The 66914-nt window shown below is 61.1% G+C and overlaps 5 protein-coding genes across 6 annotated transcripts; 1 reads left to right on the forward strand and 4 right to left on the reverse strand.

The window, feature by feature from the left end:
* The first annotated feature begins 3960 nt into the window (after window positions 1-3960).
* Window positions 3961-7822, forward strand: RNF26 (ring finger protein 26). The gene has a single exon (XM_054223172.1). The coding sequence runs from the start codon at window positions 4066-4068 to the stop codon at window positions 5491-5493; it is 1428 nt and encodes a 475-aa protein (XP_054079147.1). The 5' UTR covers window positions 3961-4065; the 3' UTR covers window positions 5494-7822.
* Window positions 7823-13253: 5431 nt separating this feature from the next.
* On the reverse strand, window positions 13254-17810 carry C1QTNF5 (C1q and TNF related 5). Its single transcript, XM_054223042.1, has 4 exons — window positions 17680-17810; window positions 15975-16155; window positions 14874-15106; window positions 13254-14303 (listed from the first exon to the last, which is right to left on the reverse strand). The coding sequence occupies exons 3-4, from the start codon at window positions 15085-15087 to the stop codon at window positions 13786-13788; spliced, it is 732 nt and encodes a 243-aa protein (XP_054079017.1). The 5' UTR covers window positions 15088-15106; window positions 15975-16155; window positions 17680-17810; the 3' UTR covers window positions 13254-13785.
* A 14-nt stretch (window positions 17811-17824) lies between these two features.
* Window positions 17825-21942, reverse strand: MFRP (membrane frizzled-related protein). Its single transcript, XM_054223041.1, has 11 exons — window positions 21845-21942; window positions 21250-21741; window positions 20705-20875; window positions 20381-20624; window positions 20158-20288; window positions 19876-20001; window positions 19653-19729; window positions 19365-19513; window positions 19041-19171; window positions 18411-18545; window positions 17825-18256 (listed from the first exon to the last, which is right to left on the reverse strand). Exons 2-11 carry the CDS (start codon window positions 21302-21304, stop codon window positions 17838-17840), a joined length of 1638 nt encoding a protein of 545 aa, XP_054079016.1. The 5' UTR covers window positions 21305-21741; window positions 21845-21942; the 3' UTR covers window positions 17825-17837.
* Window positions 21943-22826: 884 nt separating this feature from the next.
* On the reverse strand, window positions 22827-39749 carry USP2 (ubiquitin specific peptidase 2). Of its 2 annotated transcripts, XM_054223221.1 has the most exons (13): window positions 39468-39749; window positions 34450-35222; window positions 26816-26866; window positions 26399-26522; window positions 25962-26073; window positions 25771-25881; window positions 25541-25605; window positions 25344-25447; window positions 25190-25270; window positions 24957-25035; window positions 24737-24844; window positions 24385-24505; window positions 22827-24267 (listed from the first exon to the last, which is right to left on the reverse strand). In XM_054223221.1, exons 2-13 carry the CDS (start codon window positions 35179-35181, stop codon window positions 24180-24182), a joined length of 1776 nt encoding a protein of 591 aa, XP_054079196.1. In that variant the 5' UTR covers window positions 35182-35222; window positions 39468-39749; the 3' UTR covers window positions 22827-24179. The 2 variants fall into 2 exon arrangements, with proteins under 2 accessions (XP_054079196.1, XP_054079197.1); XM_054223222.1 differs by lacking the exons at window positions 34450-35222; window positions 39468-39749 and adding an exon at window positions 29527-34432.
* A 3043-nt stretch (window positions 39750-42792) lies between these two features.
* Window positions 42793-46895, reverse strand: THY1 (Thy-1 cell surface antigen). Its single transcript, XM_054223220.1, has 4 exons — window positions 46788-46895; window positions 44414-44496; window positions 43942-44277; window positions 42793-43271 (listed from the first exon to the last, which is right to left on the reverse strand). Exons 2-4 carry the CDS (start codon window positions 44448-44450, stop codon window positions 43159-43161), a joined length of 486 nt encoding a protein of 161 aa, XP_054079195.1. The 5' UTR covers window positions 44451-44496; window positions 46788-46895; the 3' UTR covers window positions 42793-43158.
* Between the last annotated feature and the right edge of the window lie 20019 nt (window positions 46896-66914).

Here is a 66914-nt window from a genome sequence, read left to right on the forward strand (position 1 = left end):
GGGGTCCCGGCCACGCTCATTCGTCACCCCTGCTAACCCCACAGCCCTCGCACCACGACTCCCCAGAGGAATGGAGAGGAGGAACACCCCTGCCCTGCGCTGCATGTCACCCAGCTTTTCTGGCTCACTGCAGTGTCACTGAGCGATGTGCTCCCCGCTGCCGAGGGAGGGAAGAGAAGCCAGTTTTGGGGCCCGGCATCACCCCCTCTGCTTGCCTGTGGCCCCAGGCAGTGAAGTCTTTGTCCTGCCTTTGTCTGCAGGGCTTGGGGCTCCCCCAGGACAGCTCATTAGGACTGACTGCAAGAAAGCATAACGAGAGATTAGCCCCAGGCAGGTGGCAAGGCCAGCCCCAGCTTTACGGGAATCGTCTCGTACCCATGGGCTGTGGAGGATCCCTTTGGAAGGCTTTGGGGAAAGCTCCCCACTGCTGCGAGGGCACATGGAGTAGAGGTGAGGGCAGATGAGGGCTGCCTGGGAGAAGGCAGTCCCCAGGCCACCTCCCCGCGCCACTAGCTCTGCACCCTGCTCAGCCCCACAGCATCAGGGACATGCCGGAACACAGGGGCCCAGGGGAACTGTGGGGCTGGCTGCACCGAGCAGGGATTTCTCCTTGCAGGACTTTCCCATGGAAGAGGACTTGCCTTTCCCAGGGCTGTCTGGCTGGGGTCCAGGAAGAGAGAGATATCCCAGCTCCCTTCGTGGGGAGCCACAGAGCCCTCCAGAAACACAGCGGGCAGCCCTCATGCTCCCACTCTTCCACCAGTCTGCAGAGGGAACAAAGGCAGGGAAGGTACCTGCTGCCAGGGGCACTGGGGGACACCGGCACCCTCCAGCTCCCAAGCCTTCCCGCAGGCTCGCCCCAGCAGCCCTGGCCATACAACACGCAGGGGCGGATGCCGGCTGTTGTTCCCTGCCAGCGGGGATGCGTGTGGTGGGAGATACCATCACCTGCACCTCCAAGGCTAGGCGAAGGCCAGAGGAAGAGTGAGCCACGCCATCCTGGAGCTGAGCCCAAGTGGGGATGGAGGACTTTCCTGGAGCGGATGCACGGGAATGAGCTATTGTTCCAGCCTGGCCTGCAAGCACCGGGCTGCAGGCGCCCACCACCTTGCTGAGGCATCTGCCCAGCCCTCGGCAAGGGCATCTTGAGGGGACCTGAGGTAAGGCTGCTGGCAGCTCCCAGGAGCACCATGCTGGCTGGCTTCTCCCAGGCGCTGGGGCTGCCGCATGGATGGGGGCCTGCAGGTAAGGGCACCCTGGGGATGGTCCCAGCTGCCCGTCCAGCTGCGAGTGTGCTGGGAGCGCTGGTGTGATGCCAGTGGGACTCACACCCCAGAAATACCCTTCCTGCCTCAGGCCAGTGCAGGGCAGGATGTACCAGCAAGGGCCTGGGGAAGCAGGGGAAGATGCTGGGGCTGGGGAAGCTGCATTTCCCCTGCGGAGGTAGGCCTGGAGGGAGCTGTGGTGGTCCCCAGGACCACGTCCCCACTCCACAGCTGCAGGCTGTGCTGCCAGCCCTTTGCCTCTTTTTTCCTATTCCTCTGCCACCCACAGCCTGTTCCCAGCCAGTTTGCTGGGACCTGCTCAGGGTGCAATGCCCCAGTGCTGCTAGCCTGGCCCCAGGCTCCACACAGCCTGGACCCCAGAGCACAGGCTCCTGACCCCTGCCCAAGCATGTTGGGCTCCAGAGAGCTCCTCAAGCACCGCAAAACCTGGCCCCGGAGTTGCTCCCTCCCTCTCTCTGCTTCCAGCTAAAAGCTGCAAGGACGCAGTGGCTCCAAGGGCCAAGGCAGCCCTATAGCTACCTTCCTCTGGCTGCTCTGTTTCCCTGAAATGTAGGGCGGCTGCCTGGCTACGGTGAGCTCAGCACCGGGAAGACAGCTCAGAGGCATGATGCAGCAGCAGCCCTGTGGCCGGGCTCAGTGCCAGCACAGCCAGTGGCACCGCACAGCCCCTGCCTGGCAGTGGGTCTCCAGGCACAGATACCCACATCTCGGGCTCCTGTGCCCTCAGAGTGGGCTGTGATGGCTCCGGTTAGCACCAGTGCAGCCCGGCAGAACCCCACCTACCCTGTGCCCAAGGAGCACTGAGAGGCTGACAAGAGGAGGGGGCTCACAAGCCAGGCCCATACTGTCCTGCTGCTGGCAGCTGCCACCGGCACAGCTGGGAGCGTGGTGGCACTGTGCCCGGACCTCCAGCAAGTGCAGGGACAGCTGGGGGGACCCTCCTAGCAAGGAGGGGTCCTGGCCACTGCACAGCTGCCAGGGAGGCATTTTCCTTCCCTGCACTCCAGCCTTGCAGCCTCTCCACCGGGAGCCCTGCTCCAGTCTGCTCCAGCCAAATTGGTGTTCCAGCCTGAACTGATCCCCTGGGTGATCCCAGCCCCTTGCATCCCTTTTCACCTTATGTCGGGGTGCCTGAGCGCTGTGCTTCTCTCCAGCAGGTCTGGACACTGTGGAGCTGGACACCCTACAGCAGTGGAGAGCAGGCACAGGCTCCCTTCTGCCTTCTGGAGCACAGAGCAATGATGGAGAAGCCCTGTTACGGAGCTGCGACCTCTAAACCATGCAGCCCCTGCCCTCTTTGTCCCTGCAGCGGAAAGCCCACCAGGTCACAGTGCCCTGGGTGTGGCAGGGGCTTGGGCAGGCGCTGGGAGTGGGGAGGGGGAGGCAGGTGCACGGCCGGAGGCAGGGAATGAGTGGAACACACCCAGCCCTTGGCTCGGTTCTTTTTTTACTTCTCCTGTTTGGTAAAGCAATGAGAAATCCAAACATTACCATAAATGCTGAAAGCATCCTGGCTCTGTCACGTGGCCATGGGTGCGCACGCCGTGGGAGGACCCAGGCACCCGCTGCGAGGGAGCCCACAGCTGAAACCAGCCAGGCAGGGACGGGACGGGGCTGGCGGAAAGCCAGCTAGCAGGATAGACCCCAGGTGGGGACAGGCAGACAGACACATGCAGATCTGCCATCCCAGCAGCCCAGCTAGTGCTGCAGCTGGAGAGCTGGATGGCACCCAGCAGCATCATCCAACATAGAGTGTGCCAGGATGTGCCCCCAGCCCTGGCTCCTGCCCCGGCTCAGGGTGTTACAGGGGGAACAGATATGGTGGAAGGGGCAGACGGCTGCGGGAAGGGGACCCCAGAATCCTGCTCCCTTCGGGCTCCTCCCTTGCTACCCAGGGTTGCAGTGCTTCCCTCCTTGGCCCCGCGCTGGCCAGTCCCTTCCGGAGCTACAGATATCTTTCCCATGGGTCATCCGCTCCACTTTTCTCCCCTTCCTTAAAAAGCCTTGGGCTCCAGGGCTGGATTTTCCTGAGCTTGTCGTCACCGTCAGGGCGGTGGGGCTGGACCATCTCCTGAGGCACAGCGGAGCAAAGACCAGAGATGTTGGCCCCCCTGCACCCTGCCCAGGAGCCGGCAGGAACTGCTCTGGGGCCATAACCTTGGGCCAGGCCATGGCCGTGTGTTTATTCTGGGACCTCCTGCAGGAAACTGCTTGGTGGGGTGAGAGCAGCCCTGCCTCGGGCTGACCCTGACCTGAACACGCCCCAGGGACCCCACGAGCGAGCGCAAACCTTCCCCATGCCAGGGCTGAGGCTGTCACAAACTCATCATACGTGTTGCCCCGGGGACCCTGTGGCTGGCGGGTGCCCCCCGCGCTCTGGGAACCAGGGTGAGGGTGCCGCTGTCACGCCCCGAGCCCCGCCGCCTCGCTGGGAGCGGACCCGCGCAGCCCCGGTCCCCTCGGCGCCGCCGCAGTTAAACGAGCGCCGCCGGCCCTTTAAACGCGCGCCAGTAGGCGGGGCCCGTCCCGGTGGCGACAGCCAGTCAGAGGCGCCCCGCCCAGCAGCGGCCCCGCCCCCAGCGGCCGCGCCCCCGCCGCGTCCTCCGAACGGCCCAATGGGCGGCGGGGAGGGGCGCGGCCCTCGCCGCCGATTGGCCCGGCGCTGCGCGGCAGCCCGAGCGAAGATGGCGGCGCCCAGCGCCGGGGGGCCCCGAGCGGGCCGCGGCTGACGGCGCCGTAAGGGCCCCGTCGGGGCGCCTGGCCGCAGCCCGGGCCCGCCATGGACCTGCTGTTCCTGCTGCTCCGCGGCCTGCGGATGGCCCTGGACCTGCTGGTCCTGGTGCTGGACGTGAACTTCTTCCTGGTGTCCTCGCTGGTGTCGGTGCTGCTCTGGCTGCTGGCCGCCGCCTGCAGCCTCCCCGCCGCCGCCGCCGCCGGCGCGTTGGCCTGCTGGGACGGGCTGCTCCTCACGCTGGCCTCCCTGGCCCGGGCGGCCTGCTGCCTGGCCACGGGCGCCCTGCAGGGGCTGGCCGGCCTGCTGCGCGGCTGCTGCTGCGGCCTGGAGGGGCTGAAGGTGGCGGGGCACCTCCTGTCGCACCTGGGGCTGCGGGGCAAGGAGCTGCTGCACCGCGGGCTCTGCAACCTGCTGGGCTGCGGCCAGGCCCTGGCCAGGCAGGTCGGCGAGGGCCTGGCAATCGGCACCAGCCTGCTGGCCTACCTCGTTAACAGCCTGGTCAACGTGTGCCTCATCGGCACGCAGAACCTCTTCACCCTGGTGGCGGCCCTGTGGGACTCTGTCGCCGGCCCCTTCCTCAGAGTCACGGACCTGCTGGCTGCGTTCCTGGCACACGTCTCCAGCGGTGCCATCGCCGTGTCCATCCTGCTGTGGTCGCCCTGCCAGCTGGCCTTTGAGCTCCTGGCCTCCTTCGCTGAGCTCTTCATCAGCATCTTCTTTGTGAATATTTATGGCCTGGGCTTGCTTCTCCTCATTATTGTTGCCAGCACCTTTGTCTTCAACCCTGGGCTGCTGTGGACACTGATAGACTATGTGCTGGGCTACTTTACCACACTACCTTCCTACCACCGCCTGCAGCGGGATGTGTGGCGGCTCTATCAGGTGGCAGTCCTGACACTGGGTATGGTCATGACCTCCCAGGCCTGGCGTAGGTTGGTGGACTGGAGTCTGCAGGTGACCAACTGGAGCCGAGGAGGCAGAACAATGAACCGGGAAAGCAACCAGCGAGGGGCAGCTGTGCCCGCCCCAAGACCCACAGCCCCTGGCAGGCTGATGCTGGCAGGGTTCAACCAGCTGCCAGCTGAGCATGAGGACCAGCTGGATGCAGAGCAGGTACCACAAGCACGTCCTGCTCTGAGTCGAAGTGCCCTGGGAGGACAGCGTCGCCAGCCACCCAGGGAGGAACCGAGCACTTCCTGGGGGAGAGCTCTGAGGAGGCAGCAGCTGAACGCAGCAGCTGTGGATGGTGAGGGCACTCCAGATAATGACCCCTGGATGCTCTTGAAAGAACAAGAGGAACGTAAGAAATGTGTCATCTGTCAAGACCAAACCAAGACAGTCCTGCTTCTGCCCTGCAGGCACCTGTGCCTGTGTCAGGAATGCACAGAAGTCCTCCTGCAGCAGGCCATCTACCAGCGCAACTGCCCGCTGTGCCGCCAGATGATCCTCCAGACACTTAATGTGTACTTGTGAGCCCAGGGGGCGGGTGGCTTGGGTCATTTTCCCAGGAGGTCAAGAGCACCCCTGTCTGCCTCTTGATGGGAAGGAGAACTTCCCAGGGCTGCCTTGAGTAGCTTCCAAAGAACTAAGGATGGTGCTGAAAGGACAAAAGGCTGTTGGGGGTATCTGCTAGCCACACTTGCTAGGTAACTAGATTGTAGCTCTTGCTAGCAAGCACAATAACTGATCTCTGCAGCAGGCTAAAAGAGTTACCTTTTTTTTGTTGACAACTTTTGCTGTTTCAGGGCCTGTTGCCTCAAGCCTGCAGTGGTCTGAGATCCAAAGCAGAGTGCAGAAAGATGCTCTGATCTCTCCTAGCCAAACCTGATGGAAAGGTTAAAGGCTGTGCCCTCCTGGGAATCCCAGGGGCTGGTGCAAGGGAAGAGAGGGGTTTTCCCAAGGTCTGACCAGAAAACTACTTGTCAGACTGCATTCAGACCTCCGTTTCCTCTTCCTACCATCTAATTGCGTGAGCTCTCTGGGAAGCGAGAAGCGTGCCTCTCTTGCAGGCCCTGGGAGAGCTGAGTACATTCAGGCTTTTTAGGCTTTGCTACCAGAGGGCTGAGCCTGGCTCTCAGCTGGAGAAGAGCAGTTTTTCTGGGATACTTCAGTATCCCAGCCACCGTGGCTTTGGTTTTTGAGCTTCCTATTCCCCTTGCCAGGACAATGAGGAGCCATGATGAACACAGGCTCCCTGCAGAGCTCAGTGTTGCTGCCGCTTCCATGCATCACCTATGCAAGACTAGCAAGCACACATCAGGTTACTCGCATGGGGAGGCCAGGCGGTGTTACCCTTTCTGCAGGGGTGGGGGGTGCTGCTTGGGGAACCTGAGGGCTGGCTGGCCAGTGCTTACAATCCTGGCAGCAGCAGCACGCGTCTGAGCCAATGCTGGAGAATCCTCTCTAAGTAACACATTTTTCTTCAGGCTCAAAGTGCCACAGAGCTGGGTGGTTCACACCAGTCCTTGCTTGCTGCTTCCCAGGCAGGGCTGGCTAGAGGAAGTAACTCTTTGGGAGGAGAGGGGACACTCCAAAGCTCTTGGGAACCCACTGAGACATTCCAGCTCCAGTCACAAGTTTTGCATATCTGTGCTGCGGATCTGCAGTTGTGTGCATGGAGCAGTACTAGGACCATGGCGATCTTTGACTAGGGCAGGGTTACACTGCTGTTGTCTTACTGTATGTCAGAAATGCAGCTAGTTTTATTTAAAAGTATCCCCCAAAGTCTAACAAGAGCATCCGATCCTGGCTTGGGAGGCCTGAGATGGCTTATCCCAGCTTGGTCAACCAGCACCATTCCAAGAAATTGCTAGGCTGAGAGAGAGCCTTGCACTAAAAGCTTTCCCTTTCCAGCTGCTTGTCTGAGATCAGCCACGCGCCACAGCCAATTTTGGCTGGGGCCAGACTGGAAAGAGTCTTGACTCCTGGACTGCAAGCTAAGAGCCTGAGGGCAGCTGGCATGGTCTTCCTTCTCTGTTCTCCTTCTTGATTAGTGATTTAAGCCAAAACAGAGGCAGCAGAGAGGCGAGGCAAGGCCGGAATATGCCTCTTAACTGTAAACCTGAGATGTGGCAAGATACTATCTTGTTGGAGAGTAGCTTTGTTCTGGGAGGTGCTTCAGGGCTGGTTGCCCCCACATTTTCTGTGGGCTGGAGGGACCCCGTGGGCCAAGCTGGGCTCCTGACCACTAAGTGGTGTTAGAAGGGCCTGGCCTCAGAGCGGTCAGCTGCTTCCACCTTGCTTTGCAGAGATGAAAAGCTGCCTGCCCAAGCCCGTTTGCTCAGCCTCTTGTCGCTGTGCCTCCCCAGACTCACACCACCTGTGTTAATGTTTGCTCTCGCCAGCCACCTCTCCTGTGGCTGCAGCTAGTGACACGTACAGTTGAGTAGCCAAGCCCTTGCCAGAGCAGCAAGTGCAGCCCCACAGCCTGTGTTCACCAGGGTCCAGCTTGTCCCAGGCACTTGCAGAGCTGCACCCTTCCCTGGGTATACCTCTGGAGATACCCAGGAGTGGGAGCATGGCCATGTTCCTGGCTGCAAGCAGTGGTGTTTGGTTGGGACCAGCTCGTGGATCTCAGGGTGCAGTGCTTCCTACGTGAGTTACAGGGGGGAAAGGACACCTCCCCAGGACTGCAGTTTCTCCCCTCAAACCCTTTTTCTATTATAGCAGTCACGCTTATTGTTTTACGGCCTGTTTATCTGTTGCCTGTTTATATAAAAAAAAAAGAGAAAGCTTTGCCTTAAGTTTAACTCTTTGCACTATGGACTAGATACTGAGCAGATTAAAGTTTCCTTTACCAAAAGCTGCCTGCTGCCTCATTCTTGGGAAGTGTTTTCTTTGGGGGCGAAGGGGTCTCCTCTCTGCTCACCCCTGGGCTCCGGAGGAAGCCCATCACTCCTCCCCAAGGGTCAGAGCTGGAGGGCTGACAACACCAGCAAACTCAGGGGTACTTGTCTGGGGGTGCTTGCACCCAGAAAGGCAGTGCTGTGGGATACCCTGGAGCTAGGCTGCTGCACAGCAAAAGCCTGGCATGCAGGACATGAATCCACACCTGAAGACATGGTGGGTGGGCTTTCCAGGGCTGGCATCCCCCAGCCCCTGCTGGGGATGCTCTGCTAACCCACAGCGAGATGAGGTGGCTGTGGATATACCTGCGCAAGGGGGCAGAGAGTGCAACTTGCGAGGCACCAGTGCTAATGTCTGCATCTTGCCTGGAGATGCCTTTGGTGCTGGAGCCTCTTCTGTGCCCAGGAGCAGGCAGAGCAGCTGGGGTAGCTCTTGCTGGCAAGAGCCCAGGAAAGGCTGGCATCTTCTCTCCACTCCTAATTCAGGTCACTTTGAGCTGTTCAGCTACGAAAGAAGCAATGGCTGCTTTGTGGAGGGGCTTGTACACACAGCTTCATCTCTTTTCAGGAGCAGTCCATCTCTGTACTGCAGCAAAGGAATTCATGCTCAGGTTCTTCAGAAATGGATCTCCGCAGGGCCTGAGCAGCCCAAAGCAGAGGGGCTGGGGTTTCCCAGGATGGCACAAACATTCACAGGGATGTATAATCCCTGCTCCCACATGTCCTTGGTGCCTCAGTGTCCTGCTGCTTGTGATGGAAGGTGTTGGCAAGCCTGACTGTCCCAGGGATGGAGGCAGCACCCAAACAGTAGGCGCTGTGGAGCAGCGGGCAGCACAGGGTCCTGACTCGCAGAAAGGCTGTGGCAGGCTCAGCCACGCTGGGCTACTGGCGAGCAGATGCATTCCCTGCACAGTGAGTTACTCCTGGACCATGATCTGAGCTCTTGGCAAGTTGCTGTGTGCTTTTAAGCACCCTCTGCTTCTCCACCATCCTTGTAAATTGTTTGGAAAAATGTTTCAGGACCCTGATGGGCAGAGACCCCAGGAGTTCTGGCTCACCCTGCCCTGAACTCACCTGCCTTGGCAGGGCCACGACAGAAAACTAGCTAATTTTAACCAGGATCCTCTCGCGTCCTGGCTGAAAACCAGTGAGGAGAGGGGGGCTGCTGGGAGGCCAGAAAGAGACAGTCTGCTGCAGGAGCGCAGCTCTGCCAGTCACAGGAAGGAAGCCACACCATCAGCCCGCCCAAGCCCTGCAGGGGTCTGGCTGCAGATGGGTGACAACTAGGGAAACTGAGGCACTGCTCAGCCTTCCTCTCTTGCTCCCAGTGTGTGTGAGCCAAGGCAGGCTGGGCACCCAGGGTGGCTGCAGACCTGCCCCAGGGCAGGAGGACTGGGCCAGCAGGGGAATGTTTGCCATCCCCTGCACGGGCAGGGTGCTCCCAGCCCACCACCCCCTCAGACAGTCCCAGCAGGGGACAGAGAGGGTGTTCAGCTGCCTCAGACCACTGCGGCCAAGCCAGGACAGGATGTGAGGGACACAGCCTTCCCCCGGGAGCCATCCTGCACGCGCTTGGCTCACTCACTGGCTGCGCAGCGAGCAATTATGGGAGGAAAATGGAACCACCTCCCAGCTGATGGGCAGCACATAGGGTCCCTGAGTCTGATGATTGGCCATACCAGACCTGCCTGCTCTGGCACTACGGCATTTCGTGCAGAGCTGCACTGCCTCGGGAGGGTGTTCAGCAGTAGCAATGCTCACAGGCCACTCCAGGGCATGATATCTGGAGTCCCCAGGGGTACTCCCTGCTCCAGAGCTTGCTTAGGAGCCTCATACACAAGCAGAGTGGGCTGGTCTCAGCCCACTACAATGCCAAGACCCTTCTCCCTTCCCCAAGGAAGGAGGAGCATGATGCTGCTAGGTTACCCCAGTTTAGGAGCATGGGGGTGGTGGGGGATGACAGCTTGCTGAAACCAGGCCCTGGGAAAATCCCCAGGATCCCTTTGTCAGCCCAGCTGCAACACCCCAGCCCTAATGAGCTGCTAGTCCCAGCCCAGGGACAACAGCCATCGTCTGCCTAACAGCAGGGAGCTGGCAGGACAGACGCTGCAGATGCGCAGCAGCATGAGCAGCTAATGATACCAGGCTGACAGGGAGGGAGCAGGTGATGATCAGCAGCCAAACCATGGGGGGCCTTTGGGCTGCTCCTGGGCAGCAGCTTCGCTCCCTCATTAGTGGCTCGGCATGGGGAGCCACACCGACAATCCCTGCGCCTCAGAGCCACAGTGCCGATGTCTCAGGGACACAGAGTGTCCAAGGCTGGCAGGGACTTTGAGATCATCCAGCCCAGCCCTCCACGCAAGCAGGGACAGCAACAGCAGGTTGCACAGGACTGTGGCCGGTCAGGTTCTGAATATCTCCACGGGTGGAGACTCTACTACCCCTCTGAGCAGTCTGTGCCAGAGTTTGATTACCCTCACAGTGGAAGATGGACTTTGCTGGACTCTCTCCAGTATGTCCATGTCTTGTACTGGGGAGCCCAGCACTGGACCTAGCCCTGCATCTGTGCCTGACCAGTGCTGAGCAGAGGGGAAGGATCAGCCGCCGCATCAGTCATCCCAAAGAGGCTTCAGACCAACAAGCACTCACAGCCCACTAGTTCCTCCTGGCCACATGCCCACTTGCCAGCAAGGCCATAAGAGGTTGCCCACAATGCTGTCCTGTGGGCACTGCCCTATCTGTGCCCCTTTGCCAAAGTGACCCCACTTCTGTTTTGTTGGTAACAGAGTCCCTGCTGTTCACACCCCCTGAGCTCTTTGCTTGCCCACCCCATCCCCACCTGACTGAGAATTGTCCCCTCCCCTGCCATTCCCAGTTTAAAGCTCTCCTTACCAGGTCAGCTGGCCTGCTGGCCGATGTCACCTGAAGATGACTGGAGAATGCTCCCTGCACCTTGTCAGTGATGAGGGTGTTGAACCTATGCCATAACCGCAAGCTTTTAGGTGGAGCAGGAGCCATCCTTTTGCTGCCAGGAGTCATCAGGACAACCTTCAACATCGAGGGCATTTCCACTTTCAAGCCTGGCAGGCACACACTCTGCCACTGTAGGTGAAGATTTGGGCTCTTGTAGCTGTAGGGTCTCAGAGATGATCCAGTTGATCTCCTTCAGGCCTTCCCTGATGCCACACAGCCTGCTGACCTCCTCCAGCAGTTCCTTCCTTTGGCAGCACAGCTGCAAGACACGCAAAACCACATACCTCTTGCAGGCTGCCAGCAAGGTGCACCAGCCCCAGCAAGAGGCCCCAAGCACCCTCTACAGCCCAGGACTAGCCAGGCTGTGTCCTCCAGCATTGCAGAAAGAGTTGCTCCAATGGCTGCTGGGGACTGTGACCTTCGTGTGTCGAGGATGCGTGTGCTGCTCTGAGAAGAGGTGTTGGCACTTTAAAAAAAAAAACACACAACAAACCCACAGAAACCAAAAAAAGAAACCCCCAAACCAAAACAACTCACCTTTCTGCATAAACTGCTGCCTCTGTCAGCTGCACTGTTAACACCTGTATGCTGAGCCTGGCTCTTATATAGGCTTCTCCCTCGCACTGGCTAAGGGATGCTGGCCCCTCCTTAACCTGGGCTCAGCTGGAACAGGGGCTTCAATCACTCCTTCCTTAGGGGCAGCTGGTAGATCTCGTCAGAAGCAGCTGGAGCTTACTAGAAACTTGACAGAAGTCAAGGTCGCCTGCAGCTTTCCTTCCCTTTTCTTTTCCTTACCCTCATCTTTTCCTTATACCCTTCCTCATCCCCCCCAGGCAGCAGCAGGCACCCCTGTGTTCCTCAGAGGGTTCCCAGAAGTCCCCTAATGATCCCAGACAAAGTGTCCAGAAGACCAAGAGCATCTCAAAGAAAGCAGAGCCCAGAAACTGCTGTGCCAAGTGCTATGTCTGTGGCTGCCTCTGTTAGCTGTGCTCTCCCACATCATGATAGGGACTAGAGGATGTTCCCAGCCCCCCCACATCTCCCCTGGCCTCATCTCAAGAAAAGTAATTTTCCTCCTCCCAGAATAGACAGCACCGACCATCGACCTGCTCTGCGGCATTGTTTGCCCCTGGGCAGCTCTGCTTACAGAAAAGGCCATCATCAACCCAAACAGACGCTTCCGCTGTAACCCAATCCTGCAGCTGGGGCTGGGAAGAGGAGCCTGCGAGATGGCTAGCAGCGCCCCTCTGCACCCCAGCAGGGAGCGAGGCTTCACCCCTGCGCCCAGCACCTCCACAGGCCCCTATGGGTTGGGGGTGGCCCTGGGCACTGCTAGACCGTGCGTGCTCCCCAGTTCCAAAAGCCAGGCAGGTTGCAGTGACATGCCCTTAGCCCCAGATGCCTGCATGGTCCCCAGTCCCAGGGTGGGGAGCTCTGGGGCTGTGGGCAGCCCCCATTGGGGGTGGCACTGGCCTTCCACAGGGGCACACAGGCTGGCCCCACGGCTGCTGCCAGCCTGCCCCAGCTCCTGCAGGGTTCACCCCGGGTGGGCATGGCCATCTTGGGGGCTCCATGCAGCACGGCCTGGGGGGCAGCAAAAGAGCCAGGCCAGGGGAGAGGTGGCTGTCCGGCCGTGTAAGGGGGTTCCCGGGCGGGTGGGCGCCTGCAACGTGCTGCTGGCATGGCCAGGAGAAGAGCCCAGCCCAGCTGCCACCCCACGGCCGAGCAGAGCAGCCGTCCCCAGCCCGCTCCGGCAGCAGGGCCCATTAAGGAGTTCGGCCCCTGGCCAAAAGCCCCCTCCCTGGCTGGTCCCCGCAGGGACCTATTTTGGGCAGGAATGAGGAAGCTCTTCATTCCCCTGCTAAAAATAGAGACCCTTCGCAGAGGCGGGTCACCGCGTTCACACTGGAGAGCGGGGCTGCCAGGGGGGCAGGCAGGAAGGGGGGCCCGCAAGCCCCGTCCCAGGGGCGTCCCAGGGCCGGGCTAGCCCGCCCCCACCGGGGTGGCCCTCGCCGGAGCGGGACCTTCACGCCCAGCAGGGCATCGGTCCCCGCCGCCGCGCCGCAGGGAGCCAGGACACCTTGTGGGGGAGCTCCTCCGTCCCCGCTCCCCTCCCGAGCCTTCGGGGGGGGGGCGCACGGGGGACTGTCGCAGCGGTGTGTCCCCTCGCCGATGCCTCCATCTAGTGGCTCCCGCCGGCCCTGCTGCGGGAGGGGGGACGACCGCCTCCTCCCGTCCCCTCCCGTCCCCCGTCGCTACCCCTCGCTGCCCCCGCGTGTCCCCAGCACCCACGCAGCCCTGCCCGCCGGAGCAGCCTCCCCGGAGGGGTGCCAGCCCCGCAGCGAGCCCGGCGGGTCCCCGAGCAGCACGGCAGGCCGTCCGGGCGCACACGCAGCAGGCACACGCGTGGCTGAGGAGCCCTTTATTGAGGGTGACGGAGGAAGGGAAGGCGCCGGGGCGGCCGGAGGGCAGGGAGCGGGGGTGACTGCTAGCCCTGGGGCGTGCCAGGACCGCGGCGGGACGGGCCCCTTGCCGTGCCAGCGGCCGGACAGCCTGGGCTCGCTCTGCGTGCGGGGAGAAGCTGGCGGCACGGGCCGGGGCACCGTGCCCGTGCCGGCGGGGCTATGTTGCGTGCCGAGGCGGCTATGGCGAGTAACATATGACAACGAGGTTATTGCGGCTCCCCAGCCCGGGCGTCTTCCCCCAGAGCTGGGTGCACGAGATAATACTTAGCTCTTACACAGCGCTGCTGAAGGGATGCTCACCGCCACCCCCGGGGCAGCGGAAGGGCTGCAATGCTGCCCTGCACTGAGCAGCAGCAGCGGAGTGGGGCAGGGGTCCCGGTGTTCTGGCTCCCACGCAGCAGGACCCCAGCATTGCCCTCCCCAGGGCGCTGGTGGCTGGGAAGGGGCATATGCCCTGGCCCCAGCCGCAGCCGAGGGCGCGCTCAGGCGAAGACGGCAGAGTTTTGCCAGTAGGAATAGACGAGGAAGCCAGTGAAGGTGCTGTCCGTCTTGACGCTGGCGTAGAAGCCGATGTAGTCCCCCACGCCCACCTGCACCCACACCTCGTCCTCGGGCTCCAGGCGGACCAGGGCCCCCCCTGAGAGCGAGGTGGGCTTGGGCCAGTTCCCGTAGTACTGGAAGAAGGAGGCAATGGACTGCCCGTTCTTCATGATGTCGAACTGGAGGCTGGCACGGTAGACGGTGGCGTGGACGGCAAAGTAGTAGAGGCCAGGCACCTCGCAGGTGAACTTGCCTGTGGCAGGGTCGTAGTGGCCCTGCTCATTGATGAGCACCACGTCGAAGCGGATGGGCTGGTCGGCCAGCGGCGGGCTGCGTGACTCAGACCGCTTGGCACTGAAGGCTGAGCGGGGAGCTACCGCACACTCGCCCTGCGCCCCCTTCTCACCATGCATGCCATCCACACCGGGGCTGCCCACCTCCCCGCGGGGACCAGGCGCTCCTGGGGCAAGGCAGGAGAGGGACAGGGTTACCTCTAAGCCACTGCCACCGGCACAGCCCCCTGCGATCCAAGATCCCCCAATCCCCTGCCCAGCCCCAATCCCACCAGGGTTACATGCATCCCACAAGATGTAGGTGGTGAATACCCGCTGTGGCCAGTTCTCTGCCTGGGGAAGCAGCACAAGAAGGGAGGACTAAGTGCACGTGATAAGTGGGCACAGTGGCAACAGAGCATTGGAGAAACCCCAGCGTGGGAGCCAGGGTGGGGAAGATGCAACCATATATTCCCAGGACAGCTTGGTAGGGTAGGGATGGTAGGGATGGCAGTGAGGATGGGGAGGAATGCAGCTTTTCCAGTGATGGGGAGCTGCTGGCTGTTGCAGGAGCACAGGGTCACCACAGGCAGGACTGGAGGGGCAGTGGTGGCATGAAAGGGGCACTTTTGCAGGATTCACTCTCAGTTTGGCAATCGGGGGCTGTGCTAGCATCCAGGACTCACTCTCTGGCATGAGGGCATTCCCCACAGGGCAGAGCAGGTCCCCCTCCCCAGTTGGGATGTCTCCTTTCTTACCAGGAGGGCCCATCTCGCCCTTCTCTCCTGGCATCCCCATCGCCCCGTCACGGCCATCTCGTCCATCTCTGCCTGGCAGACCCTGGCCCCCATGCAGGCCTGGGGTCCCCGGAATACCCGGCTGCCCTGAGCACAGCCCAGGGATCTTGTTGTCTTCGATCTGCAAGGAGCTGGTGATGAGCCCGAAGAGGAGGAGGAGGAAGAGCTGCTTCATCTCGTCTGCCGTGGAGGGGCTGGAAGGGGGCAAAGAGGGGTAATGGCTCTGGGGACCTCAGTGTAGAGGGCTGGGAAACAGCCTCGCAGTGCCTGACAGGGAGTGAGTGCTAGGGGGCGGTGGGGGACTGTTCCTCCCTTCTTTCCCCCTTGCCTTTTTGGCTGCTCCCCATGGCAAGGCCTGACCGCTGGCCGCACCTGCCGCAGCATCCCAATCACCGGCTGTGCCACGGCACTGTCCCACAGCACACGGGATGGCTCGTGGGGGTCCTGGGGCCCGGGAGCTGCGGAGGGAGCTGCGGGAGGCGGTAGCTCCGCGCGTGCGGCTGGGGGCTGTTTGGGATGGGAGCTGCCGCATTGGCGGCATGGCTGGCTGTGGGTGTGCATGGGGGGGCACTGTTGGGGTGTCAGCTGGAGGGCAGCGGGTGAGCTGCGAGCCATGCGTGGGGTGGGGCTGTTGCATCCGGGCGGTGCGTGGCAGGGCAGCAGCTCGGGGAGCGTGGGGCCGCGTCGTGGCCCAGCCCTTGGCAGCACCCCTGCTGCCGGCAGCTCTGCTCCACACCCGGCCGGCTGTCTGGGGCACCGCTGTCTGGGGCTGCAGCATCCCTGGACCACCCCGGTGCCGGGGACCACCCTGCTGCCCTGGCTGCCGCGAGTCCTTCCCACACCAGCGCAGCCAGAGCAGAGCCCTGTGGCCAGCGCTGGCCCCCTCCCCATGGCCTTGCCCAGGGAAAGCTGATCTCTTCCCCCTCCTGGACGCGATGGCTGCAACAAAGAGGAAAAGGAGGAGAAAAGTGTCTGTCCTCCGCCCAGGCGCCGGAGCCAGGACCCCATCGAGTCCCAGCTTCCCCCTGCGCGGGGTGGACGGAGGTGGGTAGCCCCACTCACCTCGATCCCGCAGCTCCTGCCCCAGCGCCTCGCTGCTCTCCGGCGTGGAAGGGCTGCGGCTCTTCCTGGCCACTTCGCTCTGACGAAGGCCCTAGGAAAGGCAGCCTCTCCACCCCCCCCCTCCTCCTCACGTCTCTCCTCCCAAACTCCAAAGGAAATCAAGGGCCTTGGGAGCCAAAAGCTACAAGACAAGGGGAAAAAGAAAAATAATCCCATGGTGTCAGAAGTCCTGTAAGCAGGGGGAAGGGAGAGCAAGAGAAACAGTCTGGCAAACGGAGGGGAGGCATGGGATGCAAACCGTCTCGGCTGAACATGTCTGGGCACCCAGTCAGCAGGATGGAGGGAAGGGAAATGAGAGAAAGCAGGCAGCAGAGTGAAAGTGGAACAAGAGAAAGGCCAAGGGAGGGAAACCCAGCAGAGGCAGGCAGGGTTGGAGTGGGAGAAGGAAGAGGGAGCCCTCGGGGTATGCGGGTGCCCTGACTGGCAGACTTGGGGCAGCTGAGGCAAGGCAGACTGGCAGTGCCAGCCCTGGGAGCACCCATGGGGAGCTGCAGGAGCCAGCCGGGGGCTGCTGCCATAGGGCCCGGAGGCAACGTGTGGGGCTGAGCGGGCAGGGACCTGCCAGGCAGCAGCGGGCAGGTGGGAGCGCAGGCAGAGCAGCACTGTGTCCATGCCAGGGAGCAGGGCTAGCCCTAGGGGATCACGGGACACACTGCAAAGCTGGGACCATGCCGGGCTTTCGAAGGCACTCTGAGCTTGCCTTTAACTTGTTCCAGCACTGAGTACGTCCAAGGGACATCGTCAGATGCTGAGTGGTGGCACGGTCCTGTGGCTGGGGGGAGTCCCCATGCCCTACAGCCAGCTTGCAGCAGCTGGGACATGCAGCGGGTGAAGGAGCTGGGTGATCTCAAGTCCCCTGAGCAGGGGTGGCTGTGCGGGAACAGCAGTGCTGGGCTGGCTGCAAGGGCAGAGTGGTGCTGACCCGAGCGCGTCCTGCTCCCAGTAACCCCAGTCGGGCAGGGGACTTTCCCACGCGCCCAGGACGGGTGAGGGCAGTGGGAAGCATGCTGGCATTGCTGGCTTTCTATTCCCAGTGCCAGTGCCCACAGCAGTGCGGGTGACATTGCTGGCTGAGCCCTCCTGCCCTGGATGCCCTGGAGCCAGGCTGGGTGCTGGCAGGGAGCCCCATGACTCCTCTCTCCCAAGGTGTGAAGGGGCTGTTGGTTTTGGCCAGCAGGGAGATGGTTTGTGGCCACAGGGTGTTGCCAGGCCTGTGGCCATCAGGATGGCCTGAAGCCAGCATGGCCAGCTCAGCCAGCAGGGCCACAGTCCTTGCTGGGACAGGATCCCCTCCCTGAACCATGGGGCCACCAGCCTGACCCCCTCTGAGACCCATCCATCTCCCTGGGGCTCTACAAGCCCATTGAGGGCACAGCCAGCAGCCCAAATCGCCCCTGCAGCCAAGCAGTCTCACCTGTGCCCCTCCATTCCTGCTCAGTCCCCCCACCCCAGCCCTGGCTCTCTCCCGTGGCCCCATGCCTCAGTTTCCCCTGGGATCTGTCAGGACCCACACACACAGGCCCTCCCCAAATGAGCCACCTGCTCCATCGGGTTTGTCAGCTGCTCACACTGTTTATTCTGCTGGTTTTGTGGCTGTGCGACATGGGCAGCCCTGGGCTCTTCTTCAGTCTGCAGCCTGGCTCACCTCGTCCCAGCCTTGCTCCGTCTGGGGAGCAAGTCCCTTCCTCTGCTTGGCTAGCAGCTGCCTGCGGGCTGCGGGAAAGCGGCTGAGGGCTCTGGACGTTTGGGGCAGGGGAGTGGCTCTGAGCAGGCTGCTTCACCCCCTGCTCTTCTCCTGCCAGGTCAGGGCTGGAAGCACTCTACGGGGTCGTTGGAGTCGGGCAGGATGTTGCAGTTGATGGGCCAGAGGATGCCGAGGAGGCCGAGGGACTGCTGGCACCGCAGCTCGGCAGCCAAGCACACGGCTCGGCAGGGCTGCAGGACACCACCATCCGGGGTGCACTTGGGCACGAAGAGGCTGCAGATGAGGAGGCGGAGGTGCTGGTAGCAGGCGAGCTCCATCAGCGTCTGTGGGAGAGTGGCAGTGAGCATGGCACGGTGTGGTGTGGTGCGGGCAGCCCCCAGCCAGCTCACCTGGTAGTCCTGCAGCACCTCAGCGGCTCCCTCCTGGTCGGGGATGGCCAGCCAGATGTTGGGGAAGGAGGTGTCATTGTAGCCCAGCCCCAGGCACATCTCCACTTCCACAGGCTCACAGACAGACCCTGCCACAAGGCGAGGTGCTTCATATCTTATAGCGGCAGTGATGCCTGCCAGGTGTGCCTCGGGCAGATGTTAGCCATGGGGCAGCTTCCAGCATATCTCCCAGGCCAGGTGGGCTCAGGGGATGCTGAGGGGAGCACCTGGGGTGACACTCACCAAAGGCTGGGTAAGAGACCCCAGTGCAGTTCAGCTCGTCGGTGCCGTCGGGGCAGTCGTGCCAGCCATCACACACAGACTCCAGCGCCCGGCACTCACCATTTCCACAGGAGAACTCCGCAGGGCTGCAGGTCTCTGTAAGATGAGAGTGGCCAGCACAGCAGGGCATGGGCTTGGGCATGGGCTCAGACAGAGAGCTGGCTTCCCTGCTGGGAGTCAGCCTGTTCCCACGCTGGTCACCCCTGTCTCTGCTCCCCTTGGTCACTGGCCAGGGAACAGCCAGGTGAGTGGTTGCAGAGCACTGCCACCTGGCAGCCACGGTGGATAGGTGACCATCGCTGGCCCAGCTTAGGGGGATCCCAAATTCCCTGGGTTATTTGGGGGCAGCCCTCAGGTGATGGATTGTGCCTCTGTGCAGGTGAGCCCTTCCAGCCCACATCCCCAGGGCTAGGATCTATAGGGTAATTCAGGTAAGAAGGGACTCCAGGGGTCCCTTCTGCTCCAAGCAGGGTCAGCTGTGGGATGAGAGCATTTTTTTCCAGGGCTTTACCCAGTCTGGCCTTGAAAAGCCCCAAGGATGGTGACTGCACCGCCCCGCTGGGCAGCCTGTGCCCCTGCCTGGCTACCTACTCTCTGTGGCATTGCGGGCTTGGTAGGTAGCGAAGAACCCATCGTCAGCTACTCCCTCATCCGCCACAAAGAGGATGGTCATGACATGGCGTGAGGAGGTCAGGATGGGTGGCAGCTGGTGGCCGCAGAACCTGCCAGGGTCATAGGGCGAGGGATGAGGTCAGGGTGGCCAGCGGGGCTGACCAACACCTCCCCAAACCCTGTCCTCTGGTGGCTCCTCCTCACCAGCCTGGCCTGTGCCTCGGTTTCCTCAGCTGAGCCACAGGAGCCTGGTGCACCCAGAGTGGTGCAGCAGGGCAGGAGATACCAGAGGTGTGCCTGTACCTGCCCATGAGGCTGGCAGCCCCCGTGCCTGCGCTGTCATGCACCTCCACGAAGTCGAAGCTGCAGTCCTCGTGCGACTCCAGGCTGAAGTTGTGGAAGTGCAGGTCGATGACGTGGCCCACGGGCACCGAGATCTGCCAGAGGCACAGCTGCAGGGCAGGGGGCAGCCGGTGACACCCGTGAAGCCAGGCAGGGGCATCCCCAGCTCTCCCCATCGGGAGGATGCCTTCCTCCCTGCCTGCCCTCACCCTCCTCCTGCCTCCATCCCGCTGGCACCTCTTCTCTCACCTGCTGGTGCGGGTATGGCTGAGGATGGCTTGGGGTGGAGAAGTGCCCCTCCAAGGTGGTCAGTGGCCCCCCGCACTCTGGAGAGACACACACACACAGAGCTTTACCCCTGCCCCTCTCCCTTCACACCATCCCCCCAGTGCCCTGCCTCCTGCTGCCCATCACCATGCCCTCTGGCTGGCTGCCGTGGAGGCTGCGGGCTGCAGGCGGGGGGCTGGCCCACCTTTGTGTTTCAGGCTGCAGTTGGCCTCATCACTCTTGTCCGTGCAGTCGTGGAAGCCATCGCAGATGAAGCCCAGGTGGAGGCAGAGCCCCTGGTCACACAAGTGCTCGTCCCAGGCACAGCTCTCTGCAGTGCAGGCAGAGACAGCCAGGCTGGCAGTGGCGTCCCACTGGGCACCCTCCCCTGCCCCAGGGCCCCAGGCGTTATGGGAGACCCCCTGGTGGTACCCACTGCTTGCTCAGAACGAGGAGTCCTGGCAGTGCCGGGGACAGGGGAACTCACTCTCACTGGGAGCCACGGCGCGGTAGTGGGCGCTGAAGCCTGGGGCGCCCACGCTGCTGTCAGAGACGAAGATGACGCGCAGGTGGTTGGAGTTGCTGTTGAAGGTCGGGGGGGCCACGTTGCCACAAAACCTGGGGGCACAACAAGGAGTGAGACTGTGTGCCCCCAGAGATGCTGCCTTCTCCCCATGCACTCCCACACTCTCTGGGTGTGGGGGCCCTACCTGGTTGGGCCCCCCCGATCCAGGGCAGGATCCATGCTGCCAGCCCCGGGCTCCTCATAGAGCTCCACACGGTCAAAGAGGCAGGAGGCAGTGCCCTCCACGCTGAACGTCTCCATCTTCAGCTGGATGGTGAGGCCAGGGCCCACCTCGATGTGCCAGATGCAGAGTGCGTCAGGTGGGTAGGGGCCAGGGTAGTTGGGAGAGCTGAAGGAGCCCTCGGAGCCCCGCAGGGTCCCGCCGCAGGCTGCATGGGGCAACAGTGTGGGCATGAGCTAGTGCTGCATGGCACCACTGTCCCAGCACACTGCCCCACGCAGGACTTACCTGGTGCTGGCGGTGCTGGTGTGCCAGCTGTGGGTAGCCAGCTCTGGGTTGGGGTGGCAGCTGTTTTGGGGGCTGGGGGGTCCCTTCGGGTGGGTGCTGCAGTGGTGGAAGTGGTGCCACGGGCGGGTAGGGCTGAAGCTGGGGCACCGGGTGACTGTGGGGACGTCAGCTCTGTGCCCAGGGAAGAGCAGGGACAGCTCAACCCCAGCAGGGAGAAAGGGCTGCAGTCCAGGGTAGGGGCTTAGGAAGCCCACCCAGGCCCATGTCCTGTGCTCCCACCCTACCCCACACGTGTGCAGGTCCCAGGGGATCCCACACAGCTCTCATAGGGCCCAGTGACCTTGCCACATCCCAGGGAGGCGGAGATCCCCTTTGCTCGTGTGCATGGGGGCACTCTCTCCCCATGACGGGCAGGCCCTGGGAGGTCCTGTGTAGGATGGATGCCCTCACTGTGCTCCTCTCCCCCTCCGAGACGGTTCTGTGTCCCACCCGCCACAGTGACAGCCACGGCCCGGACCCCCAGCCCTCCCTGCTCAGGCACTCACGGTGGATGACGATGCCCAGCAGGAGGGCGATGAGGAAGAGGAGGACGGCACTCATCAGAGCCACACACAGCCAGGTGAACTTGCAGTCGGCACGGTAGCGCCAGCCTGCCTGGCCCCAGAGCTGCCCACCTGTGAGAGGGCAAGGGAAGCGGGCAGAGCCGGGGTGCTGCTAGCCATGTCCCCACACTGACACCTCCCCGCATGGCTGGCTGAGCCCTGGCTGGGCATGTCCTGGCCTCTTGTCCCCAGGGTGCTAGTGGGTCCCCTAAATGGCCCCAGAGCCCTGTGGGGAGCCTGCCCCACCACCCCACTCCCAGACCCATGGCTGCTCCTGGTGGCCCGGTGGACAGGGACATGCGTACAAACCCCCAGGTGGGTACCGAGGCCATCCCGGGGCGAAGCAGGGCTGGTCCCATCCTCCTCTGGTGGGCATTTGGCGTTTGGCATTGCCTGGGGCTCCTCGCCCTCGAAGACAGGGTTGCAGAACTCGGTCTGCAGGAGAGCAAGCGCGGGTGGCACCATGGGGAGCATGCTGTGGGGACCCACAGATGGCCAGGCAGGGACCCTCCAGCCAGGACCCCACCCTGAGCCCTACCTTGCTGTTGTCCAGAGCCTCAGGGCAAAGCGTGATTTCAGTGAAGTCTTTCATGGCGGCGGGCGATTCCCAGTGCAGCCTGGCTAAAAGCCTCCCCCGCGTGCTCTGCCCCCTGGCACAGCCGCCTGCCCCACCAACCGCTCCTCCCCAGCTTCCCCCATCAGCCCCGGGGCGGTGTGGGGACCCCTGCTCCACGCACCGGAGAAAAGGCAGTGGCAGCGCAGACTGTGCCTACACCTGCCACCCCAGCACCAGACCCCGCAGAGCCCCGAGGGCCATGCCCACCTTGCCACAAGTGCAGGGAGCCCCAGGAGGCCAGCAGCCCTAGTCCCCTCTGCAGGCCCCTTCCCCCTCGCCCCGTTAATCCAGCTCAGCTGAGGATGCCGAGGTCAGGCTCTGGCACGGAGAACCAGCGTCTTAAAGGGGAAGGTGTGCTCGCACCCACCCCGCTGGGAGCCTGTCCCACTGGGGACCCTGCTTTCGGGTGAACGGAGCGGGTGCTTGTTTGCCTGCTGCCTCTGGCCACCCCGCTGCACAGGGCGGCACCGAAGGGGCTGCGCCGGGGAGCCCAGACTGAATGTGTCCCTCCTTCCCTTGCATCTCGCAGGCGCTGGGCGCGCCTGAGCCCCACTGCCTGAATTCCCGCTGCCCCTTAATGCCTCGGTGCCCGTCTCCGTCCCTAAGCAGGAGAGAAAGGGGCCATTGTTCAGGGGCTTTGGAGGAAGAGCGTGGGCACTGGGAGCTCCGCGGGACCGGAGGAGGAGGAAAGGCTCCCTCTGCCCCTGGGATGAGAGGCACTGTCGCCTGCACCCACATCTCCCTTGCTCCAGGCACAGAGTACTCCTGGACCTCTGGAGCCACACATGGGCAGGCTGCTCCAGCACCAGTGGTGTTACAGTCCTGCTTCATGCCGGTGTCCCTCCCACTGCTGGAGGCACAGCCCTTCGCCTGCCCACCCAGAGACAAGCACATGTACACAGCACTCTGTTCAAGCTAAAATTTATTCCTGCACGAGTCTCCCTTGTACGAGACACTTCCCGCCCATCTTGCTTACACAGTAAACAAGCCATCTGCCAAGCAGCAATGCTGCCCCAGTCCGGTACCTGCCGCGGGCAGCCCCTCCATCCTGGCCTGCCCTCCCCCAGGCCCCACCGGGATGCCCCGGGCTGGGTGGGATGCTCATGGCGTGAGAGCCTGTGCCCGCAGGGCCAGTGAGGGCGAAGCAGGACGAGTTACTGGGTTGGACGTAGCTGCCTTGCGGGCTGGGATTGTGCTGGGTCGGGCCCATGTCTCCTCCCGCTGCACCTCAGGCAAGACAGGATGGGTAGGAGAATAAATTAGAGAAAAGGCTAAAAAGGCCACTGGCGTTTGCTAGCCAGAGGACATAGCAGCAGGGCGGGTGGGGACACGCATCCCCGGGCACCCAGGGGGGCTCCTGATCACAGGGAGAAGAAAGCCCCAATTGCAGATGGTCTTGGAAAGCCACTGTCCTCACCTCCCTCTCCTCCGCAGGATGGACATTCCTGTGCAACTCCAATGGCCTCCCACTCCCCTAAATGGTTTAAGGCACCGTCGTATGAGGAGGCAGGTAAAAACCTACCCAAAGCATCCCCCGGCCCAAGTGCCTGGAGAGCCAGGAAGCGGCGGGGTGCTCCAGGTTGAGCGAAGTCCACTATAAATACATATAAATTCCACAAAATGTTTTCCTCCCTCCTGTCCGTGAGTCTAGACCTGAACTCAGGCTGCTTTGAGGAGTGTGCATGGGGCAGCTGGTGGGGATGTGCTGCCTGAAACGGGACGGAGGCAACTGAAGGGCCAGTGTCCTGTGCCAGGAGGTTTGGAAGTGCTTCAGGAGGCCAGGAACAGTTCATGAATCCTCTGGGATGGCCAAAAAGAAAGGGAGTGCCAAGAGGCCAGGAGGGATGCAGGATGCTCTCCTGGATCCCCAGCTCTGGGTGCTCCCCCATGGGAACAGAGGTCCTGGCCGAGTCAATGGGGCAGGTGGCCCCATGCCTGCAGAGTCCCTTGCTCAGTATTTTTATTACACACCAACAAAAACAAAAAAAAAAAGAAAGAAACTAAAACGTACCCCAAGGTAAAAACCAAACGCCAGTGACCAGGAGGTGCCTCAGCTGCCTGGGTGGGCTGCCCTCCTCAGTTCAGAGCTGGGGTGTCCTTGCCTGGGGTCTGCTCCTGGCTGCCTCCAGCCTCCTGCTGCAGCCACCTCGAGGGCTCTCCTCTTCACCTCCCTCTTGCACCTGGGGGACAAATGGCCAAAGCCTGGAGGGGCCAGCTCTGAGGGGTGGCGCAGGGGTCCCCAGGGAGGCAGGGCTGGCTACATGCGGGAGGACGGGCTGGCCAGCTCGTAGAAGAGCAGGTAGGCATCGCTGCTGCGGATGTGGCTGGATGACATCGGGGTAACACTGTGGAGAAGGGGAGATGTGCTGTGAGCAATGGGGATGAGGCACTGGGATGCCCTGGGCAGGGGGTCCCTGCTCGCCCTGACCCCGCAGCCACCCCTGTCCCCCGTGCAGCCTCACCGGGAGTCATTGAAACTGTGCCACTCGCTGGAGATGGGGCTCTTGCAGTAGGCAGTGTAGTGTCCCCCCATGGTGGTGCCCGAGTGGTTGGAGACGGCATAGAGGTTGTAAATAGCGTGGTCTGTGGGGAGCAAGGGCAGTGCTCAGCCATGCCGGCTGCTGCCCCTCTGCCCCACAACATGCCAGCACAGAGCTGGGGCCGCGAGGGACTGGCACACTGGGTGTCTGCGGCTCCCACCCCCCATGCCTCTGCCCCCGCCACTGCAGCCTGCAGCACCCTGGGGGGCATGAAGGACCCAGCCAGGAGCTGCCAGGAACCCAGGGCTGGAGCCATGCAGGGCCTGGCACTCACTGCAGCTCTGCGAGGCAAACTCCCGGAGGTCCAGGTCCTTCAGCTGGAAGTTGACGAAGGTGGTGAGCTTGCTCGTTCGTATCCTGGCCTCTGAGAAGCGCTTCAGGTCTAGAGGGGCATGTCAAGGAGCCGAGGGACAAAGAGGAGCCCATGAGGAACCACCTGCCCTGCCCCCCCCCCCCAAGTGTCCCCTAGCCTTGTCCCTCTGCCTGACGGATACGAAGCACCAGGATCTTGGGGAACTTCTGGATGCTGAATTTCTTTGTGCACCTCGTCCTGGTTTTGCAGCGACAACATGTCTGTGGGAGACAAAGAGCATGAGCAGGAGGGTTAGGGCAGAGGCCAGCCCCACCAGGCACCAAGCCCACAGTGCTGGCAACAAGGGCATGAAGGGAAAGGAGCACAGCCTGCACCAAGGCAAGCCCGCTTGTCCCTGTGCCCCACGCCCTGTACCGGTTTCTCATCCCCATCCAGCACATCTTCTTTGGTGAAGAGTCGTAGGCAGTCCATGAGGGTCACCTCCCCGTAGCCTTTCTGTGGAAGCACACAGCGGGTCAGGGACAGGGTGTGTGGGGCAGGGGGCTGGGGGTCGGCAGGGACACCTTACCTTGGGGATGGGCAGAGACAGGTCCCAGAAGGGGTCGAAGGCTGTGGAGCAGTAGCCACACTCGCTGCAGGTCAGCGAACTCTTCAGCTGCCCAACGAAGAGGTCTGGTGGGGATGGGACAAAACAGGGTGAGACCCCCAGTTCCCAGACCCACTCCCAGCCCATCCCTGCCCTCTTCTCCTCATGGCCCTGCTCACCACTAATGCGGCTGTCCTCCCTCTCCTGGTACCTCCTCCACATCTGGCGGCTTTTCTCATCGTCACTGCAAGGGATGGGGAGACAGAGCGGTACTGAGTGTGGCCTGGGGGACACCGGCCCCTGCGACCCAGCCCAGAGGGACTCGTGAGGTCACTGTCCCTGGGCCAGGCTTGCAGGCAGCGAGCTTGTCTGTGGGGATGTCCATTGCTCCGCGCCAGCCGGCACTTACGGGAGGTGGTCCAGGGTGTCCGTGCTAGCCCGTGGCCGCACCAGCACACGGTTCACCTCGCTGTGCAGCCCGTCAAGGAGGAACCGCAGGAACTCCTGCGCATCCTGCTGGCTGCAAGACATGGGGCGTGGACAGTGAGCCGCGGCAGGGGCTCAGCTTCCCCCTGCCACCCCTGCACCAACACCCCTTACTTGTAGCCGACGAAGCGGGGAGCGTATCTCTGGATCTGTGTCTTGAACTCGGAGGGGCTCACACTATCGTTGGGGGACGAGGTCCAGAGCAGCTGTATCAACTTTGCAAACTCTGTGGGCAGAGAGGCCGGTCAGTGGCACAGCTGGCCCTGGCTAGTCCTGGTGGCATGGCATAACCATGCCCTTCAGGGGAGAGCTCAGCACCCCGCTCCGGGGTCCCCGTGGCTGGCCCCATCCCCTCTGGAGAGGGGACCCTATCCTCCCACTGGCTGGGCAACCACAGCACCTGCCCCAGCAAGGCCAGGGAGAAGCACCGACCTCTGGGTGGGGGTCCCCCAGGACACAAGGTGGCCCAGGGCAGCGAGGACGCACTGCAGGGGCGGGAGGCAGGGTAGCCCCGCAAGGTGTGGAGCCAGGGGCCGGTACCTGACAGTTACCTGTCATGAGTGCGGTGCGCATGCGGCTGTTGTTGTTGAGGTCCCGCAGGTACTGGTTCTGCAGGCAGTAATCCCGCAGCTCCTTGGTGTTGCTCAGGCACTGCAGGATGGAGTTCATGAAGCACTGGGGGAGGCAGAAGAGAAAACCATGGCAACGGGAGGCAGAGAGAGGCAGGCGGTGGCAGGGGGACACCTGGGGCGGGTGGGCAGAGGATGAGGACGAAGCAGTGCAGAGCACGGGAACTCCTTCCTCTGCCAGCAACGTCAGCAGTGGGGTGAAGGGAGCTGCTGAGGTGAGAGTGTGGGTGCTGGGGGCGAGGCGAAGGGACAGGGCTCCCCACTGCCCCACGGATGTGCCCTCAGAAGAGAATGGTGTGAGCTGGGGCTGCACAGCCGGGTTCCTGGGTAAGCACTCACCGTATTGCCAAGGTTTCGCAAGCCGGTCAGTCCCTGCACTGCCTTGGAGCTCTGCAGAGAGAGGGAACAGGGCTGAGACAGTGCCCAGCACAGGCTGGCTATGCCTGTGGGCAGACCAAGGAGGCCATGGTGCCACGGGCATCCATGTGGAGCATACCCTCAAGTGCGAGCAGAGGCAGCTGCTCTCTGCACGGGTTGCATGCAGGACTGTGGCTGAGGATCCGGTGGGAAGCCACTACTGGCCTGCCCCGTCCTGCTTGCCCGACTGCTGCTGCTCGGCTCCCTGGCCCGCGACAATGGGCAGGGCTCAAAGTCCTCCCTGCCTGGCAGCACTGCTGCCCCATGCTCTGGGCTGCAGGCCAGGCCAGCCCCCCCTGCTGCCTCCCCTTGCGAGCCCTGTACCCCGTGAAGCTGGGGGGTGGCAGTGCCCCATGCCTGCCCCACAGGTGCAGGAGGTGCACGGTGCCCTGCCACTGCCCGCCTTGTCCATGCTGGGTATCCCCTCCAGGACACCTTGCACAAATGCAGCCCAGGCTTTGGCATGGCCATTTAGCAGGATAAAGTCCACCCAGGAAAGAGCAAGCCCAGCCCTGCAGCAGTCAGCCCAGGGGACGGGGCTGCGTGCCCAGAAGTGCCCTCCCAACCGCTCGGTGGCCTGGCTGTGCTGCGCCTGTGCCATGGGGCTCTTCCAGGTCCCCTGGTATTTCCTGAGCTGGGCAAGTTCATGCCAGGCAGAGATGGGCATGGGTAGCTGGGTGCTGGGGCCAGGAGGCATCACGGCTCTGTGCTGGAGAGACCGAGAGCACGGAGGTGTCTGGGAGGCCATGGGGTTGCCCACCCTTCTCCCAGCATGGGGGACTAGGTGGTGGTAGAGAGAAGTGGTGGGACCCCAGGGGTCCTGCTCCCAGCCCTGCACACGAGCCTGGCACAGAGGGTAGTGGTGGGGCAAACCTCCCCAGAGCCATGCGCAGAGCAGAGTTGGGGTCTGACAGGGCTTGGGGGTCATGCTGCTGGTCATGCGCCCCCAACCTGGCCGGGTTTTAAGGATCCTCAGGCAAACGCCCCAGCTGCCCAACCCAGGCGTGAGGAGGGGGAGGAGGAGAGGAGGGGAGGGGGCCCAGCAGATCCGAAATAGCAGCAGCTGGTGTGTGTGTGGGAGGTGCTGAGCACCCAGCCCTGACAGCAGCCCAAAATAACCCAGATCCAGTTACACGTGCTCCTTAGCGACGGTGCAGGCATCACCCACCGCAGGGGAGACCAGCACCAGTGGGGACTTGGCCACACTGTACAGGCGCACGTGGCTCTACCAGACCAACCGGGTACCCTGTATGCCATGCAAGTGCCCCCTCAGTGCCCAGCGCACAGCGGTGTCCCCCACCCTGGCCAGCCACAGCGCTCAGTGCTGGGGGGTGGCTATGCAAAAGTGCCAGGCAACCCCACTGCTTATCCCTGGGCAAGGACCCCCAGGCTGGGGGGCAGGCTCTGCTGGGCAAGGGATGCCAGCAGGCTGTGGCAGGTCAGTGCCACACCGTAGCTGGAGGGGGTGGCCTGGCTCTGGTCCCTGAGCAGATGGGGCCGAGCAGGCAGCAGGAGAGGTGGGTCTGTGTCCCAACAGCCTACACCCCTTGAAGGCGCTGACCCCAAGCTTGCTGCTCATGTCCCCATGCCTATTGCAGGGAAGGTCACAGTGCCAGGGGAGGTAGCAGCAATGCCTGGGAGCTACCCCAATGTGCTCCAGCCATCCCCACCAGGATGGTGCTCGTCCAGTTGCCCTGGTTGGGCAGCTCCCACCATGTGCCAGGAGGGACCGAGTGTCCCATCAATGTGGGTGAAAACCTCCCCACAGACCTGATATTTGCCCACTACTTGGACAGGCCAGAACTTGGGCTGCCCTGCCAGGGGCTGGAGCAACACCAGGGGAGGGGAGGGCTGGCATGGGAGGCCCACCAAGTGCTCCCATACTGTAGCACAAGCCTGCGTGCCCCAGGGTCTTATTTCCCCCCCGGTTTTCCCTCCCCTGGGTGACTCAACTCCAGCTAATCCCCATTGCCCGTCCAGGGCTTTATCTAGGACACGGCGCTGCTCAGAGGCGGCGAAGGAGAGCTGGCTCACGCGGTGGCAGCTGGGGAGTCCCCGAGGCTGCACTGCAGGAGGGGGACAGGGGACAGGGGATGGGGACAGAGGACAAGATCCGCACTGTCCTGTCCTGTCCACGTCCACATGCCAAGTGCCCGGCAGCAGGAGAGCCGGAGCAGCCAGAATTACATAAGTGCCCAGACCCTGCCCTCCCCTGCCGCTGCTGTCCCTGCAGGGGGAGACCTGCCCGGCACTGTGGCTCCGAGGACAGCCAAGCTCAGTCTGGTGGCACTGTCAAGGGGCTAGCATGGCCAGGAGCCCCTTCCTTGCAGTGGGTAGGCTGGGGCACGGGAACTTGACCAAGGTCACCACAGGGGCAGGGCTGGGAGAGGGACCCGGGCGTCCTGACACGTGCTTTCACCTGCTCCCTGCCCCTCCTGCAGGACACTGGGGCACCCCGGCCGCCCGGCCAGCCAGGACGGGCACCCACCCCCGGGCACCCCCCCCTCCGGCAAGGGAGATGCCACAGGGTACCCCGTGCTCCCCGGTGAGGGCAGGGGCTGCCCGCTCCCCACGCCCCCTTCTCTGACCCCAAGCCGGAGGGCAGGGGCTGCGGGCAGCCACGGGGCTCGTACCTTGGTCTTGTTGAGGACGAGCCCGACGAAGGTGGAGACCAGCAGGGACCCTGGCATGGAGGTGCGGGGACGCAGGTCCTTGTGAAGGTCGGGGAGCGCGGGGGGCTCCTCGGGCAGCGTCACCGTGTAGGAGTCCCTCATGATGGCCCTCGCGGGCACGGCGAGACGGCAGGGCCGGCCGCGCGGAGGGGGGTGCCAGGGGGTGCCGGGCGGGCACCCCTCGCCCCGGGCCAGCGGGGGGCTGGGGCAGGGGGGCACGGCGGTGCTCAGGCGTGCGGTGCCGGAGCCGGTGCCGGCTCTGGGGCTGACGGCACCTGAGCGGCTCTGACATCAAATGGGTGGAGAGGCGGCAGCCGGGCTCCGTGACGGCCGGCCCCCGCCGCACCGCGTGGTACAGCCCCGCGGCAGCCAAGGGGGACCGCGAGGGGCGGCCGCCACCGGGGACCGCGGGACCGGCGCCGCGACCCCTGCCCCGGGGACGCCGGGGGAGGACGCGGGCGGCCCTCTCCACCGCCCCGCAGCCCGGCCCCCGGCATCGCACCGGCACCGCGGGGGCGATGGGGCGCTCAGTGCCAGGCGGAAGCGGGAGGAGCGACTGCTCGCCCAGGCGACTGCTCGCCCAGCGCTTCCCCGCGCTCCCGGGGACCGGGGAGGATGGGACCGGGTCCCGGCCTCGGGCACGCTGTGCTGCCAGCACGGCACTGGCCCGAGAGCTCAGCAAACGCTTGGCAGAGAGCGGGGTCTGCTCCAGCCGGGCGTCACTCGCCAAAACCGGCTGCGTAAACTGGGGCAGCCCCGCAGCATGTGGGTGCAGGGCCTGTACACAGAGAGGAGCTGAAGGGTGTCTGAGAGGGTGGCGGTGCTTTGGGGCGTGTGCCTTTCCTGCAGGGCCAATGTCAGGCTCCCAGGCGATGCTGTTCTGGGGGAACTGTGCAACAACACACACCCCTCTTTGGGGGACGCATTAGCACCAAGCTCAGAGAGTATTTCAGTGCCTTGCTTCCTTCGTTGGGGAAAAAATGCCCCCAAATCCTGTGTGGAGCAAAGACCCCATCTGGTGTCTCCCCTCTGAGTGCTGGGTAAACTGAGGCACAGAGTAGGCAGGGCTCTGGCTCCTTTCCTGCAGCAAGGGCAGATGCAGAGGCTGGCAGGGAGCCCAGGTGTCCTGCGTCCCAGTCCTGCGTCTCCCTCTGCCTCACCCCTCTGACCGCAGCAGGGTGAGCGGTGGAGCCTTGCAACTGCTGTGCGTGCCCAGGTGTCTTACCCATCCGTTCAGGGAAATTTCCATGGGCAACCAAGGCAGGGAGTGCAGTTGGGCTGCTCCGAGGACAGCCAGAGCCTCCAGCCTCACCGAGGGGGCTGGAGGCACGGAGCAGAGGCTCCTTTCCTCCCACTCCAGCCCCCACCAGTACACCCCCGGCCAGAGCCAGTGGCTGCTGTTTGATTCCTAATTGCTGCAGATGCAGCCTCCCCTGTCCGCAGCATGAGCTCGGCACAGCCAGTGGAGGGGCTGACTGGGGGGGGGAGGGAGGGAGACTATTTTTGGCACCAGCAAAAATATCTGAGGAGGCATCTTGCAGCGTTATTCATCTGCAGGGCCAGGGCTTTTTGCATCACAACAGGATGCTTGTCATAATCCCTGCTTGCGTGCGCGCGCATGTGTATATATATACACACCCCGTGGTGTGTACACCATACACACACAGGGACACAGCGTGCACACAGGGGTGCGCACCCCAATGGCCTCACGCAGATGGCGTGGGTACGCCTACAACACGCTCTCACAGCCCCTGCAGGTTGCATCCTGGGCCCTGGGGCCATGGCACAGCTCCCCAGTACCAGTGCCGCACATGCCAGCCAGGGCTCCCGCCACCCTGCCCTGCAGCCTGGTGGGTGGCCTGGGGGCAGGATTTGCCCCAGCGCACAGCCTGCCCCAAGCGCTGTGCAGGGTGCTGGGGCAGCACTCTCCCCAGGGATGCACCGTGCTGGCAGAGCCGGTTCCATGGCAAGAGGACGGTGTTCAGCTATGTCCCGTGCTGAACCTTGTGCCCTGGAGACATCAGGCATCCTGGGCCAAGGACCAAATTCCCCTCTAGCCAAAGCAGCACGTGGGCTCTCGGCAAGGCTGGAACAGGAGAGAGAAGGGGAGCTCCAGTGGGATGGCATCACTCAGAGCCAGGTCCCTGCCCTCAGCTGTCCCCTCTGCAGCGGTGACCTTCTGCCATGGGCAGAGGTTGCCACAGGCCCGATTGGCACTGTGAAGGCAGGCAGGGCCAGGACTGGCTGCAGGCCAGAGACGTCAGCTGCTCAGGATGGGACTGTGGAGACCTGCTGGCGATTTTGTGGGTGGCTCTGGCCTTCTGACCCTATGTTCACCCAGGGTGGTTAATGGGGCGGCACAGCTCTGGTCCTGCCCCCCACCAGTCTGCCCTTCCTGGGAGACAGCATGGCCCTGCATGGAGCCGGCAGTTCAGTGGGCACGGCCACTCGCTGCAGCTGCACACGCCTCCCTTTGCCCTGCGGGACAGTAAACTGAGGTGATGGTATGGAGAGGAACAAATGTGGGCACCCTTGCCTCCTGGCTGCAGACTCCTCTGGATGGTGGTTTGTGTGGTGCAGAGGCAGGAGGCGGCGGGGGAGGAAGAAGGGAGGAGGCACTGAGCCAGCGCCGCCATGCCCTGGCTTTGGCTGGAGCGGGTGCTGCTGGCACTGCCCTCGGGGCTGGGTAATGGGGCAGAACCGATGGCAGCGCCAGGGCTGCAACATGCGCTTGTTTCCTGCACCTGGCATGACCACAGGCACCCAAGTCTGTTTTATGATCGGTACATTTGCTTCCCAGCTTGGGAATGGGAGGAAAAAAAGCACAGGAGTGGAAAATAGCAGTGCCCATCAAAGCACCAAGGAAACCTAAGCCAGTGTCACCTATCCAGCCTCCCCACCTTCCCTGACAGGGGTGCCTGCTCCAGCACACTGTGTCAGCTGCCAAGCCCTGCTCACCTTTGCCACCCATCAGCCCTGGCTGGAAAGTCCTCATCTGCATTCATATGCAGACCACAAGGCTGTGGTCTGGGAGTAGTGCAGCCCTTCCTGCCTCATGGCCATCCCATGGCAGCAGGCTGGCACCCACATCGAAGGGGTGTGTGGGCACCTGGAGTGAGCACCCCTGCCCTAGCAGTGGTGGCGAGGGCTTTAGTGAGTGCTTGTGGCTGGCAGCGGCTGCTGGGTCCACCCTCGGTGCCCCCCACCAGGGCCTGTCATGGGAGGAGGGGGCAGGAATTCCCTTCCACAGCACTGCTCCTCCTCTCACCCTGGGGGCCAGGGACCAGGCAGGTTGGGCACAGGGGGACCCACACCAGGGAAAGATACTGCTGGCGCTGCAAGTGGTGCAGCTGGTTCTGGGGGGGAAGGCACTGGGGAGGGGGCAGACAAGATGCTGAAGGCAGGCTGTGATGCTGCACCCCCTCCATTCCCCCTGCTCCCATGCCTGCGGGCCCAGGTGGGTGTTTAAAACCTGGATGAGTGCCAGGGAAAGGGAAGACGGGAGCCAGCCCTGCCAGGAATGGGATGGGAGGCTCTGGAGGGACAAGGGGGAGACCTTTCCCACCGACCCCCAGTTACCAGCATGTGGTGGGCAGGAGTGGTTGCCTCTCCTCCGTATCCAATGCCTCCGGCTGTGCCTCACTAGCCCAAGGGCATGGGCCAGACCTCCAGGCTGCTCCCACAGCCCTCTTCCTCAGCCCTTGAGCACAGGGTGGGATGTGGGGACACTGGCTGGAAAGGGAAAGAGCTTCCTCTGCAGCTTGCAGGAAAGCAGAAAAGAATCCCCCGGCCCTTCCCAGTTTAGCAGGCGATGGTGGGTCAGAGCCGCAGGGAAGGAAAGGGCAGGTCAGACCCTGTGCTGGGGCAGATCAGCCTCCACCATGGGTGAATGAAGGCTGACTGGAAAGAGAGCGGGAGACGAGGCAGGCAAAGCCTGACCAGATCTTGGAAGGAAACCTGAGTGGAAAATTACCAGGCTGCTCCCCTGCGTGCCCGAACCAGGCTGCGTTTGTGATGCCTGCTCCCAGCCTGGGCTGAGGCTCTGGGGATGGTGCAGCACTGATTGATACCTGGGGCACTGAGTGCCTGCCACCTCGTGTGATGCTGTACAGAGCAGCCACTGCCACGGAGAAACTGCTGCCTCCTTGGCTGCCATGGCCCATGCTGGGGGCTGGGGCACAGGGCCCCAAGATGGCAGCAATAGATTGTGCCAGGGATCAGGCATCACAGGGCACCAGTAAAAAGCCTGACTGGCAGCTGGGTACCAAGTCACCATGCCAGAGCCAGCACCAGCCAAACCAGCCTTCCCAGCTGGGTGTCTCCGGCCGGGTGAGTACCCGGCCTGGGCATGTCACCTTCTCCAGCTGGGACGAGGCAGGAGGAAACCGTCTTCTGCCCCATGCTGGGCTGGGGCTGGCAGGGAGCAGAGGGCAGGGGCTGTGGGCACAGTCCCACAGGTGTGGGGACACGGTGCACGGTGTGCTCCCATTGCAGGTTTGCACGCATGGGGCTCTGAGTTTGCCTGCATGTGCCATCACACATGCAGAAAGGCGCAGCGCACACACTCCTGACAGAACATGGGCATCCTTAGCTGCAAGGCACCGATGGGGAGCCCCACGAGCTCTGCTCCCAGCAGTGCACAGCCCCTCAGGGGACACTTGCCTGCCTGCCCAGCCAGCTGCGCCAGCAAGGGCAGCTTAAAGGGTCAGCGGCAGCCCTGCCTGGCACAGATGCAGAAACAGAGGGACGAAGCAACGCACCAAGATTCCCAGGGAGACCGCGCAAGGTGCCTCTTGGGCTCCCCAGCTCAGCACAAGTGGGCATGGACCACATGCTCCACCACAGCACAGCTTTGTCCCCCACCCCCCAGCAAGGACCACGTACCGTGGGGTCCCGAGCAGGCATGTCGCAGTAGCCGTCATTCCTCTCGCAGGGCTGGCTGTCACAGCGGGTGCCCGAGGGTGGCAGGGCAGAGCCGAGGGTTCCCTGTGAGGGGCTGAGGGGGCCCGTGTGGAGGCTGCCATGGCTGCTTTTCCTCCCATAGCTCTCCAGGTAGTTGCGGACGTAGTCGGAGCGCACGGTAGCCTGGTAGAGTCCCTGCAGGGCGCCGAGCTCCTGGTGGCTCCGGGTGGTGCTGAGGGGGCCAGCGGTGGGTGTGTAGACACTGTCTGAGGCGTGCAGCCCCGAAAACTCCCGTGCCAGGTCTGAGTGACTGGTGGATTTGCGACGGCTGAGAGGTGCTGTGGTGGGTAAGTAGCTCGGGGGGCTGCTGGGGGACCCTGCGAAGGTGTAGCATGCACCCCCGCTCAGCCCGCTGCCGGGTGGCCGGGGCTGGGTGCGGATGTACGTGGGGCTCAGGCGGATGTTGGAATTGGGGTACAGGGGCAGCTGGCTGCTGTCATAGCCACTGGTTGGGGACAGCCCCGTGTGGTGGTACCGGGGGGAAGGCAGGTAGCTGCTTTTGAAGCCGATTTTGCTGCTGTCTGCATAGGATGTGGCCAAGGTGGATCCATAGGAGGTGTAGGAGCTGTAGCCACTGGGCACCTTGCTGTAGGTGGTCTCAGCGTAGCGGGTTGAGTCGACGTACCGCTTCAGGGTGGAGGAGATCTGGGACATGCTGGAGGCTGGGGCTCAGCGGGCTCTCCCGGAGGCATCGACTGCAAGAGAAGAGGTCAGGGGTCAGTTTCCATGGGCCGTCATCAGCACAACGGGGTGCCCACCACCAGCACACACCCAGTAGCTTGCTGGCTTCTGGCTCACCTGGAGACCCTGGGAGAGGTGGACAGGCAACAGCCGGAACCCAGGGGGTGAAGGGTGCAGGGGGGTCTGTGGGGTGCAGTGTAGCCATGGCTCCTGCCATCTGCCAGCCCTCCTGGAGAGCCTGGGACAGCAGGGCTCAGCTGGCACTGCCACCTGTTTGCCTTCGTACCATAGAAGGGAGCCCCGGGGCACAGCCAGAGGCACCCAGCATTCCAGCACCCACAGTCACCGAAGCCAAGGGACAGGAGCAGTCCTTGTCCAGATGGGAGTCGGTTGCCTGGTCACAGTCATGATGCTTAGGCTCAACTCTGGCTGAGATAGGCAGGTGGGACAGATGGATCCAACCAGCCCAGCACCTTCCCCTGGTTATTGAGAGTGAGCACCAGGGCTTGGCAGGGGTCTGGCATTTTCAGCTGGATGCTATAAGGTCAGGAAGTCAGTGCAGAAGTCCTTGCCACCCATCCCTTCTCCCCACTTGGTGCCTGGCACCAGGCAGTGGGTGAAGACCTCGGTGCAGCCATGACCACCCACAGGCCCTAGAGGACTGCGGGGACAGCCAGGGATCCCCTCATTGCAGGCCACCCAAGCAGCCTGCCTGTCTCCCTGCCACGGCTGTGCCCTGCTAGTTTCCCATCAGTAATTCAAGCCGATGCGAGTCCTCCCAGTGCAGCGGCTGCTGTGCCCCCACCAGCAGGGCAGAGCCAGCCCATAGGGGTGGGTGGGCAGCCCAGCACTCGGTCCCCACAGGGAGCTGGTGGCTTCTGCCCCATGGGCAGGAGAGGGGGACAGGGACAGAGACGCCCAGAGCACAGAGGAGCCTGGCTGGAGCTGAGACAGAGCAGCACGGCAGCCAGCAACCTCCAGCGCCTGCAAACACGGTCTGTCCGGAGCCGGAGGAAAGTTTGCTCTTGGTACACACGCTGGTGGACTGATGGCTGGTCCCCTACCTGTCCTGAGGCTGTGGCTGGCACTGGGGGGGCAGGACCCCAGCCGGGCTCCTCTGTCCTGGCGTTGCTGGCGCTCAGCTCCCTAGGCGCCTGGCGTCCCTTCCCTGGCAGGACAGTGGCTCTTGTGGCTCTGAGAGTCTCCAGTCACCCGGGAGATGACCCTGATTCAGAAGCTTTTCCCAGCCCAGCTGGGGCGGGCTCTGGCCCAGCTCCAAGCTGGGAGGTGACGGAGATGGTGTCTGGCCCAGCCCTCACACAGCCCCAGCAGCACGCAGGGTGCATCCAGGCTTGGGGACAGGCACTGGATGCCTGCCAAAAGGACCCAATAGGCATGCCCGCCCCTAGTGGGACCCCCTGCCTGGGGGAACTGGCAGCACTCCTCTGCAAGTGTCACCCCAGGGACGGGAGCCACCCCAAGCCTCCCTGCCATGGCCACAGCATGTGTGCCCTGCTTTTTCCATGGCAGGCAGCCAAAAGCGATCCCCATGAAACCGGAGTGATGGGAGGGTGCCATGCATGGCGAGGATGAGACCCCTTGACTCCACAGACCCTGGGGCAAGGGGTGAGGTGGCTGCAGTGTCAGCTCCCCCAGCCACCCCTGCCCATGTAAGCCTGGCATGGAAATGCCCCAGGACCGCTTTTAGGAGATAGTGGTAAGAAGCGCCATCCAGCTACTATGGCCTCCTGGCCAGCAGCCCGGTTTTCTGGCCAGCCGTCTGCATCCCAGTTGCTGTTGTTATTGCCCAGGGAACAACCATCCCACAGTGGAGAGGAAACTATTTACAAGCAAGAGCAAGGTGGAGCACACAGACCTGTTTGGGAACAGGGGCTGAGGGGTGAATAATCTGCTCCCAGGCAAGGACTCCACAAAACACCTGGCTCTTCCCAGCCAGGCTGCGGCTGCCCTTGCCAGCACTGGGGGGGCCCCGGAGTGGTTCTGCCAGCCACAATCTGACATGCACAGTGGGGAATTTTGCTTGGAGGGACATGGGACCCCAGCCAAGGGATTGGCTTCACCCACGGGTGTCAGAGTGAGAGCAATGGAGCCCCTTGGCTCCCAGGGAGCCTATGCCTGGCTGCCTGCCTTGCTGGGACATGGAGCAGCCTGGCACAGGGACCCTCTCTGGGCTGCCCCTGCTCCCCATCCCTCTAGGCAGCAGAGACGGTCAGGCCTCAGGACAGTGCTGGGACAGGCCAGTGCCATCACCCACTGCCAGCGGTGCCTGTGCTCTCTGACACCACCCTGGTGCCATCACCCACTGCCAGCGGTGCCTGTGCTCTCTGACACAACCCTGGTGCCATCATCCACTGCCAGTGGTGCCCATGCCCTCCCACTGTGCTGTGCCACCGCCAGCACGAGCAGCAGCTCCTTGTGGATGTGAGCAGGGCACCGCTGCCCCTGGGAGAGCCACCGGCTTGGGAACGGGAAGGCAGCAGGTGCTTTCTGGCAGCAGAACAGATCTCCACAGGGCAGGGGGAACCTGCCCGGGACACAGCAGCTAACCCCTTGGTGTCGCAGGAAGAGAGGTCTTACCACGGAGGACTGCCACATCTGCTAGGAGTGCCTGCGCTGCGGAGTCCCCATGTCACACCAGAGCAGACCCCAGGGCTGCGGAGAGCAGAGTGTGCCAGGAGCCAGGGGAGCTGAGGGGGTGTGAGAAAACCCCGGTTCCTCCCATCGCTTCCTGGCCTGCCTGGCCCCTCCCTACCTGTAATAGTGCTGAGTTTTCCTGCCGCCTGGCAAAGCCCTGGGGCTGGCATGGCTGAGTCAGGCCTCCTGCACTCTCATCATCCTCTCGGGGTGTGAGGGGAGGCTGAGGCACCGGAATGTCCGGTCCTCCATCACATGCCCAGGCAGCAGCCAGCCCCAGGGGCCTGGGAGCTGGGGCACCGTGGGGCTGCTTGGGCTGCCGGGGCGTCCTGCCCCAGCCTCCAGCTCCGGCAGCCTTCCTGATGGGAAGCTCAGCCCAAAGCTGGGAGGCAAACCCTTTGCCCTGGAGGCAGAGGAGCAGAGACCCTGCTCCTTCTCCAGCCGCTCACCTCTGCCGGAGCCCTCCTGCCCATGGCCCCGTGGCAGCTGTCCCCCTTGGTGGCCGTGGAGCCCCAGGGCAGGCTCAGCTTACACAGCACTGGCTCAGTCCAAGGTGTTACGACACAGCTGCTTCTCGCTTACGCAGGCTTGGAGCTGTGTCCCCTGTCCCCTGAGACACAATGTCCCAGCCCGGAGGTTACATGGGAGCTCACAGCCCACCGCAATGGCGCAGGCAGAGGGGGGACCCTGTGTGAAGCACGTTGTTTGCTCCAGCCTGAAGGTGGTCTGGGGCAGAGGGGCTCTGTGTCCGGCAGTGCCAGAGGGGTGGGACAGCTTCCTGCCTGTCCCCCGAGGGGGATGAGGCAAGGAATCCCTCTGGGTATCTGCATTTCCCTCTAGGAAGTGTGGCCCCGAGCACCCCTGGGGGGAACGTGCTGCAAGGCATTTCCTCCCTGCAAGGGGCCAGTCACCAAGGCGTGCCCTCGGTCAGCAGATGGAGACCCCAGTGTTCCGGGGTGATGCCGGCAGCACTTCTTCAGAACTCGGGGAGAAGTGGTCCCGGCTCCAGTGCTGCCTCCCCACCGCTCGCACACCCCAGAGCGATGGGACCTGCCCAAGGTCACACATGCAGCAGGGGCCAGCCTGGCCAGGGCCCTTCCACTACCAGCCACTGAGCCAGAGAACCATCCAAACTCACGCCACATGTGCTGGTCAGGAGTCATCACCCTGGACTCGCTCTGTGCTGCTGACACATACCCACCTGGCTGCAGAACCTGCTACTTGCTGCTCCCAAGCCACCCCCCAGGCAGTAAAACCCCAAACCCAGGGGGAACCTTGACGTAAGACCAGGGGTATGTTATTGCTTTGAGGTCTGCGGGCAGAAAAAAAGAAGGGACCCTGGGGAAGTGCCTCGGCACATGGCTCTGCCCATGCTGGGGGACAAGGAGGGTGCCGGGGAGTGTGGCTGGCTGTCAGAAAGCTGCCAAGTTTTCACGCATGAACTCTGAACCTGCTCTCCGGAGATACAGAGACTGCAAACCTATCCCCAGTGGTTTTACACAGCTGAAGGAAAAGGGGGGGGCAGTTTTGCCAACTCCTCTAAGTCTCTGATGCCACAGCCCCCTCCCCAGGGCTGGCATCCCCACGGCACCCCCTCCACTCACCTGCATGCGTGTCGGCAGGGTGGGTGGCCGGTGGCTGGTCAGGGGCGCGAGGCTGGCATGGCGGGGGGCAAGTGGCCGGTCATGGGGTGATGCCCGCGGGGCTGAGTGCAGAGACACGATCCTGCCTCCTCGGGGTGCTTCCCCTGGGACCGAAGGAGAGTGAGCGATGCGGAGAGGCCGGCAGCACCCGAACCCTTTGGAGGGGACAGGCCACCCCAAGGCTCAGCTCCTCCACCCTGCAGAGAGCGGACGCAATGGCCGGAGGGGGCTGAGCCAGAGGGATGTGAGGCCGCGTAAAAACACCACTGCAGAAATTCACGGCTCAGGTTACCAGCTAGATAAATATAGTGTCTTTATCTGACCTCACAGGGCACCGAAATGCTCCTCTCGCATTCCAGCTTCAGGGAAGCTTAAAGGGAACGTGAGCCTGAGGAGGCTGGTGACCCATAGCAAGGGGGCACTGGGAGGGGAGGCTGCGGAGGCAGCGGGGAGCTGTGGGAATGAAGAAGGATGACTGAGGGTAAGTGTGGGGAAGGGAGAGATTTGGGGAGGGAGATGGAGGTCCATGAAGGAAAGGATGGATGGAGGGTTGCAAGAAGGAGTGGGTTGGGACACAACTTGGTGTGGGGGTCAGGGAGGCAGAGAGAGGGGATGCCCGTGGCTGCCAGTAAGGTCTGGAGCAGAGCATCAAGGCAAGGGGAGGAGGTGGTCTGGGTTTTGCCCGCCTTGGGGCAAGCTGTAGGGGGAAGAGCCCCCTAAGCCTGCAGCAAAGGTGGGCATGGGGCAGCCGCCGTGGCGGTGCAGGCACAGGAGCACCCACCCCTCATGGCTCCATGGGGATACTGGGGCACCCACCCAGCACTGCTTCCCGATGCCTGACCCGCCCAGGGCGGCACGGCCTCGCGGTGCGTTGGCACCTGGGCGGCCGTGACTCAGCGATCACCTGCCGAGGATAATTAGGAGGGATGCAATTATGGTGGCATTTTCCTCCCTCCTGCCCAGCTCCAGCCCTGAAACAGGGAGGGCCCCGTGAGGGACGTGTCTGGGTGTGACTCCTGGAGGCTGCTATGGGGTCACCAGTGGTGTTAGGGGGTGATGGCACAGCTCTGCTCCCAAACCCAAGGGTGAGCATGCCCCATGGTCCCCAGGTCCCAGGGTGGCATCTTAACCCTGAGCAGGGAGCAGTGCATGGCTGCTCCAGCTGCTCTAGAGGATGTGGGCGCCCTTGGCAGCCCCAGGGGCAGCACGCAGGCATGGGCGCGCAGGAAGGACCCTGGCGTGACAGGCACGTTGCCCCAGGGCTGGGAGCTTTGAGAGACGAGCGCACACCCCGCCCTGCTCATACATGCACTCCCAGCCCCGGCAATTCCCTCCCAGGAGGATGGCTGGGCAAGGACCGGCCCTGGGGTGCCCACTCATACCTACCCTGCTTTGCCCCCCTGATGACATGGTGGCCAGCCCCGTCCCTGAGCTCACAATGGGGCAAAGGGAGGGCCTCTGAGATGGAGTGGGGGAGATAGGGATAGGGGTAAGGGACATGGGCACAGGGGTCTATGCTCCAGGCAGGCAGGAGGGGGTTACCCCCCCCGGAGAAGGCCAGTCTTGTCCCTGTCTGCTTCCCTCCCAGAGGACTCGGGCTGCTGGAGGCCTGGGGGGAGGCACGGTGGGGGCTGCCCACAAAGGGTGTCCCCCCCCCCCGCGAGCAGGAAGCCTGGGGGCACAGGCTGGAGCCCAGCCCCACCACAGCCCCTTGCCCCATCGCCGCACACACGGGTGGCCGTGGCTCCAACACACAACCTAGGGTTTTATTGTGCAGACAGAGGAACACTCCTGGAGGATAGGGTTTTTTTTTGTTGTTGCTTTTCATAGGGTTCTTTTTTTTCCCCCTTAACAGAATTTCTTTTACGACAAGCTGTGGAAACAACTACAAATGTTCACAAAAAAATGAGACTCGAGACGCATCTGCGCTCTGCCGGCTGGGCTCTGCGCCTGCCCCGGCGCTCACCAGCAAGCCCAGGGAGCTGGACGCAGCCAGACCTCGGCTATACATGGCCTCAGCAGCACTAGACAGCAAGCAAGCAGGCAGGGACGGGCAGGGAACGGGCATGGGGGTAGGAGGCAGCTCGCAGTGTCTGGATAAGAGCAAGGAGTGGGGAGCAGCTGCTGTGAATCGCTCTCAGCTGTTGGTGGCACAGCCCAGGCTGCATGAGTAGCTCAGCGGGGCTGGGGTTCACCCCACGGACCCGGGTGCTCCTGCCTGCATCTTCCCCTGCCCCGTGCCGTCCCCTGGACAAGGGTGCAGCAGGTCTCTTTCCTGGGCTGGCGGAGGTGGGCTGTCCTCGGTGTCCCTCTCCCCGCTCTCGCTGACCTCTGGGAAAGTCCTGGCCTTACTGAGATGGTGGCCAAGAGCTGGGCTGCCCTTAGGGCCTTTTCTGCTCTTAAATGGAGACGGGGAAATGCTGAAAGGGAGGGGGCACACTGGGCTCCTCCCAGCGGCATGGCAGGACTGAAGGAAGACTGCGATGGAGGAAGGTTGCTGAGCCTACCCAGAGCCAGGCACCTGGACGTGTGCCACGAGGAAGGAATGGGGTCCCCAAATGTCCCCTCAGGGATGACAGAGTGACAGTCTAGAGGAGACCTTGGGGTCATGCTCCCACAGGGGCGCCCCTTTCCTACCAGCCTGGCTGGTTCCAGCTCCAGGATTCTCGGGGAGGGGAGCAGGGGTGAAGGCAGGGCTGTGGCTAGCTCAGAGAGGCTCTGCTTGCCTCCGCTGTGAGGGGGTGCTGGCAGCAATTCTCTCGTCACAGCTAAGGGCTGGTCCCCAGGGAGAGCAAGTGGTGTCTTGGGCTTGGGCAGCCCAAAGGTACCAGATGACGTCTGGGGGAGGCCTCATTTCCAGCTCAGCTGTAAAAAACACATTAGGAAATACTTGTTGCCAAAGCACTTTTGCAGTGAGACCCCTCCCAGGGCCCCAGAAGAGCCCTAAGGAGCCAGGGGCATTTGACAGGTGTCTCCTAGACCTGCTCCCCTTTCTCTTCCCAGCCTGGCCAAGCCCACCATCATCCCATGCTCCCTCTGCCTCTTCCCTGCTTGCTCTGAGACAGGACTCGCCTCGTGTCCCCTCCCAGTCACGGCAGCTCTGGGTGCCTCAGGGTGAGAGGAGCAGGCTGAGAAATCAGGAAGTCACCTGGCTAGTGGGCAGGGCGGGTTGGGGATGCCGACAGCCCCATCTCCAGGAGCTGTGGGCACAGCAGGCAGCATGGGGACCCCTCCGCACGCTCTCGCATCATCTCTCTCTTACCTGCCAGTCCAGCTCTTTCCCCAGTTGAGAACGGGCAAACCCTGAAAATTAAAGGGATGGGAGAAGCGGGCTGGGCGGGGCTGGGGTTCCAGTGCTCCCAGCATGAGCAAACCAGCCAGCCTACTGAGCGGGGAGATGCGATGGGAGAAGCAACGCTGCCTAGCGGAGCCACCATGCTTCAGAGCAGGGCATGTGTGCGTGTGATGGCGGGTCTCGGCACAGGATGGTGGTTAGCGTTAGATATACGGCTATATAGAGATAACACACAGAGACGTTTCACTTCTTCCAAACGGTTCAGCTTCTCTTTCCAAGGGCTGCATTCTGGCGGGGGAGGTGGGTTTGCTGGGGTACTCAGTGTGTGCGTGCGTGCGTGTGTGTGTGCTTTTCCTTTCACAGGGACACGAAGTCCACAGCTTGCAGAAGAGGCAGGGAAAGGAGAAGCAGCAGGAGCCACGAAGTGTTCTGGATCAAGAGGCTGAAGCCGGCGCATTTCTCCAGTTTGTCTGTAAGGACAGGGAAAAGGGAGGGAGAGAAGAGCCGCAATGAAATCCCTCAGGAACAGGGATTAGGCTGGGTTATAAGCGGTACGCTGGAACTCAGCTTCTTGCCTTTTCTCCGCCACAAAAACGCAGCAAGTCACATCCTGGCCGCTTGCCTATTTCCCCTCCCACCGTGTGCCCCCATCTAGCTTTTGGGGGCACAGAGACCCCGGGAAGCATGGCCCTGCCTGTGCCTGATGGAGGTGACAAGGGGATGGGCAGCAGGTAAGACAAAGGGCTCTGCAACCGGAGGACTGCTGCTGCCAGGCATAAGTGTGGAAAATCCCCACTGCTTTCCGGCTCCGGACCACATACCTCTTCAGTCCTTCACCAGCAGACTTGTGCCCTCTGCTGGGACTGGCTATGAAGCATAACCTCTGGGAGGACACCAGGGCAATGCGCCCGAAGGGGGGCCCAAGAGAGGCAGGGGTAAGCAGTCTGAGATGGGGCAGAGTGAGGCCACCTGCGGGGCTGACCGCTCTGCTTGCAGTAGGAAGGGCATGTAAGTGTTCAGAAACTTTTACGGGGCTCTGGAAGTGTTTAGAAACACCACAGGGGGTTGTGGTTTTCTCTGCTGGCCCCGCGAAGCCAAGGAGCAAGTGGTTAGGAGGGGCTGAGGCCAGGCGCCACTCACCTTTGATGACAGTGATGTTCTTTATCTGGTTGCCGGTGTAGTCGTTGGTGGCCCTTAGCTCGCACATGTAGACACCCTCATCACTGGTGGTGAAGCTCTGCAGGTAGAGGCACACCAGGTTCTTGTGCATGGTGACATTGGCTCGGCTCCGGTAGATGTTCTCGGAGACGCTGATGGTGCTGTGGATGACATGCTTCCTGTTGTCCTTGGTAATGCTGAACTCGTAGGTCAGGGGGTTGCTGGTTTTGTTCTCATAACGGCAGTCCACCCGGAGGCTCTGGCCCAGCAGGCAGGCACTCAGGTCCTTGATCATCTGGCAGTGGGCAGCCTGGAGGACTGAGAGAGGCAAGCAGGGGCTGGAAAGGGGACAGCAAGCACTGGGGACGCCCATGCAGCCTCCTGGCTCTTGCCTGGCTGCTCTGGGCCGAGCTTGCTAGAGAGCAGGGAGGGGATACATGTCTGCAGGCTGTACCTGTCAGGATGACAGCGATGCCGATGGTGGGGTTCATCTCTCCGCTGAGGTGCCCGGTGGTGTCAGGGAGGGGAGAGGGGAGCCTGGGCAGGGAGAAAGAGAGAGGCAGTTAGCCAGGCCATTGCCCCGGCCACGGATGTGGGTGCTCGGTGGTGCAGACATGGACACACATGGCACAGGCGGGCAGGCTGCCTCTTCTTGCACAAATGATGCTCTATAGCATGCTCCTCGTCATGATGCCTGATCCACTGCGCAGGCACCAGCTGGCCCTGCAATAAGCTAGGCAATCAGGCACTGTGTGTCTGGCTAGCATCACCTTTCCATATCCCCAGGCAATGCCAGCCATGCTCTCTTTTCCCTGTCTGGATCTCGCATGCCAGACATTAAATGAACATGGCACAGACCTGCAGCTGCCTGCAGCGAGGCCTGCGTGTGCTGCCCTCCCCTCCTTCTGCCTCATGCCCAGGCTGGATGCCCGGTCAAGGGACGGGCAGGAGAAATCAGGATGCGCCCCGGTGCCTGCAGATCATGGCCAGAGGGCTGCGGCTCACAGGGAGCGTGCTGCCAGGTGAGGGACCCTTCTTGGCGCCGGCGGGCACCAGGCCTGCCAGCCCTCCTGCGGCTCCAGCGGGTGAGCTCAGCAAAGATGACTCATTGCGATGCAGTGAGGGAAAGGGGCCAAGAGCAGTGAGAAGGAGGGACACGGCAGCTGGACAGGGAGCCAAGACTGCCGAAGGATGGCTCCAAGTCTCCAGGGGCTGAGCTGAGCCTGCCCCACCAGAAGGTCGAAGGGTTTTGGGGTGGCAGAGTCCGCTCTCTGGGTCCCTGGCCCGGTGCCCATCTCTCTTCAGGCTGCCTCTGTGTGGGTAAGGGGGACGGGCTGTTCCTTCAAAACCTCAGGGCTGCTGACAGTCCAATCCAGTCAAGAGGAATCAATTAAAAGGTTTGCAGCCCAGCCAAGCAGCCACATGGGGAATCCAGCCGCAGACATGCAGAATGGAGGGAGAGGGTGGGGGAGCAGCAAAGCAGATGCCGGAGCTGAAGGACACACAGGGAGCCCTGCTCCTCCAGGTCCTCCAGGCTGGAGATGCAGGGCCAGGTCCAAGAAGGGGAGGTGAATTACCACCCCTTTGGGAATCCAGGCTGGCAGAGGGGAGAGCGGAGCCCCAGTTTGCTCCCTCTGAGCCTAGCTAAGCATCCAGGGAAGAGCTCGGAACTGCCTGTACTGCAGCCAGCGGGATTTTCCTTTTTAGCATTTTTTTGGTCTTTCATATAATTTTCTAGGAGGAAATACCAAACCCATTTGCTCACTCTTAAGTTGTGAAACATCTCTGTATCCGCAACCCTGAAACCTGGCCAGGAAGCTGCAAGAGGTGGCAAACAGGGGCAAAGGCATGATGGAGGAGACTGGGTCTCTTCTGGATTCCTAGACACTGGCCCCTGTCCCTCGCTTTGTCATTTCCCAGCTCCGACCCACTCCTCTTTGAATGCCCTGGGACACTATCTAGGTCACAGCCAGGTTTTCCTCCAGGAAATCAGTGCAAATAAGCTCCCAGGATGGGGGCTTCCCCCCATCTACATGCAAAAGCACTCAGATCTTCTAGGCTCACGAGCCCTTGGATCCCTTGTATCCCTCCTCTGCTCCTGACAGTGGTGCCAGGAGCAGAGCTAGCCAGGTGACTCTCGCCCCTGCACGATCCCAGGGGCTTTGTGTAGGGCCAGGACTCATGAGGACGGCAGCATTAGAGCGACTCCAGCCCCTGCAGAGCAAAGCTCCCTGGCAGGGTCTCTACCACCTGCTTGAGGCCACGCCACAGTGGTACCTCTGTGCCCCTACCACCGTGACAAGCTAAGGGTGACAAACGGGCTGTGGGGATGGCGGAGGGGAAGAAGAGAGCCGGCCTGACGGGCTGAGAGAAACCACGAGCCCCAGGAACCTGGCTGTGCTCGCGGGCGGCTGCCAGCAAAAGGGGGTGCCTGGGTGTGCGAGGGGCAGGAGGGCTCGGGGGGCGAGCTGCCCCCTTGCAGGGAGCGGGCCGGTGCGCGGCAGCCCGCGGGAGCCGGCGGGAGCGTGTGTGCGCACAGGCGTGCCCGCGGAGGAATGCCGCAGTCCCCATCCTCGGGAGGCAGCGGGACGGCGGGGGCGGGGGGGCACCGGCACCGATGCGAAAAAACCCGGCGCGTCCCCCTGGGTGACCGCCGCCCTCCAGAACCGGCGGCCGGGGCCGGGCGGAGCATCTCCGCCAGCCGGGCAGGGGGCAAGGGTCTCCCCCGCTCCCCGCCCGGGGGCTGCCGACCCTCCCCGCTCCCTCCCTCCCTCCCTGCCGGCCGCCGGTGAGCCGCCGCCGGCGGGGCCGCCCGGGCCGTGCCCTACCTGCCCGGCGCTGTCCGGGGCTGCCCGCGGGGCCGCCGCTGTCCGCTGCTGCCGCCGGTGCTGCCCGGCGGGGCTGTGGGCGGCGCGGCGCTCCCGCAGTTTGGGAAGGGCCGGGCGGGCGGACCCAGCAAATCAAGTGCCGGGCGGCGTCACGCAGGCTCGGCCCCCGGCCCTGCGGCGGCGGGGAGGGGTGCGGGGGTGGGCGGGGGACACGGGGACACTTGGGCTCTGCCTCTGCGGGACCGACCCCCCCGCCCCCGGGCTGCGGGGGGCTCGGGCCAAGCCGGGGTGCTGGACCGGCTGCGGGGGCCGGGGAGGAAGGAAGCCCCTTGGGCAAGGGGGGTACCGCCGGGGTGGCCCCTCGGCCACCGGTGCGGAGGTCCGGCTCGCCCCCGCTCGCCCCCACTCTGCCCCCCTTGCAACGCCCTTTCCCCTTTTCTGCAGACTGGAAAGGACGACAGGTCCCCATTGCCATGGGAACATCACATTGTGCAGAAGAGCTGTCAACCCCCATCCTCCCCCAGCCCGGCAATGTGGGAGTTGTTTTGCGGGGAAAGGAGGGTGCTTCGGAAGTGGAAAGAAGAGCTTGGCTTGGGCTTTGCTGAGGAGGGGGGAGGTATTCCACCACCCCAAACGTGTAGTGCTCAGGTGCCCAACGAGGCCAGCCTGCGCCGAGTCACCAAAGACCCATGCAACGCAGGTCTCCGTGCAGGAAATGGTGGCAGGAACAGTGGCGGACACAGCTGAAGCTCTGTCAGTGATGCCACTGGCCACAAGCCACAAACCAGTTTTAGGCCCAGGGCTGGTGGCAGTGAGGATACAAACATGGGCTTGCTCCCCCCAGGCTCCCATGACCGCATGGTTGGGAAGGGGCTAAGTAGAGCTGTTTCTGCGCAGGCAAAATGTCTTTGGACCCAGAAAGCAGCCTGGCAAAAGACCTCCTTCCTGCTCTTGAGGCAAGGTGGAGCTGACAGGAGAGGAGGGCAGCATCAGGGAGTTGCTCTCCCTGAGGCTTTGAGTCCCAAGGCACCCCAGGAAGGAGCAGAGGCAGGCAGGATGGCCTGCCCTGTCCTCACCTCCTCCCACACCCCCTGGCAAAAAGGGCTGGCACTGTGAAAGTTGATATGAAAAGCCATATTCTGCTCCAGCAGAACCCGATCCCAGGTGACACTTGAGTGCTGAAGTTTTGCAAGCTGGCTGTGCAGTGGGGTTTTGCAAATTCTACAAAATCTAGGCACCATCTGCTCGCTCACTATGTGGGCTGCAGGCATGCTGCCCCAAACACGGCTGGGCATCCAGGCTGGCCGGGGGGCCCGTGGTGCTCGGGGAGTGTGTAGCAGGGTTCCCGGTGTGCTGCCATGAGGAGAGCAAAGGCCTGAGCCTGTCTGTTGTGGCAGCTGGGTATCGAATGGACCCAGGCTGTGGGGTCATACACAGCTGCATGTGCACAGCAACACAACTACACTGGTGACTGAGGATGGTACGGACCAATGGTGCTGGCTAAGGACAGGGTTAAAGGCATGGCAAACTAACACAGAACGCCACCACTAACACGACTGGAAGCAGTTCGATGCAACTCAGACAGACAAATGCAAGAGGCGTGTTGCCGTGTTGTCAGGGTGCAAAAAATGCAAGCACAAGGGCTGCATCCAAACACAGCTGTGATGTGGGGCAGCACGTCACCATGTGCACACATGCGTGCACGCACAAACACACACATCCCTTTTACATCTAGCCCCACATCTCCACAAGCTGTGTCTCCTCCACATCCCCACCCTCACCCTCAGCTATGTGATCACAGGCAACCAGGGAATTCAAGCTCAAAGGATTGGCTTTTGGAGGAATGCAGTTCCCCAAGTCGCATTGCAAGAGATTTCGGCTCCCTTTAAATCTGTGGCTGGTGGTGCTGTGGAGGCAGGCGTGATTGTGCAGTTTCTAGGCAGTGCTGGCAGCGAGCATCCTGCCTAGGTATTTGCAGGATGCTCCTTGCAGAGGTTCTCCAGCTGGATAGTCCCTTCACTGCAGATTGCAGTCTGGCTGCCATCCATAAACCAGAGAAAATCATTCCCTAAGTCACACGTAATGCAGAGGCCTCCAGACAGTGGCTGAAGGAAAAGAAAAGGGTGGGGAGGAGAAAATCTAATAATGACAGACAGACAAATGGAGAGGGAGGCAGGCAGTGTTTGCAGTGGCGGGTATCAGGTAGAGAGACACAAACAGGGGCAAGGAGGTAGCCAAACGGACAGTGCAACACAGCGGTGCAGATACCAGCAGGCATGGGTCAATGCAGCAGGACAGTCGAACAAGCAGGCAGAGGCAGGGCACAGACAGCACTCCTAGGAGCTCAGATCAGCCAAACTGCCCCTAGCTCCTGTCTGGAGAGAAAGCCAGGGCATCTGGGCAGTCCTGCTCCACTGGAGAGCGTCGGTGGCACCACTGCTCAAGGACCATCCCCAGTAGCTGCAGGAGGCAGGCTGGGAGCAGAGGCACTGAGGGGGGACCATGACTTGGGTGTTTGGTGCTGCTGCAGCAATTAAAACCTGGCCTTGGCCAAGGACATCCTGCTGCAGGGGACGCCCTTCTTCTAGGAGAAAGATGGGTGCACATCCTTCCCAAGAGGAACATCTCTCCCCTGCCCTCAGCCTACCCCCAAACACGGGAAGAAGAGAGAGTGTCTCTCCCGCTCCCTTCTGCTCGTGAATCACTGCACAGCAGTACACTCTGCGTCCTGCTCAAAACATGACAGCAGGATGCCCATGAAGCACCTTGTCCCTACCAGCAGCCATTTGCTCCCTCACTGCTAATCGCTGGCGAGGGAGGACGTGAGGTCCCAGCCCCCAGACCAGAGGGCAGCGCTCCTCGGGAGGGGCCCCCAGTATCCTCTCCAAGGCCATTGGAGCTGGGGAGTTACGGGACGGAGAAGTGAGGAGGGCATCCGAGAATCAGTGCTATCGATCTGGCAGATCTGGCAGAGATCACAGCTCTAGGCGTGACTAATGGAAATGCTCACCTGCCTCGCAGCGCAGCGCCTGCCCCTGCAGGTCCCCGCTCTGCCTGGCAGGCTGGCCAGGCCCCAGAGCTCCGGCTGGCAGGAGGGCTGCAAGGGATTCATGCTTCCCAGTGCACTAAGCCAAACCCAGGCCCTTCCCACCCCATCTTTGAGGGACAAGAAAGGGAGGCTGCACAAGAGCTTTGCCCTTCATTGGAGAGACAGGATGGCCCCTGGGAGCCCAGCGAGGCCCCACGGATGCTATATGTAGCATGGCCCAGATATGAAGCCCCTGGGCTTTGTGGCACCGGTGTACAGAGCAGGGGTGGAGGAGACTGTGCTCCCCTCCTTCCCACATGCAGCGCACAGCCAGGAAAACAGGGACAGGCAGGGTTGCTGCTGCAGCACTGGCTTGGGGCCTGCTATGCTTTGAGCAGCCACGTTAGCCTAGCAAAGGAGACGGCTGGCTGGCACAAAGCCCCAGCTCTGCCACAGTGGTTTGCCTGCAGTGTGCAGGGCTCCTCCTTGGTAGCCTCTACCTGTTTTATGGCTGTGTTGTGGGTACAGAGAAGCCCCAGAGGCTGAAGACCTCAGTCTAACAGGGAGTGATCCAGGGCTAGGAAGTGCCTGGGAGGAGTCAGCGCCAGTCCCTGCACTAACATACCTGCTAGCAGGAACATCCTTCCCTTCCCTTCATTCTTGCCCATTTGCTTGTGCGCTCTGGCTACCGGGAAGTCCCGTCTTTGTGCTCATACCCAGTCATGTAGGAGTGCCCCAGACTGGGGGTGTTGTGCCCACCTGCTTGCCGTGGTGGCTTGCCTTGAGGGGAGGCTTCTCGGGGAGGCTGCCAGCAGTGAGCATTCACGACAGCGTAGGATCCTCCATAGCAAATCCCCACTTCGCCCGGCACTGCTGCCTTTCCACCCTGCTGGGATCTGGGAGCCACCAAGCAAGATCCCAGCAGTGTAGCTCTCCTGCCCAACCAGAGTTGAGCAACTGGAGGAGTGGGTGACCATCTCTGTCTGTGTCTAGCCCTTCTTGCCCAGGGCCACTAAAATCTCCCTGCAAGAGACTTGGAAATCCTTATGGGAGCCAGCCAGGACACTAGGAGAGAACTCAGCCTGGAAGAGGGTGATGACTGAAGCACAGAGTTCTCAGTTTGCTCCATCTGCTCCCCAGACTGAGTGGGAGCAGTGCTTGGCTGCCTGCTGCAGCCTCCTCCTCGCTGCCTCCCATTGCAGCCAGCGATGCATCCTGCTGGCGCTTGGCAGGGGCTAGGTTTTCTCCCACACAGGTGCTGGGACGGGAGAGCTGCTTTCTGCACTGTGTCCCGCAAACCTGATCTCTGCTGAGCTTAGAGGGAGACTCGTCCCTGGGGGAAGGAGAATCATCTCTGCCAACTGACGGATAACTCAGCTCCTAGCTTAGAGCTTGCAGATCTACATCTCTTACCTGCAGGTTGAGTGGCCGGGGGCCTGTATTCAGCCTTTTTGCGAGGGTCCCGCATCCCATGGGCTCTTCATATTAGAGTTAACAGGGACAGAGAGTTTGAACTGGGAAAAGATGCCACTTCAGATGGTGAAACTCCCCTCCTCCACCTGCTGAACACCTTACCCTGTGACACACACACCCCTTAAGGTGGCAACCAAGGGGACTACCTATGGGGGCTGATGTCAGGTTTTGCAGCATTAGAAGTCCCAGACAGGCAGCTGGGGCTGCTGATTCCCAGAGCAAATTTAGAGGCCTTTGTTTTGGGGAAATGTACCTGTGTGGAAAAGGAGAAGTGTCCAGGGGCCTCCTAGGAAGATGCTGGACAGAGAAATGGGCACAGAGCACAGCTCTACTTGTGCTCCCCATCCCCAGCCTAGCTTTCTCCTCTCTGTCTCAGGAGAGATGAATAATGCAAGCTACAGAAAATGGAAATAGCTTCCCTGAATTTTCTCCTCCTACGTGCTGGGCCTTAAGGAACGGAAAGCGTTTATTAGCGTTCCTTATTTATGAAGAAACCATCAGGCCAGGATGGTTAACTCTCAGCACGCAGGTTCCTGTGGATAGTTCTGGAGAAGAAGAGCCACTAGAAGCAGCTGCCTGCAGGGTCCCCTGTTCTCCAAGCCAGCGGGACGCTCCTCACTCTGGAGAGAGGCCAGTTAAATAAAGGGAGGCAGGTTTGCCCCTTTCAGAAGAGAGCTGGGTTCTACATTGGGGCTGGAGGCTGCCAGGAGCCCTGGCTCTTACCCTGGCAGTGCTGGAAGGGCAGGGGCCGTTGCCTCAGCACACACAGTGCTTCCCTTTAGCAGCCAGCCAGCTGCTTCCCGCACTTGGGTTTGTGTCATCGGCTCCAGCGCCCACTCATCTCCCCCATTGTTAGTGGGGACAATGGGAGTGTGTACCCGGGCGGAGCGAGGAAGGGCTTCCCCTGCTCCCTGCCTTCTCTGCAGCTGAGAGGGGCCAGCAGGCGGGCGCTGCCGGCATGCCCCCTCGGCCCTGCCGCCCCAGGGACACCCACCCACGCAAAAGGAGAGAGCACTGCCTGCCCAGAGCCTGATGCCGGCGCTCCTCAGAGCCGCTTGGCAAGCCCCGCTCTCTGCATTACCCTTCTCTTCGTCAAGCCGCCAACACCAGCATCCCTCCAGCCACATCTGGCCGCGCAACCAGACTTCTGCTGTCCGTAGTCACTCAGCAATTCCTCCCAGTCCCTCATAATGCAATGTTTGGAGCAGAAGGAGATTTTCAAGTGCTTCCCAGGCAGCTTTTTACCCATTGTTGTCTGCTTCTGTTTGCTTAGGAGGCTGGAGAGCTGTGAATTTCTGGGCTCTTGTGGCAGAGCTAGGAAGCCCGAGTCCCCCATCCCTGTGTCTTCTACAGTCTCCTTCAGGGACAGGAATTAGGTCGCTTCATATCTCTGTGCATCAATTCTGCCACAGAAAAACACTGAAGAAATTCCTTCCTTTTTTGTCCAGGCCAACCTTCTGATTTGAATTACTGGTCTCTAGGAGACAGACTGCCAATAAAGAGAGCACAGCCAAAAAGAACCACTGAGCTTTTGTAAACAGAAACCTAAAGCCATGGGTAAAAATTAAAAATGAAAGGGAAAGAAAAAAAAACATTGATTGTACCAGTGGAGGAGTTACCCAGGCACCCATTAAAGAACTATGCTGGTGTGAGTGTTCCTCAGTACACTCCCTGACTTACCACAAGCACGAAGGCGGCAGTCGGAGGCCCTCCAGCAAGCACAGTCGTCATCACTTCCCTTATGCTACAGCACAGGAAATTGTTTCACGCAGTGGTACAACATCAAATGTCTGAAAATGCTGTTGTCTTGGCTTTTTCCATCCTACTCAAGGCAGGCAAGAGGGCCCAGCCTGAGCCTCTCGCCCTGTAATACAACAGCTCTCACGGAGACCACCCCCACCGTTTCTGCACCTTTGGAGGACCGAAAACAGGCACTTCTGGGGAGTCAAAGTTTGCTGACAAGTGGGGTCGTGCCAAGCAAAAGCACACTCAGCCAGGGCTCTAGCCCCAGGGGGCAGGAGCAGCACAGCATCCCTAACTCAGCACTTAACCAAAGAGAGAGAGGTGGAAGGAGGTGCAAGACATAAAATCATAGAATCACAGAATCGTAGGGTTGGAAGGGACCTCTGGAGATCATCTAGTCCCACCCCCTGCCAGAGCAGGGTCACCCAGAGCAGGTGGCACAGGAACGCGTCCAGGCGGGTTCTGAATGTCTCCAGAGATGGAGACTCCCCCACCTCTCTGGGCAGCCTGTGCCAGGGCTCTGCCACCCTCACAGCAAAGAAGTTCCTCCTCATGTTTAGGTGGAACTTCCTATGCTCAAGTTTGTGCCCGTTACCCCTTGTCCTGTCGCCGGGCACCACTGAGAAGAGCCTGGCCCCATCCTCCTGACACCCACCCTTTAAGTATTTATAAGTGTTGATAAGGTCCCCCCTCAGCCGTCTTTTTTCCAGATTGAAGAGACCCAAATCCCTCAGCCTTTCTTCACAAGAGAGGTGTTCCAGCCCCCTCAGCATCTCGGTAGCTCTCTGCTGCACCCTCTCCAGCAGTTCCCTGTCCTTCTTGAACCGGGGAGCCCAGGACTGGACACAGTATTCCAGATGTGGCCTCACCAAGGCAGAGTAGAGGGGGAGGATGACCTCCCTCGACCTGCTGGCCACACTCTTCTTGATGCAGCCCAGGATGCCATTGGCCTTCTTGGCCACAAGGGCACATTGCTGGCTCATGGTCATCCTGTTGTCCACCAGGACTCCCAGGTCTCTTTCAGCTGAGCTGCTCTCCAGCAGGTCAGCCCCCAACCTGTACCGGTGCATGGGGTTATTCCTCCCCAGGTGCAGCACCCTACACTTGCCCTTATTGAATTTCATAAGGTTCATCATCAAGACATGATGGGGTTTGCCCAGCTACAAAGCAGAATAGATGATGCTGTGTCTAAAGGACCTGCCTTTTACCAGAGTACTGTTATGGAAAGGGCTGGAACTCCCATGTTGTGATAAAGTGTTAAACGGGCCTCAGAAGTCCCCTTTTGAGAACATTTTCTCTACTGAGAGCACTCAAGTCTCTGGAACTGAATTATCAAGAGCAAGCAGTTTTTAGGAAAGTTTAGTTGGAGATTTAGCATAAGCCTAATTCATGCAATGCTGTTAATAACCTTAAAATTAGGAAACTAACTCCAAGGTGAACTTGGAATTCTTCCAAAATATGTCAATAAAACATATTTCCTCCATAGTCAAATTTGAGGACTGCCTTTTGATTGAGTGCACTTTGTCATTTGCAAGAGTAAGCTCTCAATAAAATCTTTCTTAACTGTACCACCACCATTTCCCTAGAAAGATAAACCTTAAGCGTGGTTTTGGTTTGCATCATGGTCTTGTCATCTTTCTGAACTATTGCTGCTTTATCTAAAACATCAGTAACTGAACAAGCTGAGGCCCTTCTACTTCCAGTACATTTTAAGTTTAGCCTAGTTACACAATATAGATAACAAGAAACAGAAGAGCACACTTCTCGCTTGGAGGACTTCATCGAGGGACAACAGCACAGCTTGTAATTACTGTCTGCTCTGTAAACACAAGCATCAAAAAGAAGCTGCATGAAAGAAGGATGTCACTGGCAAGACCCCCAGGAGAGCAGCACGATGGGTACCACTGCCCTGCTTGGCCACGCTGTCGCTTCTGCACCAGCCGCTCTGTGCCAGAACCGCGCTTCAATATCACAACAGCCACCCCTTCACTCCTTTAACTGACACCAAAACCCCTCCTCGGGAGTTTCACATCAAAGCTGTCATTCCCACAAAATAGTGGATTTATTCCAAACCCTTCCTGTTACCCAGGGCAAGGCAGGGACACCAGATGCTGGGACAAGCTGAGCTTGCACAGTTTAGAGGCCCTTTTCTCTGGTACTGACAGATGAAAAACTGTATAGCCATGTACCACTCCTAGAAATAATCAAGTAAAGGCAACACATAAAGAAAAAACCTCTGAAACTTTTAAAAAGTCCTCATTGCAAAAAGTAAACGCGCCCCCCCCCTCCATGTTTAGTGGAAAAAAATGCCTCTGTGTGGCTTTAGATAGCTTGAGCATCTTCAGACTCAGAAGAGTCTGACCACTTGGCTAAACACTTACTCCTAATGGTGTTTGGGAACCTGCAAGCCAGCACATGATTACAATTAACTTACTCTCCTGTTCTTTTAAGATCATTTACATGGTTTATTAATCTGCGTATTGCTTCTAATAATGCTATCCTCTATGGTATATGCACAGCTTTGTATTTTTCTGTAAACAAGAGAGCTGGCAAAAGGCTGAGACTGTCAAAGTTGCAGAACCTCACCTGCTTTCTAGTGTGCTCAGCCAAGCTCTTGCCAGTGGCCGCTGCAGGCCCCTGAAATACTGCAGTACCACCATGCAGTGCCACAAAATCCCCAGTTCACAGCTCCCTTAGCTGCTCCAGTATTTTTGTGACTATAGGCTTTGAGAGCTGCTTACAAGAAAGTGCAGAGTAAAACGCATACTTAAGTAACCACAAGTGCAGCAGTAAACATGCTCCTTTTTTTTATTTTGACAGGAATGAGTGGATCCTGTTGTTCGAGCAAATCCTCTGCTGCAGTGGGTACACAAACTTCCCCCAGCAGCACTGCTCCCAGGGCAGACAGGATGCCCAGAGGCTGGGTGAGGGGGGCCAGGCCCCAGACAGCAGCCGTGCAGGAACTGGAGCACCTTAGGACACCCACAATCAACCCCAGAGCTCTGCCCCATAAGGTGCCTGACGAAGCATTCCAGTGTCACCTCTGCGGACAGCACCTGGTAATGCCTGAGATTCCACTTGAAACCACTTACAACAAATATACCAAAACCTCGTGACAGCAATAACTGTACCTCCTGCTGCAAAGGTAAAAAAAAAAAAAAAAAAACACGTAGTACAATTGTAGAAGCTTGAGTAACAGAAAAATTTGGTATAAAACCTGCTATGACTATACAGCAGAGTTTCAAAAAGCATTTTATTGAGAACCCAGAACACTGAATAATGAGGAAAAGAGAAGGCAGAGATACAATCCATGAATAGGAAGGACAACGCTGTTCTGGATGGTGGGGTCAAACTGCATACTCCCCTGTACAGAAACTGAAAAAAAAAGTCATATTAAGAAACAAACCCACTACAAAATCCCTAATCTAGAGACTAGAAGATAGCCTAAAAGAACAGCTCTACCAGAGAAAAAACCCACCAACGTACTGGGATACCCATAAACCCACGGCTGCATATCTGCTAAAGAAATAAGATGGAAGGGAAGATCTCAAAATGAACTCCCTCTCCATTAGAGTATCGGACAGACAAAAAACCCATTATTCCATAAGCTCTCCTATTTCAGCTTGTCTCACCAAAGCAACGCGCAGCAGTGTTCCGGCCGATGCCGGAGCTGGCCTCGGAGGTAGGCACCCTGGGCAAATAGAGCTGGGCATGCAAGACGGCGGCCAAAGAGGCTGCACCCCTGCTTACAGGGGGCTCGAGCCGCTGCCTGGAATTCAAAGTGCCTGGGACTGCAGGGAACTGGCCGGGCCCTGACTTACAGGGCGGCCCTGGTCCCAAAGGCCCTCAGAGGCTCCTTCTCTCTGATCCAGGGGCACCCTGACCCGCACCCGCTAACGAGGCGGTCACCCCACACAGGCTGCCAGTGGAGCACAAAGGCTTCCAGACCTGGACCCTGATTACAGGCAGGTCGACACCCAGGGAGCCAGAGAGCTCGGCCTTCCCCCACAGCAACAGGAACGAGACTCAACAGCCAGGCAGTGGAGCTTCACAGCCAAAGGCCCCCATGCCTCTGAAAGAGATACCCGCCTGATTACAGGGGGTCCCTCCAAGCCCAGGGGACAGCCACAGCCCTACTTACAGGGCGGTCCCCCTTGGCTCGGCACTCCCAACAAGCTCCACAGAGCCCGAGGCTCCAACCTGCGCCCCACTTACGGGCCGGCCAGCCTGGCTGCAGCACAACACCATCTCTTCGGGAGCCCGGGGGGGACCTCGACCCCAACCACGGGGAGGTCACCCTAGCCAAAAGCAGCGCCAAAGGCGGGCCTGCGCCCTCCAGCACAGCGCTTCCTCAACCTGCACCCTCAAAAGGGCCAGGGAGGGCTCGTTCCTGTTGGCTGCCTAAAGCAGCCTCCCCAGCCCTGCTTACAGGGAGGTCGGGCTGCTCCCGGGGACACAGGGCTCCGCGGCTTGTGACACATGCCTCGACTACAGGCTGTTACACTGAACAAGCCACCAGGAGGCAAACGGCCACCGGATCTGTGGGAGGCAGACAGGGGAATGGCCCTGCCCTGCTAGACAGGGTGGCCATGGGGGCACCAGACTGCACGGAACCTGGCATAGCCTCACCGTGCCAAGGGCTTTTACAGGTGGCCAAGGGCTTTTGCAGCTGGCCAAGGGCTTTTGCAGCTGGCCAAGGGCTTTTAGAGGTGACACACCCCAATTCCCAGGGGTCACACTGGGCAGGTCTTAAACAGAAGGGGCAAGCCTGCACCCTCCCCTCCACTCGCGGCTTCAAACGGGGACCCCCGGTTGCTGCACAGAGCCCTTTTTCCCTCCTGGGAAGTTTAAGCTACGTACGCTGCAGTAATTTTAACAAGGCCCTGAACAGGAAGCTCATTTGCTCTCTCACGCACACGGACACAGACACAGAGGGGGACAAACAGAACTTCCCAGAAGAGAGAGCAAACTCTGTGCAGACAATGTGTGGGGAGCCATCCCTACGACTGCGAAGGAAAGGAGAGCCTCAGACCTGCCCCCCGAGCTGCACAGAAGCCAGAGAGGCCTCAACATGCCAAGGGATTTTCTAGATGGCCGAGGGTTTTTAGAGGTGACACACCCCGATTCCCGGGGGTCACGCAGGCCAGGCCACCAGCAGCCACAAAGCTGCCGGGGCAGGAGGAGGGGACCGGGGAAGTGGCCCTCCCCTGCTTACAGGGTGGGCTTGGGGTCCAGAGAGCTCCCTTTCCCCCTTGGGTGTGGAGATGGTGGCCCTCACCCTCCTTACAGGGTTGCCACTCTCTCCAGGCAGCCAAAGGAGCAAGACGGCAAAAGGCCAACAACAGCAAAAGCAAAGACCGAGCCCTGGTTACAGGGAGGTCGCCCAGCGCAAAGCCAGCCGGGGCACCCCAAAGGTGCCCGCCGTGCTCTTACGTGACCACGCCCTGGTGAGACAGGGAGGTCCCTTTGCCCAGAGCGCCTTTCTCGTGCCCGCTCTCCAGCCCGACGCTGCTGCTCTTCTCGCTTGCTCTTGCCTCGTCGTTCCACAGGATGCCGCTCTCTTCCTTCTTCTGTGCCAGCTGCTGCCAAGGAAGGAGGACACCATTAGGCCCAAGAGACGCCAGCTCCTCTGCCTAAAGGAAACAGGGACCCCTACGCCTGGGGAGGGAGCTCCCCAAAGCGCCACCCGCCCTCCCACAGAGCCCCCCCACCTCCGCAAAACCCTCCTACTTCAGCTTGTCTCACCAAAGCAACGTGCAGCAGTGTTCCGGCCGATGCCGGAGCTGGCCTCGGAGGTAGGCACCCTGGGCAAATAGAGCTGGGCATGCAAGACGGCAGCCAAAGAGGCTGCACCCCTGCTTACAGGGGGCTCGAGCCGCTGCCTGGAATTCAAAGTGCCTGGGACTGCAGGGAACTGGCCGGGCCCTGACTTACAGGGCGGCCCTGGTCCCAAAGGCCCTCAGAGGCTCCTTCTCTCTGATCCAGGGGCACCCTGACCCGCACCCGCTAACGAGGCGGTCACCCCACACAGGCTGCCAGTGGAGCACAAAGGCTTCCAGACCTGGACCCTGATTACAGGCAGGTCGACACCCAGGGAGCCAGAGAGCTCGGCCTTCCCCCACAGCAACAGGAACGAGACTCAACAGCCAGGCAGTGGAGCTTCACAGCCAAAGGCCCCCATGCCTCTGAAAGAGATACCCGCCTGATTACAGGGGGTCCCTCCAAGCCCAGGGGACAGCCACAGCCCTACTTACAGGGCGGTCCCCCTTGGCTCGGCACTCCCAACAAGCTCCACAGAGCCCGAGGCTCCAACCTGCGCCCCACTTACGGGCCGGCCAGCCTGGCTGCAGCACAACACCATCTCTTCGGGAGCCCGGGGGGGACCTCGACCCCAACCACGGGGAGGTCACCCTAGCCAAAAGCAGCGCCAAAGGCGGGCCTGCGCCCTCCAGCACAGCGCTTCCTCAACCTGCACCCTCAAAAGGGCCAGGGAGGGCTCGTTCCTGTTGGCTGCCTAAAGCAGCCTCCCCAGCCCTGCTTACAGGGAGGTTGGGCTGCTCCCGGGGACACAGGGCTCCACGGCTTGTGACACATGCCTCGACTACAGGCTGTTACACTGAACAAGCCACCAGGAGGCAAACGGCCACCGGATCTGCAGGAGGCAGACAGGGGAATGGCCCTGCCCTGCTAAACAGGGTGGCCATGGGGGCACCAGACTGCACGGAACCTGGCATAGCCTCACCGTGCCAAGGGCTTTTACAGGTGGCCAAGGGCTTTTGCAGCTGGCTAAGAGCTTTTAGAGGTGACACACCCCGATTCCCGGGGGTCACGCAGGCCAGGCCACCAGCAGCCACAAAGCTGCCGGGGCAGGAGGAGGGGACCGGGGAAGTGGCCCTCCCCTGCTTACAGGGTGGGCTTGGGGTCCAGAGAGCTCCCTTTCCCCCTTGGGTGTGGAGATGGTGGCCCTCACCCTCCTTACAGGGTTGCCACTCTCTCCAGGCAGCCAAAGGAGCAAGACGGCAAAAGGCCAACAACAGCAAAAGCAAAGACCGAGCCCTGGTTACAGGGAGGTCGCCCAGCGCAAAGCCAGCCGGGGCACCCCAAAGGTACCCGCCGTGCTCTTACGTGACCACGCCCTGGTGAGACAGGGAGGTCCCTTTGCCCAGAGCGCCTTTCTCGTGCCCGCTCTCCAGCCCGACGCTGCTGCTCTTCTCGCTTGCTCTTGCCTCGTCGTTCCACAGGATGCCGCTCTCTTCCTTCTTCTGTGCCAGCTGCTGCCAAGGAAGGAGGACACCATTAGGCCCAAGAGACGCCAGCTCCTCTGCCTAAAGGAAACAGGGACCCCTACGCCTGGGGAGGGAGCTCCCCAAAGCGCCACCCGCCCTCCCACAGAGCCCCCCCACCTCCGCAAAACCCTCCTACTTCAGCTTGTCTCACCAAAGCAACGTGCAGCAGTGTTCCGGCCGATGCCGGAGCTGGCCTCGGAAGTAGGCACCCTGGGCAAATAGAGCTGGGCATGCAAGACGGCGGCCAAAGAGGCTGCACCCCTGCTTACAGGGGGCTCGAGCCGCTGCCTGGAATTCAAAGTGCCTGGGACTGCAGGGAACTGGCCGGGCCCTGACTTACAGGGCGGCCCTGGTCCCAAAGGCCCTCAGAGGCTCCTTCTCTCTGATCCAGGGGCACCCTGACCCGCACCCGCTAACGAGGCGGTCACCCCACACAGGCTGCCAGTGGAGCACAAAGGCTTCCAGACCTGGACCCAGATTACAGGCAGGTCCACACCCAGGGAGCCAGAGAGCTCGGCCTTCCCCCACAGCAACAGGAACGAGACTCAACAGCCAGGCAGTGGAGCTTCACAGCCAAAGGCCCCCATGCCTCTGAAAGAGATACCCGCCTGATTACAGGGGGTCCCTCCAAGCCCAGGGGACAGCCACAGCCCTACTTACAGGGCGGTCCCCCTTGGCTCGGCACTCCCAACAAGCTCCACAGAGCCCGAGGCTCCAACCTGCGCCCCACTTACGGGCTGGCCAGCCTGGCTGCAGCACAACACCATCTCTTCGGGAGCCCAGGGGGGACCTCGACCCCAACCACGGGGAGGTCACCCTAGCCAAAAGCAGCGCCAAAGGCGGGCCTGCGCCCTCCAGCACAGCGCTTCCTCAACCTGCACCCTCAAAAGGGCCAGGGAGGGCTCGTTCCTGTTGGCTGCCTAAAGCAGCCTCCCCAGCCCTGCTTACAGGGAGGTCGGGCTGCTCCCGGGGACACAGGGCTCCACGGCTTGTGACACATGCCTCGACTACAGGCTGTTACACTGAACAAGCCACCAGGAGGCAAACGGCCACCGGATCTGCGGGAGGCAGACAGGGGAATGGCCCTGCCCTGCTAAACAGGGTGGCCATGGGGGCACCAGACTGCACGGACCCTGGCATAGCCTCACCGTGCCAAGGGCTTTTACAGGTGGCCAAGGGCTTTTGCAGCTGGCCAAGGGCTTTTAGAGGTGACACACCCCAATTCCCAGGGGTCACACTGGGCAGGTCTTAAACAGAAGGGGCAAGCCTGCACCCTCCCCTCCACTCGCGGCTTCAAACGGGGACCCCCGGTTGCTGCACAGAGCCCTTTTTCCCTCCTGGGAAGTTTAAGCTACGTACGCTGCAGTAATTTTAACAAGGCCCTGAACAGGAAGCTCATTTGCTCTCTCACGCACACGGACACAGACACAGAGGGGGACAAACAGAACTTCCCAGAAGAGAGAGCAAACTCTGTGCAGACAATGTGTGGGGAGCCATCCCTACGACTGCGAAGGAAAGGAGAGCCTCAGACCTGCCCCCCGAGCTGCACAGAAGCCAGAGAGGCCTCAACATGCCAAGGGATTTTCTAGATGGCCGAGGGTTTTTAGAGGTGACACACCCCGATTCCCGGGGGTCACGCAGGCCAGGCCACCAGCAGCCACAAAGCTGCCGGGGCAGGAGGAGGGGACCGGGGAAGTGGCCCTCCCCTGCTTACAGGGTGGGCTTGGGGTCCAGAGAGCTCCCTTTCCCCCTTGGGTGTGGAGATGGTGGCCCTCACCCTCCTTACAGGGTTGCCACTCTCTCCAGGCAGCCAAAGGAGCAAGACGGCAAAAGGCCAACAACAGCAAAAGCAAAGACCGAGCCCTGGTTACAGGGAGGTCGCCCAGCGCAAAGCCAGCCGGGGCACCCCAAAGGTGCCCGCCGTGCTCTTACGTGACCACGCCCTGGTGAGACAGGGAGGTCCCTTTGCCCAGAGCGCCTTTCTCGTGCCCGCTCTCCAGCCCGACGCTGCTGCTCTTCTCGCTTGCTCTTGCCTCGTCGTTCCACAGGATGCCGCTCTCTTCCTTCTTCTGTGCCAGCTGCTGCCAAGGAAGGAGGACACCATTAGGCCCAAGAGACGCCAGCTCCTCTGCCTAAAGGAAACAGGGACCCCTACGCCTGGGGAGGGAGCTCCCCAAAGCGCCACCCGCCTTCCCACAGAGCCCCCCCACCTCCGCAAAACCCTCCTACTTCAGCTTGTCTCACCAAAGCAACGTGCAGCAGTGTTCCGGCCGATGCCGGAGCTGGCCTCGGAGGTAGGCACCCTGGGCAAATAGAGCTGGGCATGCAAGACGGCGGCCAAAGAGGCTGCACCCCTGCTTACAGGGGGCTCGAGCCGCTGCCTGGAATTCAAAGTGCCTGGGACTGCAGGGAACTGGCCGGGCCCTGACTTACAGGGCGGCCCTGGTCCCAAAGGCCCTCAGAGGCTCCTTCTCTCTGATCCAGGGGCACCCTGACCCGCACCCGCTAACGAGGCGGTCACCCCACACAGGCTGCCAGTGGAGCACAAAGGCTTCCAGACCTGGACCCTGATTACAGGCAGGTCGACACCCAGGGAGCCAGAGAGCTCGGCCTTCCCCCACAGCAACAGGAACGAGACTCAACAGCCAGGCAGTGGAGCTTCACAGCCAAAGGCCCCCATGCCTCTGAAAGAGATACCCGCCTGATTACAGGGGGTCCCTCCAAGCCCAGGGGACAGCCACAGCCCTACTTACAGGGCGGTCCCCCTTGGCTCGGCACTCCCAACAAGCTCCACAGAGCCCGAGGCTCCGACCTGCGCCCCACTTACGGGCCGGCCAGCCTGGCTGCAGCACAACACCATCTCTTCGGGAGCCCGGGGGGGACCTCGACCCCAACCACGGGGAGGTCACCCTAGCCAAAAGCAGCGCCAAAGGCGGGCCTGCGCCCTCCAGCACAGCGCTTCCTCAACCTGCACCCTCAAAAGGGCCAGGGAGGGCTCGTTCCTGTTGGCTGCCTAAAGCAGCCTCCCCAGCCCTGCTTACAGGGAGGTCGGGCTGCTCCCGGGGACACAGGGCTCCACGGCTTGTGACACATGCCTCGACTACAGGCTGTTACACTGAACAAGCCACCAGGAGGCAAACGGCCACCGGATCTGCGGGAGGCAGACAGGGGAATGGCCCTGCCCTGCTAAACAGGGTGGCCATGGGGGCACCAGACTGCACGGACCCTGGCATAGCCTCACCGTGCCAAGGGCTTTTACAGGTGGCCAAGGGCTTTTGCAGCTGGCCAAGGGCTTTTGCAGCTGGCCAAGGGCTTTTAGAGGTGACACACCCCAATTCCCAGGGGTCACACTGGGCAGGTCTTAAACAGAAGGGGCAAGCCTGCACCCTCCCCTCCACTCGCGGCTTCAAACGGGGACCCCCGGTTGCTGCACAGAGCCCTTTTTCCCTCCTGGGAAGTTTAAGCTACGTACGCTGCAGTAATTTTAACAAGGCCCTGAACAGGAAGCTCATTTGCTCTCTCACGCACACGGACACAGACACAGAGGGGGACAAACAGAACTTCCCAGAAGAGAGAGCAAACTCTGTGCAGACAATGTGTGGGGAGCCATCCCTACGACTGCGAAGGAAAGGAGAGCCTCAGACCTGCCCCCCGAGCTGCACAGAAGCCAGAGAGGCCTCAACATGCCAAGGGATTTTCTAGATGGCCGAGGGTTTTTAGAGGTGACACACCCCGATTCCCGGGGGTCACGCAGGCCAGGCCACCAGCAGCCACAAAGCTGCCGGGGCAGGAGGAGGGGACCGGGGAAGTGGCCCTCCCCTGCTTACAGGGTGGGCTTGGCGTCCAGAGAGCTCCCTTTCCCCCTTGGGTGTGGAGATGGTGGCCCTCACCCTCCTTACAGGGTTGCCACTCTCTCCAGGCAGCCAAAGGAGCAAGACGGCAAAAGGCCAACAACAGCAAAAGCAAAGACCGAGCCCTGGTTACAGGGAGGTCGCCCAGCGCAAAGCCAGCCGGGGCACCCCAAAGGTGCCCGCCGTGCTCTTACGTGACCACGCCCTGGTGAGACAGGGAGGTCCCTTTGCCCAGAGCGCCTTTCTCGTGCCCGCTCTCCAGCCCGACGCTGCTGCTCTTCTCGCTTGCTCTTGCCTCGTCGTTCCACAGGATGCCGCTCTCTTCCTTCTTCTGTGCCAGCTGCTGCCAAGGAAGGAGGACACCATTAGGCCCAAGAGACGCCAGCTCCTCTGCCTAAAGGAAACAGGGACCCCTACGCCTGGGGAGGGAGCTCCCCAAAGCGCCACCCGCCCTCCCACAGAGCCCCCCCACCTCCGCAAAACCCTCCTACTTCAGCTTGTCTCACCAAAGCAACGTGCAGGAAAATTTGAGCTGGTGCCGTTTTGTTTCATATAAATTACCTCAGGTTTGCTCTTAGAAATGTTGCCTGTCCCCTCTAGCATACCTCAGGTTTTCCCTCCAAAACGTTCATTCTGTCCCCTGTAGGCTACTTCAAATTCCCCCCCCCCCAAATATACTCTGTCTGTCTACTCTTAGCTATTTCAGCTTCCCCCTCTGTAAAGCTCACTCTGTCCGCTCTGAATTACCTCAGCTTTCCCCCTCAGAAATCCCACCAAAACGGCCTGGTGCCCTCTGAGGCAACTGCCCAACACTGCCTCCCTTCTGCGGCCTAACAGCCCGAATTCTGCCCCAGGACGACTCCAAGACCTGTTTTCAAGCCCCGCAAAGCGCACCCGGGCGGTGGATTTCAGCCCTCCCGGGTGCCGTCCCTGGGGCCGAACGCGGGAGCAGGTCAGCCCTTCTGGCGCGCTTTGAACCCGCCGCCTCACGAGCCCGGGACGGCGGGAAGTGCCTCCTTGTGGCGCGACGCACGGGCGCAGCCCGCGGCGGCACAGCGGGGCGGGGCCCCCTGTCCCTCAGGGCCCTCAGCCACAGGCGGGGCACCCGCCACGCCCTTTGTGCTCCTCAGCGACACACAGGGCACCCCGCCATCTCTCCTGCCCAGAATGGCGCTCTGCACATAGCACAACTCTTCCCCAGAAGCCCACCAGCTCTGTGCCCCAGCACAGCACCTGCCCATGCTCTGCCCCTCACTGCTGTCACACCTGCATGGTCTCTTCCCCCCCTGGCCCCAGCACCTCTCATCTCCTTCCCACCTGCCCTTCCTACCCTGGGGAACCCCCTCTGTTTCTCTCCAGCCAGCCCACAGGCTGCTCCAGAGCTTGGCTTGACACAACAGGCCCTGTCATTTCCTTTATTTATTTATTTTTAATAAACTCAAAACAAGCATTATGTGCTCTGATGTGATTTCCCCAAGTTTTCAACTGCATGCACCCACTGAAGATGATTTTTACACAAATGCATCCACTTTAATCTTTTCCACATTTGTGCTGCTGTTTTCCCAGAACAAGTGCTTTGGAAGTATCATTCCTCCACCAGTAACAATTCCAAAGGGAGGATGCTGCTTTGCACTGGAATGCATGGTCAGAAAGTTGCTATAAAAGTTCAGGAAATATGGTTGGTTTTCTATTCATTTTTAAACCTTTCTTTTATGGATCTCTCTGACCTTTCCACCTGCACAGAGGTCCTCATGGAACCTGTGGGAAAAAGGTGGGAAAAAGTACATTTTCCTTTAAACAAAGTCCTGGGCCAGACTGCAACCCTGTGGGTAACCACCCAGGAATCCCACCTGACTGGGCAATCACTGGAGTCATCTTAAGGGGTAGGGGAAACTGCCAGAGACAAACGCCAGCAACCTTGAGTCAGCAGCAGCACCAGGGCAAAGTGATCTCTGCCTATAAAACTCACTCAGGACTCTAACACCACAGGGATAGCTGCTGGCCATACCCTTCAGCTTGCTCAGGTAGCTATACAGAAGGGAGAACTTTGAGGATTGAGTCAGTGTACTTTGAATACCAGGGTAGCATTTGAATGCCCCCTACTCCATCATCTCTCTCTTGGCACAGAGGCTTTGAAGACCAAACTGACACCAGTAGGCAGAGGGCAGACCAGGATTGCATTGCAGCCTCATGGGTGAGGTGGGGAGTTATCTAGCCATCAAGTCCAGGGGAGTTTCCAATACTCAAGAGCCTCAAGAAGGACCCCTGAGCAAGGCAAAGCAGGACCCCAATAGCAAAAGTCGCAAGCATCCGGGGATTGCTCCCACAGCAAAGGTGCCATGAGGGAAAACTGTTGCTTGTGTGCAGCTGACACAGGCAGCACAAACAACTCTGCATATACCAGCAAATGGGACTAAAAATCTGTTTGTGCATTGGTCTGGGTAACACCTTCATTGCCAGGTGATCCACCAATATGTGGATCCAGTACTAATTGATGCAAAATAGCAGTCTGCTAAACCTATACTCTAAAAACAGTACTAGAAATTTTGTTGGAACAGTCTCAAGGCAGGGGACAGCTTTATAGCAGGCAATACACAGATACCAGCAGTGACACAAAATGCCAGGTCTGGCAGAACAGCCTTGTCTCTCCAGTTGTTTTTCTAGGCTTTTCATGACATTATTTTGTGCCCAGTGAACTCCAGGAGAGCTGCCCATGCCTGCAACCATTAAAAAAAGCCTTTGGCTA

This window comes from Rissa tridactyla, chromosome 17 (assembly GCF_028500815.1).
Source record: "Rissa tridactyla isolate bRisTri1 chromosome 17, bRisTri1.patW.cur.20221130, whole genome shotgun sequence".
NCBI classification, from domain to species: Eukaryota; Metazoa; Chordata; class Aves; order Charadriiformes; family Laridae; genus Rissa; species Rissa tridactyla.

Coding starts and splice junctions, on each gene's coding strand:
- RNF26 (XM_054223172.1), top strand. CDS start 4,066: ATGGACCTGCTGTTCCTGCTGCTCCGCGGCCTGCGGATGGCCCTGGAC.
- MFRP (XM_054223041.1), bottom strand. CDS start 21,304: ATGAGTGCCGTCCTCCTCTTCCTCATCGCCCTCCTGCTGGGCATCGTC. Junction 20,289..20,380: donor GATCGGGGGGGCCCAACCAG/GTAGGGCCCCCA, acceptor TTGTGCCCCCAG/GTTTTGTGGCAACGTGGCCC. Junction 19,730..19,875: donor CTGCAGCCTGAAACACAAAG/GTGGGCCAGCCC, acceptor GTGTCTCTCCAG/AGTGCGGGGGGCCACTGACC.
- THY1 (XM_054223220.1), bottom strand. CDS start 44,450: ATGAACCCCACCATCGGCATCGCTGTCATCCTGACAG. Junction 44,278..44,413: donor CATCGCTGTCATCCTGACAG/GTACAGCCTGCA, acceptor TGCCTCTCTCAG/TCCTCCAGGCTGCCCACTGC. Junction 43,272..43,941: donor GAACATCACTGTCATCAAAG/GTGAGTGGCGCC, acceptor CTGTCCTTACAG/ACAAACTGGAGAAATGCGCC.
- USP2 (XM_054223221.1), bottom strand. CDS start 35,181: ATGTCCCAGATCTCCTCCACCCTGAAGCGGTACGTCGACTCAACCCGC. Junction 26,867..34,449: donor TGCCTGCTCGGGACCCCACG/GTACGTGGTCCT, acceptor CTCTCTCTGCAG/AGCTCCAAGGCAGTGCAGGG. Junction 24,268..24,384: donor CACAGTTTCAATGACTCCCG/GTGAGGCTGCAC, acceptor CCTTCTCCACAG/TGTTACCCCGATGTCATCCA.
- C1QTNF5 (XM_054223042.1), bottom strand. CDS start 15,087: ATGAAGCAGCTCTTCCTCCTCCTCCTCTTCGGGCTCATCACCAGCTCC. Junction 14,304..14,873: donor GGGCGAGATGGGCCCTCCTG/GTAAGAAAGGAG, acceptor GCCTTGCCCCAG/GAGCGCCTGGTCCCCGCGGG.